The sequence below is a fragment of the Bos javanicus genome, chromosome 10, assembly GCF_032452875.1.
Source record: "Bos javanicus breed banteng chromosome 10, ARS-OSU_banteng_1.0, whole genome shotgun sequence".
Lineage (NCBI taxonomy): Eukaryota > Metazoa > Chordata > Mammalia > Artiodactyla > Bovidae > Bos > Bos javanicus.
The window spans coordinates 66,017,581-66,078,528 of NC_083877.1; the positions used below are offsets into that span (position 1 = coordinate 66,017,581).

The window sequence follows — 60,948 nt, forward strand, 5'->3', positions numbered from 1 at the left end:
ACTCTTCTGAAGTTATGCAGGCAGGATAAGACATCTAAAGCCGGGAAGCTACCTTGGGGAACCCCAGCTCACAGCCCTTAGCTATTTAATGAGTTTTTCAGTCTGCACTGACAGTAGCAATATCCCTTACCACTTTAAAGAGCTGGTTAAAGGCCTTCTTCGCAGCTGGAGAACTTTCTGGCCTCTCCTTTCTTTGAGAAGCCTGCAGGGGTAAAGGCCAGGGCTCCCTAAGAAGTTCTGAATGGGGGGACTGGGCTGTGATGGGGACCCAGTTGTCTTTTCTCAAAGTTCAGAGAGATCTGGAAAGAGAAGGAGCTAGGATCACAGGATCCTCTCCCTAGAAGAGGGGGCACACAGCACCTGGCTGGGGTTACCTGGCCACTAGGGGGCTTTAGTCACACACTGGAAGACAGACAGAGACAGGTGAACAACACTTCACCTGTTCTGGGAGTATATTTCGGTTTTCTCCACCTAATCAGATCCCTGCCCTAAAGGTCTCCTCATGTCACTAAAAATGCCAGTCAAACCCCAGTGTCAAAATGAACACAGAGCTTTAAAACAGTACTTCGATTGATGATTTATGATTAGCAAATTCTCCAAGGAACTATGAAAGTAAACTCACAGACGATCCATGAATAAAGTTGGAAGATGTGAAGGAACAGCCAGGAGCTGCATCCATTCACTGCATTTCAAGAAAGAAAACGCAAGGGCACAACAGACTTAGGAAGTCTGAATGATGCTAAAGAGCAATTGAATGGAAGATGCTTTGGTCATCTCTGGGGAATTCACTACTCCAGGGCATAGTTTGATTTTAGAGACGTTTGGAGCTAAGACCTTTACTTTATAAATGAGATCCAGGCAAAACTAAGTGCTTACTTTAAAAACATCCTTTCCTAGTTGTTCAAAAGAGAACAAACTTAGGCCCTGTCATAAAATGTGCCTGGAAACTATTAATGTATCAGTGGTCTTAAATGGAAACATTTCCTGTAAATACACAAGATCCAACATGTGTTAACTAAAAGTGACTTTTTTCCAAGAGATTTTCATACTTTTTGAGCAAGTAGCTACCATACCTTTAGTAAAATTAAACCCTTCCTTAAAAATATTCCTTTACATTCCAAACACCGAAAAATTTTATCTAGAATCTTTAGACACTGCTAAATTCTGAAAGAGATGGGAATACCAGACCACCTGACCTCCCTCTTGAGAAATCTGTATGCAGGTCAGGAAGCAACAGTTAGAACTGGACATGGAACAACAGACTGGTTCCAAATAGGAAAAGGAGTACATCAAGGCTGTATATTGTCACCCTGCTTATTTAACTTATATGCAGAGTACATCATGAGAAACGCCGGGCTGGAGGAAGCACAAGATGGAATCAAGATTGCCAGGAAAAATATCAATAACCTCAGATATGCAGATGACACCACCCTTATGGCAGAAAGTGAAGAGGAACTCAAAAGCCTCTTGATGAAAGTGAAAGTAGAGAGTGAAAAAGTTGGCTTAAAGCTCAACATTCAGAAAATGAAGATCATGGCATCTGGTCCCATCACTTCATGGGAAATAGATGGGGAAACAGTGGAAACAGTGTCAGACTTTATTTTTCTAGGCTCCAAAATCGCTGCAGATGGTGATTGCAGCCATGAAATTAAAAGACGCTTACTCCTTGGAAGGAAAGTTATGACCAACCTAGACAGCATATTGAAAAGCAGAGACATTACTTTGCCAACAAAGGTCTGTCTAGTCAAGGCTATGGTTTTTCCAGTGGTCATGTATGGATGTGAGAGTTGGACTGTGAAGAAGGCTGAGTGCCAAAGAATTGATGCTTTTGAACTGTGGTGTTGGAGAAGACTCTTGAGAGTCCCTTGGACTGCAAGGAGATCCAACCAGTCCATTCTGAAGGAGATCAGCCCTGGGATTTCTTTGGAAGGAATGATGCTAAAGCTGAAACTCCAAAATAAATAAATAAATAAATAAAGCTGAAACTCCAGTTTGGCCATCTCATGCGAAGAGTTGACTCATTGGAAAAGACTCTGATGCTGGGAGGGATTGGGGGCAGGAGGAGAAGGGGACGACAGAGGATGAGATGGCTGGATAGCATCACTGACTTGATGGACGTGAGTCTGAGTGAACTCCGGGAGTTGGTGATGGACAGGGAGGCCTGGTGTGCTTCGATTCATGGGGTCACAAAGAGTCGGACACGACTGAGCGACTGAACTGAAATAAAAATTACTCTATGGACTTCATTTGTCACTGCAAGTCTTAGAAACCTACTAATTTAACAATATTTTAAGTGAAATCGCTCACCTACTTCCAATTTTTTAAAACTCTCTGGACTGCAAGTTTTTCTTCCCCCTGTGTACATGAAAGGTCATGTACACAAAAACAATTAATGGGACAAAGAGCAGAATCTTCAATTTGATAAGATTATAGCCCTGATTAAATCATATTTCTAGTCCAAATATTTTTTATCTAATTGAAATAGCAGAACAACTTCACACCTGTGTATATAAATGTCTTTGTCAGATCCAGCCCTATCTGGGCTGGTATAATTCCATTTCTTTGGTGTTATATTTAGGATTCTACCTTTAGATGATTTTTTTCAGGTGTAAGATTTTTGAAGTTGGTCTCTACTTTGTATGTTTTATTTACTAATTTTGGGTAGCCTAATAAAATATATTTAAGACCATTTATATATAATGTTTAAATGACTTCAAAATATTACAGAACAAAGATATGATTTTAAAGAGGGATTACACTCCAGTGTCCTTGCCTGGAGAATCCCAGGGACAGAGGAGCCTAGTGGGCTGCTGTCTATGGGGTCGCACAGAGTCGGACACAACTGAAGCAACTTAGCAGCAGCAGCAGCACACAGGAGGTAGGTTTATTTATTGTATGGTAGCTTGAACATTCTGTAACACTGCCTTTCTTTGGGATTGGAATGAAAACTGACCTTTTCCAGTCCTATAGCCACTGTTGAGTTTTCCAAATTTTCTGGCAAATTGAGTGCAGCACTTTTATAGCATCATCTTTTAGGGTTTGAAATAGCTCAGCTGGAATTCCATCACCTCTACTAGCTTTGTTCGTAGTAATGCTTCTTAAGGCCCACTTAACTTCACACTCCAGGATGTCTGGTTCGAGGTAAGTGATCACAACTTCGTGGTTATCCAGGTCATTAAGACATTTTTTGTGTATTTCTGTGTATTCTGCCCACCTCTTCTTAATCTCTTCTGCTTCCCAAAGGTTTCCTTTTACCTGTATATCTGAACATTGTCACAGCATCTCTCCATGTACACAAACACACAAAGATACACACAATTTAATATTAATGGAATTGTCTTACATAGTTTTCAAAACGGCTTTTTTTAAGCTATAAAACAGTATTGTCTGTAACATCTTTCCAGACAGTGACTATAGCAATAACTCATTCTTTATAGTACCAGCATAGAGTTCCATTATCTGTATGCCCAGTAATGATTTTGATCCATCCTTTACTGATAGATATTTAGGTCTCCCATTATTCTCCAGTTCTTTCCAATGCTATGATGATTTATATAACTGTATCTGTACCTGAGAAATTCCTAGATGTGAAATTTTAAATTTTGGTCATCTAGGATCAAGCTGTGTCCAGAAATTGTACCAATATACATCTCATTTATAATGTATAATTAAATGCCCATCTTTCCACATTCTTGCAGATACAGGAAATCACAACCTGTACATCATTACCAAACTGAGAAGTCCCTTTTTGATAGCTCATTTACTTTATTTGCATTTCTTTGATTACTACTGAAACTCTTCACTTCTTTTTTTTTTTTTTTCATTTTACATAGAATGTTTTTATTTTCATTGCTTTGGCTTGAAAAAATGTTACTTCTAAATCATCCTAGAAATATTAATAGGCAAAATCAAGATGATAAAGGTATATGACATTATTTTCTCCTACTTACCCTTTCTTTATACAGAAACTCACCAACTTCTTCCATACCATAAACCTACCAACTGCTAGTAGAAATGAATTCAGTTCAGTTCAGTTGCTCAGTCGTATCCAACTCTTTGCGACCCCATGAATCGCAGCATGCCAGGCCTCCCTGTCCATCACCAACTCCTGGAGTTCACTCAGACTCATGTCCGTTGAGTCTGTGATGCCATCCAGCCATCTCATCCTCTGTCATCCCCTTCTCCTCCTGTCCCCAATCCCTCCCAGCATCAGAGTCTCTTCCAATGAGTCAACTCTTCGCAATGAGGTGGCCAAAGTACCGGAGTTTCAGCTTTAGCATCAGTCCTTCCAATGAACACCCAGGACTGATCTCCTTTAGAATGGACTGATTGGATCTCCTTGCAGTCCAAGGGACTCTCAAGAGTCTTCTCCAACACCACAGTTCAAAAGCATCAATTCTTTGGCACTCAGCCTTCTTCACAGTCCAACTCTCACATCCATACATGACCACTGGAAAAACCATAGCCTTGACTAGACAGACCTTTGTTTGCAAAGTAATGTCTCTGCTTTTCAATATGCTATCTAGGTTGGTCATAACTTTCCTTCCAAGGAATAAGCATCTTTTAATTTCATGGCTGCAATCACCATCCGCAGTGATTTTGGAGCCCCGCAAAATAAAGTCTGACACTGTTTCCACTGTTTCCCCATCTATTTCCCATGAAGTGATGGGACCGGATGCCATGATCTTCGTTTTCTGAATGTTGAGCTTTAAACCAACTTTTTCCTTAGCCAGTCATATTCTATCTCACTGTTACTATAACCAGGATATCAAGAAAGGTTGCCTGTTGGTAGCGGATCTGAATGCTAAAAGATTACATAAAGTAGGTCTTGGTTATAGTCAATTCACAACCATGTGTAATTTTAAAATAACTGAGAATGGAGATTATTCAGTTTTGTGATAATAGGAAAGTCTTTTAAAGAAATAAGTTCTAGGGGAAGAATTAAGTGAAGAGGGGGAGAAAAGGAGGAGTAGATTAAATAATTGTTTGGATTATAATAATATAGTTTACTGACTCTATGTGGGCTGAAGGTCCTGGAAAATTACGAGATAGTAAGGAAATCATAGAGCTGAGAAAATATTTCTCTTCTTCCTTATGAATTTAGCCAGGGATTGCAAACTTGAATACCTCGAGGGACAAAACAGGTACAGGACTGTAAATGTGGAAGAAAGGCAATGTTTATACCACCTTAAAGACATTCAGATTTAGAACTTTTTAAACATGATGCTGGGAGAAGGCAATGGAAAACCAATCCAGTACTCTTGCCTGGAAAATCCCATGGATGGAAGCCTGGTAGGCTGCAGTCCATGGGGTCGATAAGAGTCAGACACGACTGAGTGACTTCACTTTCACTTTCCACTTTCATGCATTGGAGAAGGAAATGGCAACCCACTCCAGTGTTCTTGCCTGGAGAATCCCATGGACGGAGAAGCCTGGTAGGCTGCAGTCCATGAAGTCGCACAGAGTCGGACACGACTGAAGCGATGCAGCAACAGCAAAACATGATGCTCATCATATGATCATGACCAGAGACCTAATTTCACCTATGAATTGTCACAGTGACACCTGCTTTATACTCTAGTAATATTGAGAATTGATGTTTGTCCTGATCCCAAGACATCATCTGAGCTCACATAAATATTTTCTTACCTCTATTAATGCTTTTCTCACCATTGGGTCATTTTTATGGGCTGAAGGTGTTTCCCTAAATCCATGTGATGAAACCCCACCCCCCAATACCACGGAGTGTGACTGTATTTGGAGATAGGGCCTTTAGAGAGGTGATTGAATTTAAAGGAAGCCATTATGGTAGGCCCTAATCCAGTCTGCGGGGCTTCCCATGTGGCTCAGTGGTAAAGAATCCACTGCAATGCAAAAGACAGGAGTTTTATCCCTGGTTTGGGAAGATCTCCTGGAGAAGGAAATGGCAACCCACTCCTGTATTCTTGCCTGGAAAATCCCATGGACAGAGGAGCCTGAAGGGCTATAGTCCACGGGGTTGCAAAAGAGTCAGACATGACTTTTGCGACTAAGCAAACAACAGATCTGGTGGGTGTCCCTATAAACAGAGGAAATTCAGACACATAGAAACATGATGGATGCACATGCACACAGAGGAAAGACCATGTACAGACTCAGCGAGGTGCCCCTGCAAACAAAGGAGAGAGGCCTCAGAGACCAGATCCACCAATACCTGCATCTTGGGCTTCTACATTCCAGAACTATGAGAAACTAAATTTGTGTCATTTAAACCACTGCGATGGTTTGTTATGGCAGCTCTAGGAAATGAATACAGTAATTACATATATACATGTCACCAAAGAGGCTGGAAGTTCCTCCACAGCAAAGGCTGAAACTTATCCTGTAGGCCCAGCACCTAGCACAGGGGTGACACTCAGTGGGAGTTACTTAACAACTAGGTGTTGAGTGAATGAGGGAGTGAGTTTTCTACAAATTGTATAGACTTTCCAACCTGGAAGCCATGTGAGTGTTTGGTGTATTCCCCTTTGTCATTAAGAGAGACAGATGGAAGCAACTTATTAGTGAATAGAAAAAAAATCCCAGGGCATCTCAGGAAGATTTCCACTCAAGTTGCAGCCAAATGAATGATGCAAGGGGGCAAGTGGGGTCCTGCTTTTTCTTCTCTGAGAGATCAGCTGCTAGAAGAAATGCAATAGTAAACTTCAGGCTCCTCATGTCAGCTCTGACCTCCACCCAACACACTTGGAGTAATGTTTCCTCCCTAATGGGGCAGGGGCCACATCCCCTCCCTCCCACCGTTGTAGGGAACACAAGGTCAAAATCCTCCTGATGCCCTGGGGAGGAACTGGCCTGGTGTTTAAGCACCTACCAGTCCATACCAGTGATAAAAGTGATAAAAGTCTTTGAGGACACAGGCTCAAAACTGAGCCTCAAAAATTGTCTTGTGTTAATGGCAGGTCCTGGCCATTGATCTGCAGTTGGGCACTTACCTAGACTCGAGGCCATATTTTCCCAATTTGTTGAGAACTATATCATGTGGGAAAGAATTAAAAGGTTTACTAAGGTCAATACAAACATAATTTATTGCTTCCCCTCAGTCAACCAAGCTCATCTACTTAGGTCTGTGACTGGTTAGCCAAGTTGGTTACAGCATTGTCCGCTCTGGGGCAAGGTCAAAGTATCAGGTTACAAAATCAGTGATTTTTCCCTCTGTGGCACAGGCACAGATGACTGCCCTAATAATTCAGTAGTATTTTAGTCCCATAGGGAACCTGGAGACAAAATTCATAGAGAAAAGCAGCGTAAGTCGAGGACTCAGGGAAAACTGCCTCAAAGTCCATGTGGGATACAGCAGGTCAGGAACTACTGAAAGGATCCAACTATCAACCTTCAAGGTCTAGTTTAAATTTCACTGGCTCTATGAAAGCTCATATTTAAGGAAATGTGTGATAACCTTGAGGGTTTCCTCATATTAAATTGGCAAGGTATTAAGTCTCTTTTTTAAAAATGCATTTATTCTTTTATTTAGGCATCTTATCAAGGACTTTCCTGATAGCTCAGATGGTAAAGAATCTGCCCATAATGTAGAAGACCTGGGTTTGATTTCTGGATTGGGAAGATCCTCTGGAGAAGGGAATGGCTATACACTCCAGTATTCTTGCCTAGAGAATTCCATAGACAGAGGAGCCTGGTGGGGTACAGTCCATGGGGTCACAAAGAGTTGGACACGACTGAGCAACCAACACTTCTCACTTTTAGGCATCTTGTCAGTCACCTCTGAATTCCTCAGGATGCTTGTTCCATACTTTGTCATTATTTTACCGAGTTCTTCACCCATGGGTGTTAATTGTCAGAATCTGTAGATTTGCTCGCTGCTGGATCAATGACCCAGTCCTTTCTCCTTCATGCCAGTTGGGTTTTCTTCCTCTCATCATATATATTATCTGTCCTGCTTCCAGTTCACACTTGATTAATATAAAAGTCTAAAATGAAAAATAAGTAACTTTGATTTCTAACTACAAATTAGCTTTCCTCATCAAATCAAATCCCATTTTAGCTTTTCTTCTTGGTTGATCTTTTCCTTCCTCAGGCTGTTCTGATTTCACCCTTAACATACCCACACTGTCTTCATAGGACTTCTTGGTAACCTGGCCTAACTGCGTTTAGAGGCATTCCAATGATACTGCTCAAAATGATAGCTTCCATTTTGAAAACTATAAATATTGTAGATTAATGTTCTATTCCATATGAAACAATGGAATACAGTAAATTTGTAAGTAAAGTATTCTTTGCCTCTTTCCAGATCAATCACTTTACAAAGAATCTGTGATCCATTTATAATGACTTCGTATTTCCTGAGGTTAACAAACTAGGTAGAGTTTTATATCGAAAATGTAACTTAAAGATGAGACAGGTTGACAACCTGAGAAAGAAGAATAACGAGCCATCAAGTAATTCAAATCAAATGTAATCAAAATTAAAAGTCAGCACTAAAATGTTTATTTGTAGTCTCTGGCACATGAGTAAGTTCCCTTTGTAGGTCTGCTAATATATGTGTTTAGCCTAGTGAAACACTTATGAATGAACTGCTGAGTTAAGCATTTGTTAAAACATAATTATAGTGTCATATTAAGGACATTCTAAGCATGTCTTTTAATTACACAGAAGGATTATTCTCAAATATTAAAGAAAACAATTATTCTATTTAGGTTGGTGCAAAAGTGGTTGTGGTTTTGATTGTTGAACTTCGCCATTTGATATTGGAATACATTATTAAGTAAATGTAGTTATGTTATACATCACACATGTATAACATCATATTTAATGCACATTTCTTGCTTTATATTTTTTTTTTGCTAATGACTTATTACTTGCTATTTGTCTTATAGGTATTTTAGATTATGGAAATGATGTTAGACAAAAAGCAAATTTGAGTGATTCTCTTATTTGAGTTCCAAACAGGTCGTAAAGCAGCAGAGACAACTCTCAAGATCAACAGCGCATTTGGCTCAGAATGAACTAAATGAACATACTAATGAATGTGCTATGTAACCAGCTCAGTTACTGAACCTAAAAGAAGCTCCAAAGCACTTCCTAAAGCCAAATTTGCACCAAAGAAAGGTCATGATCACTCTTTGGTGGTCTGCTGCCGGTCTGATCCACTATAGCTTTCTAAATCCTGGCAAAACCATTCCATCTGAGAAGTATGCTCAGAAGATGGAGATACACCAGAAACTGCAATGCCCGCAGCTGGCATTTCTCAACAGAAAGGGCCCAATTCTTCTCAATGACAGTGCCTGAACCTCATGTGTCATACAACCAACGCTTTAAAAGTTGAAGGAGTTGGGCTATAAAGTTTTGCCTCATCTGCCATCTTCACCTGATCTTTTGCCACTTCTTACGAACTACCACTTCTTCAAGAACCTCATCAACTTTTTGCAGGGAAAATGCTTCCACAACCAGCAGGAGGCAGAAAATACTCTCCAAGAGTTCATCAAACCCTGAAGCATGGATTTTTACACTACAGGAATAAATAAACTTATTTCTCATTGACAAAAATGTGTTGATTGTAATGGTTTCTATTCTGATTAATAAAGATGTGTTTGAGCCTAGTTATAATGATTTAAAATTCACAGTCTGAAACCACAATTATGTTTGCACCAACCTAATAAATTAAATAGCATGATGCCACCTCAATGCCTAATGCTGCTGCTGCCTGCTGCTCAGTTGTGTCCAACTCTCTGCAATCTCATGGACTGCAATCCACCAGGCAACTCTTCCATGGGATTCTCCAGGCAAGAACACTGGAGTGGTTGCCATTTCCTGCTCCAGGGGATCTGCCTGGCCCAGGGATCAAACCCACATCTCCGTGTCTCCTGCATTGGCAGGCAGATTCTTTACCAACACCCCTGGGAAGCCCAATAAAAGTACGTATCAGTTAATAATTGATTCTCATGTTATAGTAACAATTACAGGTAATATACTAAATGGAAAATGTTTTTGTACACTATGCCTTGTGGGTGGGGCAGTGACATTACAAATATTGTATGTAATTTTATTTGAACTTTGTAACTTTAACCATAGTTTCTGTCTTTTATGTTCAAATAACCTTCTTAAAAGAAAGCACAAAGGATTAGCTAGCTGCATTAAAATGATAAATAATTTTCAATTGATAACATTTAAAATATATTTTTATATCATGTTTTAATTTTTTATGCCTCTTATTTGAATAATTCAAGTATGCCAAGCCACTATGTTTCTCTATACTTTGGTAAAGAAAAATATTCCTGGATCATAAATCAATATATTTTACAAAAACTATATTTGAATATTCTGCATACCAAAAAGAAGTTGTAAAATGACATATAGGAATTGGACAATTTTATTTATTGATGAGAAGGATGGCAATGTTTTACATAAGCCCTGTCAAATCCTAATTCTTCAAATTTGTATGCTGGCAAAATATTCACTATATCCCAAACAGACATGACATAAAATGAGAAAAGGATTTGCCCAAAACTTATAAAAGAATTAAAATGAATGTTACTTTGAAATCATATTTCTGCCCAATCAGCTCTAAACCTACTTCAAAAAAAAATAATTTTCCAGAACACATTAATGTACCGCCTTTTTACAGTGCTTTTCTCCCATGGATCTGGACATGTCTTCATAAACATTAATTAATTCTCACTATCCTTATGACTCCCACTTCCAAGTGCAAACTATTAGGCTAGGCTAGGTCATGCGTCTGACTCTCTGGATGCTATAATTACATAACAGTTCTCCTCCAACCAATGCTCATCCATGGGGCTCATGTACACACCAATGGATCTTCTTACTGTGGATCAGACAGTCTAGGCTATAAAACACTCAACTGGGTGCTTTGGTATTCACTCCAGACTGCACTGGGACCAGAGAGCACCCTCCAAATAGGGGGCAGGGCTCTTGGCCTCTTGGCCATTAGCTAATCTTGGCATGGCCAAGCCTGGGAAAATTTTCGTTTTTGAAAGTTTTTAATAGCATGTGTTTGTTAACCATTTAAAACAACAGAAAAAAAGCTGATAAATTCAAGATATTAGAACTAGTGTCTTTCATGTAATTTACACCAAAGCTTTCTATCTAATGCAAATATTTCATAGTACATAGTAACCTTCTGCTTCTCAAAGGACTCAGAGGATAGCCAAGTGAGTTAGGTGAGAATTGCCTTTGGGACCACAGGCTCAGATTCACCTGGCAAGTCTAAACAGGACAAATTTTGCCACCTTTAATTCAGGATATTGAAGTTTTTTCTCTTTAGCCTCAGACAAATTAAAGCAGGTACAGAACTGGCTTCCTCTCCTTGGTGAAGACAAACTCCAATCTCTTCTTTTTTGTCAATGTTTTAACCTTACAGAGAAGAGACAGCAATAAACATGAAATTTAACTTGTTTTATTGCAATTTCTTGTCTAACTACATTCAGTGGGTATGTGCATGTTTTACATTTGTGTAATTGAAGGACATATATTTTCTGTTCTGCTATTTTCATTTGATATTGCTCAATAAGGAAGTCCAAGTACTGATGTAATTTATATTATTGTCATTTTTAACAACCATAGAAACACTATTTCCAATCTCTTACTATTATAACCAATGTTGATATCAATTTCTTTAAAAAAAAGTTTTCTTCTTTATATTATTTCTATGAGGTGTGTTCCCCAAAATATCAGAATAAAAGCAATTTTATAGTTTTTCTTGAAATTTACCTGTATGCCCAGGAAAGTTAAATGGACCCCTTTACAGAAACGTAAGCAGTTGATGGGTGTAATTACACGTGTTGTTTAGAATAAACTTTGAGCTGCAATGTAAACTTTAAGTTGTATTAATTTGCATTGCAACTGCAAGTGAAACTGTGGATCTTTTCAAGTGATAATTTATCATTTGCATTTTCTTCTGCACAAAACAGTATTTCCCAAAATGTGAAACGATCGTGAAATACTTTATCCCACTCCCTCTCGCTCTCTATCTTTCTCCATCTCTGAATGAAATTACATTGCATGCATTTTATGTGCAGATAGATAATACTTCTTGGGACAGGATGATGTAATCAGGATAGGAGGGGCAAGGTTCCTGCTCTCATGGAGCTCTCCTTGCTGCGAGGAGATGGTATACGAACAAAGACAGAGGACTTCATATAACACCAAGTGAAGAACAAAGACTGAATCCCATGATCAGGGATGCTGGAAGCATCCTTTTCAGAATTTCATCAGAGGAGGCTTTACCGTAAAAGAGACATAGAGCTGAGAACTGAACAAGAAGGACAGCCTTCGGGGGCTCCGTCTGGCAGCAGAACTTCTTGGGCAGAGGGGACAGCAGAACACGCAAGGCAGAAATGAACCCCTGTGGTGGTTAAACATTACAAGGAGGTCTGTGTGGCTGGAATATCTAGTTCACAAGGAAAAAAGAGACCAGAAGTGCCCTCTGAGAGACAGCAAGGGCCAAATCATGCAAAAGGCCACATAAGGTTGAAGATATGAAACAAAAGGGTGTACTATGGTCAAATGAGTTGAGGCATCCCTGAGTTGGCTGAAGTTGAGCAGATTTCTCCCTGTGGGACTTGTCAAAGCCTTTGAAACATGAATGTTCATTGTATATTTCCCAGAAGGTAATACAGTTCCCAGGACTTCCTAAATACATTTGGAGGAATGCTTCCTAAAAAGCATTCTTTTCTCACAGAGGAGCTCTTGAGGCTATTGTTTCAAGAAAATGCGTTGGGCAATTCAGGGGCTGCTATTCTACTTTGAGGACAAATCCAGGAGGCAGCAGGCTGCCGGGTTCTTCGCAGTCCGTAAACTAAGAATTTTTGTTGTTGTTCAGTCGTTCAGTTCTATCTAACTCTTTGCAACCCCATGGACTGCAGCACGCCAGCCTTCTCTGTACTTCACCATCTCCCGAAGTTTGCTCAAACTCATGTCCATTGAGTCAGTGATAACATCCAAGCATCTCATCCTCTGTCATCCCCTTCTCCTCCTGCCCTCATCTTTCCCAAGATCAGGGTCTTTTCTAATGAGTCAGCTCTGAACATCAGGTGGCCAAAGTATTGGAGCTTGAGCTTCAGCATCAGTCCTTCCAATGAATATTCAGGACTGATTGCCTTTAGGATGGACCCGTTGAATCTCCTTGCAGTCCAAGGGACTCTCAGGAGTCTTCTCCAATACCACCATTCAAAAAGCATCAGTCAGTGCTCAACCTTCTTTATGCCAACACTCACATCCATACATGACTACTGGAAAAACCATAGCTTAGACTACACGGACCTTTGTTGGTAAAGTAATGTCTCTGCTTTTTAATATGCTGTTTAGGTTTGTCATAGCGTTTCTTCCAAGGAGCCAGCGTCTTTTAATTTAGTGGCTGAAGTGACCAACTGCAGTGATTTTGCAGCCCAAGAAAATAGTCTTTCACTGTTTCCATTGTTTCCCCATCTATTTGCCATGAAGTGATGGGACCAGATGCCATGATCTTTGATTTTTGAATGTTGAGTTTTAAGCCAGCTTTTTCATTCTCCTCTTTCACCTTCATCAAGAGGCTTTCTAGTTCCTCTTCGCTTTCTGCCATAAGGGGTGATGTTATCTGCATATCTGAGGTTATTGATATTTCTCCTGCAATCTTGATTCCAACTTGTGCTTCATCCAGCCCAGCATTTCACATGATGTACTCTGCATATAAGTTAAATAAGCAGGGTGACAATATACAACCTTGACATACTCCTTTCCCAATTTGGAACCAGTCCATTGTTCCATGTCCAGTTCTAACTGTTGCTTCTTGACCTGCATACAGGTTTCTCAGCAGATGGGTAAGGCGGTCTGGTATTCCCATTTCTTAAAGAATTTTTTCACAGTTTGTTGTGATCCACACAGTCAAAGGCTTTGGTGTAGCCAATGAAGCAGAAGTAGATGTTTTTCTGGACTTCTCTTGCTTTTCCTATGATTCATCAGATGGCAATTTGACCTCTGGTTCCTCTGCCTTTTCTAAATCCAGCTCGAACATATTGAAATTCTCTGTTCACATACTATTGAAGCCTTGCTTGGAGAACTTGGAGCATTACTTTACTACATGTGAAATGAGTGCAATTGTGCGGTAGTTTGAACATTCTTTGGCATTGCTCTTCTTTGGGATTGGAATGAAAACTGACCTCTTCCAGTCCTGTGGCCACTGCTGAGTTTTCCAAATTTTGCTGGAATGTTGAGTGCAGCACTTTAACAGCATCATCTTTTAGGATTTGAAATAGCTCAGCTGGAATTCCATCACCTCCACTAGCTTTGTTTATGGTGATGCCTCCTAAGGCCCACTTGACTTCACACTCCAAGATATATGGCTCTGGGTGAGTGATTACACCATCGTGGTTATCTAGGTCATTAAGATCTTTTTTGCATAGTTCTTCTGTGTATTCTTGCCATCTCTTCTTAATATCTTCTGCTTCTGTTAGGTCACATACCATTTCTGTCCTTTATTGTACCCATCTTCACTTGAAATATTCCCTTGGTATCCCTAATTTTCTTGAAGAAATTTTTAGTCTTTCCCATTCTATTGTTTTCCTCCATCTCTTTGCATCATTCACTTAGGAAGGCTTTGGAACTCTGCATTCAGATGGGTATATCTTTCCTTTTATCCTTTGCCTTTAGCTTCTCTTTTTTTCTCAGCTATTTGTAAGGCCTCCTCAGACAATCATTCTGCCTTTTTGCATCTCTTTTTCTAAGAAGAACTAAGAATAGTTGAGGCACCCAAAGAGTAATATTTCATAATATATGAACATCATGAAATTCACATTGTTATTCTCATAAATAAAGTTTTATTGGGATGCCACTTGCTTTGCTCATTGTCCTCTGTGGCTGTGTTTGTGTAACCCTGGCAGAGTCTAGCAGTTGTGCCAGTGACTCTGGTTCCACAAAGACTAAAATACTCTCTGGCTGTTTAAGGGAAAAACTTGCCATTTCGTCTTTAAAGCATCTGCTCAGTTACTTTGACTATAAATCTTTATGTGAACCTTGGATTATAGCCATAATTTACATATTTTATAGTAAATACTTATCAAACATTTGTTCTATTCCATACTCTACATTTTGCCTTTTATATTTATTTTATTACATCTTGTTCTAAATTGCTACATAACAAACTAGTTTCCTTACCTTCAATGTCCTCAGTTTCTCCGAGTGTTTTTTCAGTAGGTTGGATAATAAGCACTTCAATTTTCCTATACTTATATTAAAGAGTTCTTGTTTGTGTGTTAGTTGTTCAGTCATGTCCAACTCTTTGCGACCCCATGGACTGTAGCACACCAGGCTCCTTTGTCCATGGGGTTCTCCAGGCAACAACACTGGAGGGGGTTGCCATTTCCTTCCCCAGGGGATCTTCCTGACCCAGGGATTGAACATGGGTCTCCTGCACTGCAGGCAGATTCTTTACCATCTGAGCCACCAGAGCCTAACGAAAGAGCTAAGCATAATTCATTTTTGTTTAGACATTTCTGAAGTTGGGTGTGGATTTTAGTGTCTGTATCTATATCAAATCACTTTCACATTATACATTTAACCGTGTAGCATTTCTTACTAATTCCTCTACCTACTCCTATATTGCTTCTAGTTTCTCAGATGTTAAGCTCTAACAATATTTTAAATATTTCTGTGCTCTCTGCTTATACCACCGATCTCTTTTTTCCTACTGATAACGTAATAACAAAGGCTTCTTATAACTGTCATAATATTTTTATATCTTCTCAGGCCAGTGGACTATATTATCCTGAAATCAGGGGAACTATTTTTCCCCATTTATCAACCCATCTGAATATCTTTGAAAGTGCTACTTAATAATTTTAAGGAGACTTTAGCGTCGCATTAAAACATAAGGATGCAATCATTTCTTTATAAATTCATCCTTATCTTAAACACTTTTCTGTTTAAAATTTTGGGTGTTTATTTTTAATTATGTGCATACACTTTCATTGTGAACTATTTTGGGGAAAATAGAAGTGTCTTTCTGATTCTCTCCTATTGTTCCTCTCCCCAGAGCTGTGCTTCTCTTGCAGAAGCCGAGAAACATTGTCCATGGATGGCCTACTGCAAAAGAGACTGCAGATCATTTTGTCCCATTTGTCATTTTCTTCATCCAACATTTCCCTAATTTTTCTTTTCTGAGTCACCATGACTTATCATACAACATCACTGATCTTAGGGAGATATGGCTAGATTTAGCTTCTCTCACAAATGCTAAAAATTTAAGTTTCAACTCAACATCCCAGTCTGGTTTCTAGCAGCAAAACTTTTCGATTTTTGTAATTGCTCCTTTTATTGACTGAGTTTATTAAAGGTCTGGTTTTCCACCTCAGATCTCTCTGATTAATCTCCCAATTTGGAAGCAATAGACACATAAAAGAATTACAATAGATCTCATGCTGATTAGAACCTCAGAGTGTTCAGTCTTCTAGAAAGCTAAAAAGTCCTTAATGGTGATGAGTCTTTAAGGGGGGGACATATTTTGAGCTAGTTCTGTAGAATTGCCAGGTGACAATTAAGCACAGTGTAGGCCCTCAGAGATGATTTAAATGCGTAGTCTAGTTTGGGTAGAAGAATCAGGATTGCCTGGTGATGAACATATCAAGATAAATTTGTTTAATTTCCATGGAGAATACCTTCAATATATTAAAAATTTCCTCCCTGATTATTTGGGGATTATGTTAAAAATAAAATCAATGTCTGTAAAGAAGAGGAGGAGGGATGTTTGGGTTTCGTCTTCCTGGAGTTTTCACAAAACTAATCAACACTAAACTGGCCCAAACAATGCTAGCAAATCTGTTCTCTCAGCAGCTATATGCTAAATCCTGTATGTCTTCCATCTGGAAAAGCTGGTCAATCTCTAACTAGATAAGGAGCAAAACAGTCTGAAGTTTGGAGTTTAGGGGAGGGGAAAGGTTGATCAAACCCACTTATCACACTCCTGAGTTTTGAAGGACAGTGGGAAAAGTGACTCTCCTTGTTAGGGGTGCCCACCCCCTTCTTTCCAGCTAAAGGGAATGCTTTGCTATGCAAATAATGAGCCTGATTTCAGAGGAAGTGAAGGACTCAAGATAGTAAAGAAACTCACCTTTTGGAGGTAAATTAACTCTTTTAAGGTACCGTTGAACAAATTACTTCTCCATGCTCTGAAAGTTCTTAGTGTCCTAAAACCCCCAAATCACCTGAGATTAGTTTGCTCTGTGGAGGATCAGGCCTCGTAAAGAGTGAGTTCAACTGAGAAAACATCCTTTGTCTGTCCTGGTTAATGTACATAAAAGAAGCATGTAGGAATCACTCAGCAACTGGACATTTGTGTTTGACCCCAACCAACTGGAATCTGAAGGTTGCCAGTGTCAAGGTCGGTTCCAAGCCTAGTAACCTGAATAAGTTTCAATTTCAGACTTACTCTGTTTAAATAATTCTGCCTCCCTTTTTCATTACCCTCAATCCCCAAGAAACCTGATGTGAGAAGTTAGGGCAAGAAAATGGGGGACACACATTGAATCCAGTAGGAAATTGCTCAACCTAAAGGTTTCAGAGACCTTTAACATGTCTCTCCTTGTGTAGGTCTTAAAAGAACATATGCTCACAATGAGTAAATCAGGTGGATATGAGTCCTGCAGTATAAAAGTTTGTGATAGTCAGGTAAGCCACTTTTTAGGATACTTAGAACAAACAAGGAGCATTCTGTTTAATACTGGAACCACAACATTTATGTTGAGCCTTAAGAGTCGTTAAGAATCTTAATGAAATTTCGAAGTGATGCCCACAGCTCTGTTATTATAATCAGGCTGTGTAAAATTACCAGAGGATGACTGTTTTACAGCCAGCATATTTTCACAAAGGTGATTCACATTAACATAGATATAAACCATTCATTTGAGACATAAAATACATTAAGGTTATAATATTTATTTGAAATTAAGAAAAATGGAACACAAAATAAAAGCTTTATGAAAACTTGTAAATACATTAGCAAAGAATGTAAAGAAAATAGAAAGACTGGAATAGTTTTAAGATGAGGAAGTTATAAGTAAATTTGCTCTCTTATAAAAATGTTTCCAACTTCATTTTAATAAAAACTAGAAACAATAGAGGAGGAAAGAGATACTTGCATCTAAGCAACTGGAATGCGATATTATAATTGCACATTAACTCCTTGAGTCCAAACTTTCTGGATGTGAAGTTAAGTCTGCTTCATATAGCACTCACAGACTAATCAAAGAAGGTTTATAAGTTCTTAAAAGATACATCTTTTTCTACTTTGGAATCCTAGGTGAATTCAAAGGAAAATGGGTATAGCTTTAACCATACCTGTTGTTACCATAGAAAAAGAGTACTTTATTGTTTTTCATAATCATCTTTTGAAGGCTAAAGCAAATTGAATTCAATTAGAAATTCTTTCTCTCCCTCCCTCTCTTATAATGTGCATGTCTTTGGCTCTTCCCCTGGGTCCTACCTCAATAACAAATTGCTTTGAAAACCAAATGACAAGGATTAAAAAATTAGCATGAGCCTTGAGATGAACATAGTTATTATATCTTTTCTCAAAGGAATCAAGGGCAACTATGTACATGATAGTTGCTGATACCAGAGGGACAGAGAAACAATTTCAGGGGTAAATGATAGAGCCCAGTGTTTTAAACTCTCAATCAGTGTGCTTTGGATCCTTTAGAAAATTATCTGCTGGCCAGGCCTTCAGTTAATAAAACTAAAGATATTGCTAAAGTAATGACAATGAAACTATGCAAAACTAGAATCTACTTGCACCTTGGCTACAGGGCTCAAGGATTTATGATAGAGGTCTTGTTTTTAAATATTTTATTAGAAATCAAGTTATAAAGAGTCAAGAGAGATCAATGAGATCTTTTCTTCAAGAATGTGATGAAACCTACTTACCGAAAGCAGGCCCTAAGAAATTCTTAAGAAACGTAACTCAGCAAATTATTGTTCCATCCTTTTTCTGAAATTTCACATTTTTGAAACAAGCATTTCGATAGTAGTTAGCACTACAGTATTATATTTTCTGAGTTGTTTGTTTTGAACTATATAACAGCATTTACATTCAGGGTTTATAGAGAATATTTTGAAAAGAGAAAAAGCAGAGACAACTGGAACTTGCTTCACTCAGTTAATTCCTCAAGTAAGGTGACTTATGGTGATTTCAAATGGCTTCCTCAGTGAGAAATATTATTTTCTTCTAGGACTAAGTGTTGCACATCTTTAATTTTTAATTCATCTTTCAAAAGTTCCTGTGATTTTAAAAAAATATTAAAGCAATCAATTATTTTCCCCTAAAACAAGCCACTTTTCTTCATGAGTGACCACTGCAGTTTTGACCCCTTCGTTTACTCCTAAATGCTGAAAGTATAGAAAAATGGGACCCTTGCAATACCACCCGGGTCCAATTGCTAACACTTAACCTACTCCCAGTTAAGTTTTCAAAATTGTGCTAGTCTATCTCAAAGGGTTCACCTAAGTAATTCTGTATCATTTCTTACTTGACAGCCCACCAATTATCTTAAACTCTTCAGTGTTAGTCACTCAGTTGTGTCTGACTCTTTGGGATCAGATGGAATGTAGCCCTCCAGGCCCCTCTGTCCAAGGAATCCTCCAAGCAAGACTACTGGAGAGGGAAGCCATTCCCTTCTCCAGGGGATCTTCTCCATCCAGGGATGGAACCCAGGTCTCCTGCATTGCCGGCAGATTCTTTACCTTGAGAACCACCAGGGAAGCCCTGAACTGCTCTAGGGAATACTAACAACCTTCTGATTCTCAGGTAATGTAAGGTCACCAACGTTGTTTTCGCACTCTTCTTTTCGCTTTAAAGGGCTTCCCAGGTGGCGCTAGTGGTAAAGAACCCACATGCCAATGCAGGAGACAAAAGAGTCGCAGGTTCGATCCATGGATCAGAAGATCCCCTGGAGAAGGGCATGGCAACCCACTGCATTATTCTTGCCTGGAGAATCCCATGGACAAAGGAGCCTAGTGGGCTATCATCCATGGAGTCGCAGAGAGCTGGACACGACTGAAGCGACTTAGCATGCATTTCACTTTAAAAAGAGTGTGTATATCTTACACAATTTGCTCTTTGCTGAAACAAAAGCATCATTAAGGAAAGTTTGGAGACTTGGGTCAGAAGCTGTATTCTCCTAGGTTCCCCTTATGTAATATTAACACCATCCTGAGCTCCGGCCTTTGAGTGGCGAGCGACGCGCGGCACTGTGACTCCCTGGTCCAGAGGAGGTCAGCTGAGGTGCTGTCAAGTATTACCGGCTTGGCATCTCATTTCTGAAAGAAATCAGCCAACTCCACTGGTGCACACCCCAGCCTCCTCTATTCCCCTCCCTTCCCCAACAGATGGGAAAGGCGTGGTGGCGGTTCAGCCGAACCCCCTCCCCCGCCCCCAACCGCCACCCTGGGCTCTATGTCCTGAGGCAGCGGAGAGGGCGGCGAGCCAGCCCCGTCTGAAAGTCTGCCCTCGTTCTGCTCCCCACCCGCGCGTGCCCCATTCAGTCTCTCCAAGGTGTGAGCCCACGGTGAGCTCCCTAACTCTTGCTCTCCACCCCTACTGAAAACCCAAGATCTCGACCCCTCTTACAGGGGTCTACCCAGGCGAGCTTTCTCCCCAGACTCCACACCCCGCGTGGCTGCTTGACCTTATTTGGCGAGAAACCTGCGGACCTGCCTTTACAACTCGCACCCGCGTGAGATAATCAGATCCGGCTTCACCTGCGCACGGGGTCCCCCTGCGATCTGGCCGCACCGGGAGAGCCCTCGATGCTGCTACACGCAGCCCCCGGGTGCGCCATTTGATCCCCAGCAGGGAGGACGCCCCCTGCCATCCCCACTGCAGTGGGGCTGGAGCTCCGGAAAGGGGCGTTGTTGGCGGGGGATGGGGGGCGGGTGGAGGAGGCGGAGCCCGCCACCAACCTTGACAACCCGCCAAGGCCGGGTGATCCTTGGGGGCTGCCAGCTCCTCGGCTGCCCTGAGCCCTCTCAGTGTGGCGCTGCCCGGCGGCAAGGGGGTGGTGGAATGAGGCACAGTCAAGACAGAAAACAAAGTCAGCAGGTCACCTGGCAGGTTCAGGGCGAATTATGCAACGAAAGTCGGGGAATGTGGGCCACCCCCCCCCCCCCAGCTTTTTTTTCTTAAGCTCCTAGGAAGCCGGTTCCAGTTTCAGGGTTGGACAGGGATCTACCGAGCAACTCCTCTGATGTGGTTACGACTTTGTTGAACTCGAGTGATGCTCCCGCCCCATCTTTAAGTAATGGGAACATTATTCTGGGGGCGGGGGCGGGCGGGACACTCGGTGGGGTGGGTGGATGGGGTTTGATCCAAAAGCAATGACAAGAATCACCCTACAGCCTCCGTAAGGTACTCGGTCGAGCGTTATTAGTCAAAAGTGTAAAAAGAAAAAAAAAAAACCACCTGAAACCTAAATTAAATAATCATACACATTCAATTCCTTATCTTCCCGGACTATGCCTTCAAACAGACTTCGAAGAGTTAAAACTGACCATAGCTCATTGTTTTCCATGCTAACATTTTGTGACATTAGGACTATTTTGTTAACTAGGTATATGCAATTCACAGAATTTCACGGTAAATTCCCCAGACCAAATATTTGGCTGAACAAATAAACAACATTATCCATTCCTGAAAATAAGCCAGTAGAGGAGGGTGGATGTTTGGGGGAAGGTGGTTGCTAGAAAGTGACCGGAGCCTGGCAGCCACTGGGCTCAGGATTTGCCCTCGGATAATTTGCCCAAGTACTAGAGATCTGCGGGTTCCTCTTCAATGACAGGGACGTTTCAGAAAGTTGCTGGAAAACGGGCAAAACAAGACGAGGCTGCCTGAGGGGAACGCATAATGGGCTTCCCCTAAATGATTTATTCGACCTCCTTACTATTAATCAAAGGGGCAGCGACCTGGGGGGCTGGGGGAGGGGGGAAGTAACCCTCTTCGCAGGGAGTTTTGGAGGAACTGTGGAGTCTTGCTGCCTTTGCCTGGGGCTCTGATCTCCTCTCTCCACCTGTGCTCTCCAGGGAGCTGGGGCTTTGGCAACCGCTCCACTTCTATTTTTATTGGTTTCCACTAAGCTGCTCCTTTCGGAGGATTGTAGGACTTCAGTAATTAAAAACAAAAATGAGTCCTGCTTCACCCACCCCACCCCCAAGAGCACATGGAAGAGTGTGTGTACAGGAATGGTGGTGAGGGGGGGCACACAGCACCACCACTGCCACTCACACCTACATCCTAGGGCAAATAATGCACTCCTAACAGCCCACCCCACACACTACACAGAGACACACTGCTTTTGCCCCAAACCCATCCAAGCCCATGCACACACACACAAAATGAGCCCAAACAAACTAACATCCCAAGGCATAATGTAGTTGCTGGTGGAGAGTAAGAAAATGCAAATATCCTCTGGTTCTGAGCCCCTATATCCCTGTCCTTCCAGAAAGCCACTTCTGTGCCTCACTGGAAGCCTTGAACTCAGGGACAGACTGCTCAAGCACATCAGCATTTTCCTTCTTTAGTCTGGCCCCAAACTGAGCTTTCTGCTTGAAGAAACCCTGGCTCAGAACATCACATCCACCAGGTATATCACTTACTGCCCAGCTTCAGGGAAGTGGGGAGGAGAGCAGAGATCAAGGGAGTTGGTATTTGATTCTATTCAGTGGGACACTTTCATAATGCCCACTTAGAAATTCTGATCTTTCAGTATCTGACCCCATTGCCAGTCCTTACCCGGCTCAATCTCTTGGAATTTTGAACTCAATGGAAGCCTTCATCTGGGGGAACAGGAGACAAGAGGGGAAAGTTCAGAGACACTGGAGAATTTTCTACCATGTGGTATATTAAAATAGCGGATCACCAAACCTTTGGAAAGTAAGGCAGATTATTTGCCTTTTTGGATAAAATCCACTTCTCAAAAGACACACACACACAAAAGCAACCAAAAAATTCCTAACACACGCACACCGACACATGAAAATGTGAGTGTGCAAATTCATTTTGGTGTGAAAATATCGGTGCCTGTAGCAACTGGAGACACCCTGAGGTATCATAAAAGCAGAAGTGGGAACCATTTCCCTAGAGCTGAGACTTTTACCCATCACACTCTGCTGGGACACACCTCTAACAGGTGAACAAAAACAGAGGATATACAAGGAGCCCAAAACTGAGTCTTTAATCCAGCCTACTCCTTTCATCCCACTGTTTCTCCAAGGCATGTGCCATCCAGATGGGAGAGGGTGCTGCCTCCTTATCCTTGTTAACATTAAACAGAAGTGGAGAACAATTCACCCTGGCGATTCCCATCCTCCACCATCATTCTACTTCCTGTCTTCCAACTTAACCACCCCCAGGTACCACCCTCTGCTGTACCCCAACCCCACCTTAACAGAAAAAAATCTCCTCCAAAAGAGACAGAGTGTAGGAAAAGAGAAAGAATTGAAGATAAAAAGAACTTAGTTTACCTTTAAAATAATGACTCATTTTATTTTTTTCTTTTAATATGTAGTTATAAATATATTTTGTCAAAATATATGATCAATATGGTCAAAACATTTGCACGTAAAGTCATAAATAAGGTCAAGGTGAATGTTTAGATTTTTTTTTTCCTTTTTTTTTTTTTTTAAGATAAAAGTCCAGCTATAAGGAAGCAGTCTGTGTAGTGTGTGGGTGAGTAGTGGATGGGATGTGTGTGTGTGTGTGTGTGTGTGTGTGTGTGTGTGTGTCCCCAAAGAAGGCCTGATCTCAGCGGCACCCACATCCCTCCACTACCATCTCCTGATAATTTTTCAGAACCACCTTGTCATACTCATCCAGGTACAGCATGGAGATGGCGCTGAGTTCGGTGGGAACACAACAGGCTTTGGGGATACTGGAATTGACAGAGTTGACCAGGGTCTGCACAATGGCGTGGTTGGTTGAGTTGAGGTGGTCGGCCAGTGGAAAGGGGCAGTCCCCGTGGCAGTAGAATGCCTGGTAGCCTGGTGGGGCCACAATCCAGTCATTCCAGCCCACATCACTGAAGTCCACGTAGAGCGAGTGGCGCCGGCAGTTCTTATTCTTCTTCCGGGCCCTCTGTGGGTGATGCTTGGGGCTACGCTTGGCCCTCCTGCGTCGGGTCAAGGCATGTCCCCGGCCATCATGGCCAAAGGTGACCAGGAGGGGCCGGAGCTGGGCCCAATCCCCACTCCCTTGAGGTAACGATCGGCTAATCCTGACATGCTGGCCCTGGTGGGTCCGTGTCTGATGGAGGTGGGTCACCTCAATGGCCAGCCCATAGTTGGGCTGCTTCTCCCGGGTCCAGCGAAGGACTGCAGGGCTCACATCAAAAGTTTCCCACCGCGTCACATTGTGGTGGACCAGTCTTGTGTCCAGTAGTCGTGTGATGAGGTGCCCAGGCACCACTTCTGCCGGGGGCTTCATAACCTCATAAATGTTTATACGATGAAAGCCCTGCTCCCAGTCAGGGCCCTGGTCCACCTGCTCCCGGAAGAGTCGAAGCTCGGCAGACGAGATCACCTCGTTCTCTGGGATGCTGCTGAGGTTAAAGAGGAAACGAAAAGCAGAGTTTTCGCTGGTCCCTGGGATGTTCTCCAGATGTTCTAGGCACCATTGGGGAGGAAAAAAATAAGAGAACAGAGAAAAAAAGCAAATGAGCTTTTTCAGAGACTGAAAAGTCAAGAAACAGCTAAGAGTTGGGTGATGAGTAGTGAACTCTGTTTATAGTGGAAGCCTATTTGGGAGAAATAAGCATACCTTTAATTTCACAGAGCAGATAAATGAGGCAGTGAGCAGACCAGCCAAGCCTAGCTAGCATTCAGCAAGCACCAAAGACAGAATCTCCCAACCTCCTTTACATGTCTAATAATTTCCATGTGTCAACTCCTTACTCCACCACCATCAGACTCCCCTTTTAAAGCCCTCTTGGCTTTGTGTACACAGTTTTCTTTACAAGTGGTTGTAAAGAAGAAGAGGGGCCAACAGAGCAGAGGCAGGAGGGAACATGCACACAGCCACCCTCTCCCTCTTCTTCCACTTTCGAGTATGTTACCAAACATTTCCCCAGCGATCTTGGAAACACAGAGCATGCCTTGTTGATCATGTTACAGAGAGGAAAATAAATTCCAACACAGTAATGATGCTGGTGGATTAATAACTCAGATTTACTTTGGAAAAGAAACATCCGCTAGGAAACATTCAGATCGGATTACAAGGCCCCTATTGAATAAACCTGACAAACACACAGCTGTAATATTAAATTCAGTAGGTGCTTTGGAAAAAAAAAAAAAAAGGCAGAAAACCTGGCATAAAAGGCTTTGATATAGCAAAAACACACCGCAGGGGCTAACCCACGTCTGAGTGGTGTCATTCCCTTCTCGCCGACCCCTCCCTTCCCTTCTGTCTCCAAAAAATAAATTCAGCCACAGCTCTGGAGACTCTTGAAGGTAAGCAGCTCTCTTTTCCCAGTCTCCTGGATTTGGGGCTCTGATGTAACCTGAACTCCTCGCCTTCCCACAGCTTCCACTGCCCCACCCCAGTCCAGATTCCAGGTAAGGGACTGACCTTCGTGGTGGAAGCTCCTCACGGTGTTGGCCCGACTGGCGGGGCGCTCAGGATACTCCAGACCGATGCCCTGGATCTGCTCTTCCTCTTCCTCCTCCCCAGACTGAAGTCTGTAAAGATCCCGCATGTAATCCGGGATGACTGCGCTCTTGCTAGGCTGCGGGCGGCGGCGCAGCCCGAACATCTGCAGAAGTGTGGCCTCGAAGTCCCGAAGGAGCTCATGGCTCTGCCCTGAGCGGCGTCCTCCCGCGTGGCCCTGAATCTCGGCGACTTTTTTCTTCCCCGTCTCAGGTATCAAACTAGCATGGCTCGCGCCTCCTAGCAGGACTTGGCATAATAAAACGACCATCAGCATTCGGTTACCAGGAATCATGGTGTCTCTGGGGAGGGGAGGAGGTGAAAGGGTAAAGAATAAATAAACACCAATAACTAGAGAGAAATAGAGATGTCTCTGCATAGGCGTGGAGAGCTACAGCTAGAGGGTCCAGAAGTAACACAGGTCAGAAAGATCAAGTTTGTGTCTTCCTCTGACACACACCCCCCCCCCACCACCACCAGCTGCAGCCATGCACGGCCTGAAAGTAGGAATTGCCCTGTAATTACTTGGTCTAACTTGTTTACAGTCAAATAACCCCAAATCAGATAGCCTCCATCCTGTTAATCTTTTTTTGTCCCAACTGCTATCTGAGCCATGATCTCAGCCTGGCTTCTTTAGGGATAAACAGTTAACAGTGAGAAGGTAAAGAAGGGTGGGGGAGGGAGAGTTCAAATGCCAGCGCTCTCCTCTCCACTTCAGACCTTCAGCCTCTCTCTCCCTTCTCCTCCACCCCCCTTCTTCCTCCGCCCTTCCTAGCCCGACTTCCACAACTTCCAGCTGGTTCGGAGGGAGGGAAAGCAGAGAAGCAGGAGCAGGGTGAAGACACGGGGCGGCAGGATCTGGGAGCGTACCGAGTGGCCAGAGGGTTTATTTTACTGTGGCTGAGGAGTTTTGAAATGCCCAGCAAAAAGCATCTGATCGCGCCCTCTCGCTCACTCCCAGGGAAGGGGGTGTGGGAGGGGATGATTCCAAGGGCGACCTCTGTGAGTTTTGACAAGCAGCTAGGAGCGCGCCACAGGGGCACTGGGTGCTCCCAGTCATGTGGGGAGGGGGGCGGTCAACTCCCCCGACTGAGGACTTTCCGTTTGTTCAGCCCCTTCTCGCTCCCCTTTCTTGTAACGCAGTGATCAGACAGAGAGCCAGTGGAGCAAGCTGCACTTTAACCAGAACCGGTAGGCTCCGAGCGCAGTGGCTGCCCGGCCTAGAAGAAAGCGACAGCGCTGCCAGAAAGAAGAGTGTGGACTCTGGAAGGAAGGTCCGACGGGAGGGACACAAGGCGAGCGCGGGTGGGGAGGGCAGAGTGAATTCCCGGGAAGAGGGAAGGAAGAGGTGTCTACTCACTGACAGAAAACAAGGCATATAATAACAGTCCATGATTCTTGACAGCCAATCTTGAACAAACTTGCTGGAAAGGCTCAGAGGAGCTGCGGCAGTGCGTTGCTCTGGATGGCACTACGGAATGGCTCCTAAAATGAATATTTGAATATAATGAGACTGGCGCAGACGGACTCTGTTTTTCTTCCAGCCCCTATGAGTCACGTGAGCGCAGAGGCCCCGCCCCACGCACGGAGGAGCCCGCCCTCCCCGAAGCGGGCGGTGAAAGGGCCCGCGCGCCCGCCCCCGCCCCCAACCCCTCCCGCCCCGGGCCCCACCCCCTCCCGGAGAGGCCGGCCTCCCCGCCCGCAGCCCCAAACCTCCAGCGGTCCGGGAGGAGCTCGCCGTGGCGCTCTGCGGAGCCCTCGGCGGGTGTCTGGGTGCGGCGCGTGGAGGACGTGGTCCTCGCCCCTACCTGTAGCCTTCGGGGCGTCGGGCTGGGCCCTCGTGCCAGCGGCCTGAAGCCAAGGGTCTGGGGAGTACCGTAGGGGCTGCGCCTTTCAGCGCGAGCCCGCCTCCAGTGGGGCCGGGATAGGGGGCCGCGGAGTTTCAGCCGCCGAAAGCCTCAACACCGAGGGTCATTTAAAAAGGAAAGCGCTGAGGGACACACAAACACACACGCCGCGCGCACCCCACTTCCTCCCCAGGGTTTCGGAGAGGCCAAATACTGCTCCCAGTGACAGCTAGTCACCCCCTGGCGAACGCCTGAGAATGTCGAGAAGAACTGGACAGCCGCTTTAGCTCCCAGCCCAAAGCTGCGGACCCTGTCGCGCGGGACGGGAGGGGGAGATATTTAGGCGGTTATCGGTGTGGGAAGGTGGTGAGAAAGCCGCCGCTAGGCTCCTTCCTCCCGTTCCTTTACGGAGAAAAACTCCGCACTACGGCGATCCCCCGTCAAGCAAAGCAAATCCCCAAAGTGGTCGGCGGGCCATTCAAGGCACGGCGGCAGGCGCAGGGATGCAAGGCTCGCGACAGACTCGTAAAGAGGCATCTCCTGAGAAAAGGCGCATCACATGTTTCAGGTCTCAAGGTCGCGGAGGTTTTACAACTCCCGACCCGCCGCAGAAAGGAAATCCCACCGCATTCCCAGGAGTCGTGAAAACCGTGAACAGCTTTCGGCCTGCGCTCGACCTCTGCGTCTGCGTCTCTCTTTCTCGCTCTCTCCCCAGCTCGTCTTTTTTAAACCACCACTCCTCCCCCGCCACTTCCTCCCCCACCCCCTTCCTCCTTTGCACCAGCTGCAGAGTCGCAGCAAATATTTCTTCAAGAATTTTACCAACCCACAGCTCAAGGAATTACTAGGGTTCTGATTCTAACCAAAGATGCTGCATGCGTGGGTCGCTCAGCACAGGGGCCTTAAAAGAAGAAGAAGAAATAAAAAAACCTGACCTACCAACTGCGGCAGCCCGGGGCCTTTTCAAAATCCTGACCCACGCAATTCTGCGGCAGCCCGGCCCGCCCCAGGGTCCCGAGTCCCACGATTCCCGCTGCAAAGCGCAGGGCACCGGCTGCCCTTTCCTGGGGTTGTTCCCAGATGCTGCTTCGGGTCGCTTCAGAGCTCAAGGGCTCAAGTTGCCCACCTCACTCTCCCTAGCAAACTTGGGGGCACTTGGAGGAAGAGGGGGAGAGGATCAAGCGCTTAGCCCTCTCTCCGGCCGCGGCTGCCCAGCGCCGCCAGACACCGCGCTGGCCGAGTTGCGGAGGCCGCTGGCGCCCCTGCGCGACGGTCCACACCCGGCGAGAGTCGCGCTGCTTTTTGACCGGCTTTAGGTTTTCCCGCTCCCGAGCCACGGCTGGGGCTGACTGCGAAAGGGTTTGGAAGAGCAAAGAGTTTTGAGACGCCTAGACCCCTCAAAATGCCCGTGGGAGGAGCTCCAGAAATGGGAAAAGCAGACGAAGAAGGGCCGGTCCCCGCGGGCGAAGGGACAGTGGAAAGGGCGGGAGCCCCGCAGTCCCCAGACCATCGTCCGACCCTAAGAATCTTCCAGGGCGCCGCGCGAGAGCGCGCTGCGCTAAAACCCAGAAACCTGGGGAAGAGGGAGTTGTGTTTCAGTGTCAGATTCAGAAGGATTCTTCTCTAATCACATTTTTCTCCCCCAATTTTCTTAATTAAGAGATAAAAGCCGAAAATCACTTTCGTCTCCAGAAATTTTTCTTGGGGGTCTGGGATGGATCTTGTGGCAATTGTCTTTTCCTTTCTTGCTCGAGTTTTCTCCTAACTCCAAAGTTTGTTCAGAGCTGGCCTCAGTTTACCAACTCAATGTCTTTCGAGGTTTTAATGTCTCACAAAGACTTCAGCTCATAAAACGCGATGCTAACCATCCACCAGTTGGTGCCCGGGAAGCGTCTAAGGCCGCTGGCCCAGCTCCCGCGGGCAGGGGTCTGCAGGGACCTGAGAACCCCAGGACCCTCTCCCGTCGGCTTTGGGCCGGGAGGGCCAGTAAGAGCAGTGCGTCCGATGTGCATATTGCCAGCGACTCTCCGAAGGACACGACAACCCAGGAACCTGCATCCCCAGAGCGGCTAGCATCCCGGCCATCGTCCCGACAGACCCTACACCATGAAATGATGGAAGAGCAACTCCCTGGATGCTCCAACTCCACGAGAATAGCTCGTGGAGTAGGCGTGTTGGGCAACTGCGGTTCGCCTGCGCTCAGGGGCTTTCGCCTACTGGGGGCTGGCTGGGTTGGGTGACACTCCCCTAGACGCAGCCCTCCGGCGGCGCGCACGCTCCAGAAACCGCAGAACTGCGCTTCCCACCACCGAACCAGCCCAGGTTAGGTGTTCTCTCTCCACCTCGACGCCCCTCAATCCCCTCACTTTCTCCGGACCTCAGAGCCACCTCTCCCTTTTCTCTCCGACTCTTCCCGCCGGACAGTCGCAAATGCTAGTCCACGAGCGGCATGTTCCGCTTAAGATCCCATAGTCTTTCCCAACGACCTCCAACGAAAGGCTTCTCCTCTCCCCTTTTTTCCTGTCCCGAACCTACTAAACGGTGAAGTCGCCCGGGGCTACCGAACGGAGAAAGTGGTCGGGGCAGAGGCAATAAGTGTATATGGAAGTGTCTTTCAGCACCAGCATCCCTACCTCTAGTACCACCTTTGGGGGGCGGGGGTAACATATTTTGCCTCCACCACAACCAGAATCCCCTACTTCTCCCCTCAAGGATGCGCCTCAGCACCCCACTCCGCCCTTCGCCAGGTTTAGCCTTGCTCACCATAGGTCCCTGCAGTAGCGGGTTCGCCAGCAGCAGCTTCTGGGGACCTCTGAACAGCTGCAGTGAACCTGGGCGAGGGCCGAAGACTGGGGCGCAGCAGGCTCGAGACGGCGCGGACGGGAATCCCATCAGGGAGAGAGGCGAGATACTCAGCACTGATCAGCAGCGACGTCGCAGGCTCGGGTCCCTCGGCTCAGATGCCAAACTCACCTAGCTTCCGGGCCGAGCTCCGCTCCCGTTCCCCCCCTCCTTCCTCCTCTGCCTTCTTGCATCTTCTTCCTCCTCTTTCCCTCTCTCTTTCTTTCTTTCCTTCCTCCTCCTCTTCCCCGGCAGCCCCTCCCTTCTTCCCTCCTCCCTCGCTCGCCTCCCTTTCTGGGATGGGAGCCCCGCCCACATCCTCCCATCCAGCCGCCGGGCCTGGCCTCGCAGGCCCTGGTCCCGGAAACCCAGTCAGCGCCGGAGTCCGCCGCTGCCGCCGCCCGAGCTGGGACGCCGCTGTGTCCAGCTCTGGGAAGCGATCGGGGCTCACCTGGGGACCACGTGCAGAGGTACTAGAAAGCATGCACCGACTAGTCGCAGTACCTTCCAAATATACCCATGGGAGTCTGGGCTTCCCTGACTTTAGGAGTAACTGCTGCCCAAACTGATGATTAAAACACTGAGTAATCACCATTTACCCCGAATAATTAGAGATAATGAAACACCTCTAAAATCAGGTTATGGAGAAAGGAGCTGTTGGATTGGTTTAAAGGGAGGCCTTCCATAAACTGTTAAAGGATTTCCAAACGTTGAGAAACAGGCTGTGCTCAGAGCTGTGTGCCTAAAAGAGGTACCTCTTTGGCTATTAAAAGATGACTTTCCTTCCAAAACTTTTTTTTTTTTTTTAATGCTTGTGTAAAGCCTTTGTGATGACCCTCAGAAAGTCACCCCTAGTAGACATTCTGCCCCTCTAGACCTAACCCTTCTGAGGACAGAGGTGGCTTGGAGACAGGATGGGGCCACGGTTTTACACAAACAGAAAAGTCTGTTTGTAACTCAGAAGTTCAAAGAACCGACAAGGCAGTTAGTTATTTTTGTTGTTGTTATTGTTGATTTTTGATGTTGTGGTTTACTTGTGGTGCACCTAAGAATCCTTAACCTCAGCAATCTGATGTTCTAAAGAGGTAACAACCATAGAAGCAACAACCTTTACGGCCACAGGGACACAAGAAAAGATACCCTTTGGTCTGTTTTTAAAGGAAGAAGGAAGATGAGGAGTTGGCCCTTTCCATTAAGAAAGTGCTATTAATCATATTAGCAGGGAGGTGGAATGTATAGCTTTAAAACCTTCCCAAACAGGAGCTAAATTCACACAGTGCCTCTGATGGAGCAGTGAGGAAGATATCAGCATCATCTCTCTGTTTTACACACACTGAAGGGGAAGTACAGCCAGGTTAATGAGACTCGCCCAGAGCCCTGAATTAAATCACAGCCTCTGCTCTGGAGCTACTCTGGCTGCAGGGCAGGGCTGAGGGTCACGGCCCATAGCTCTAGGTAGGCAGGGGCATACTAAAGGATGGAGCACGGGTATACTAAAGTGCTGGATTTCTTTCCCTGGGATAGTCATTACCCTTCACTGTCTCAAGCAGGGCATTTAGGTCTTAACTTAAAAAGATACTGGTCCAAGGTAGCTCTTCTCTAAAAACTACCTTCACACACTTCCAATATTTAGAAAACAGGAACTACTTCCTGTGTGGAACACAGGTTACAAAAGGGTGGAAAGTGCATGATATCAGAGAAACAACTGTGAAAGCAGAGCCAAGGTCTCCTGCCATCTTTTCCAAGTCAGGCCTGTGAAGTCTTTTAACCCAACAGAACATCAAACAAGGAAGACAAGCTGAATGGCTTTGGGCAAGCCCTTTAATTCTCATGGGTCTCAGTTTTCTCATCTGCATAATGAAAGAATTAGGCCAGATAATTTCCATGACCCTTTTTAATTTGAAAGTGATTTAAATTTTTAATTGAAGTTTTATTAAATATCAACCTTCTTTAATTTAAATCACTGCTGAGCCCACTTCCTCTAAGAATCTCTGATTAAACAGGTCAGGGCAATACCACTGCCCTGAAAGGATGCTGACAATATACCTCCAGCTTCCAACATAATCAAAATTACATTAATTATTAATAACAACACAAAATTAAAACTCCATTAAATAGTTACCTAATGCCCATCCTGGGGCACTAGGCAGTGTGCTCCTTCAGTAAGGAATAAGGACAGATTAAATGTTTACCAAGTCCCCTAAATCAATCACTACTGTTTTAATCATTAACAAAATATGTTCCTTAATATTTAAACTTGAATTCAACAGTGATATGCTATTCTTAAAAGAATGTCCTTATTTCATTTCATTTTAAAGCACCAGATAATAGTATTTTTTTTAACCTAAATATTTTTGGATGATAGCTGTTATCTCATTTTGCTGAAGCCCAGATACTAAAGTGGCCATTGGCCCACCCACGAGTTTGTGAAACTCATAGTTCAGGAGTTTCTAATTAAGCCACCTGTCATACCTGGTTGAGACCCTGATATGAATCTTTCAATGTGTGTGGAGAGAACTCAGCTTCAGCTCTCTTGAGACAGCTTTATTTCTAGCCCACATTTTAGATGGGTGCAAACCATCTTATCAACTCCTTCCACTCACTCTTTTTCTCTCTCATGCCAAAGAAAAAATCACTTGTTGGTTAGAGAGCTTAATTGATTACAGCCTAGTGATCAGAATTAGTGAGGGCAATCAGTCCAGTCTTTTCCCCATCTCAAGTTTACTTGGGAATCTTGGTGTTTTTATAGAACATAATATGGACGGAACCAATGAAACTGTATCCTCAAAGCATATAGATTAGGAAGAGAAATCCATCATCGTTCAAGAGCTCCTCTGCTGCTACTGCTAAATGGAGGGCATTCGTTCATTGTTCATTGGGCTGGACAGTGAGTGAGCCCTTAGAACAGCCTTTCTCAATGTATGTTCTGAGGGCCATAAACTTCAGAACAAGGCTGGAGGTGCAGATAAAAGTCCAGATTTCCTGGCCTGGATGTCTAAGATCTGGATCCAGAAATCTACATATTTCACAAGGTTCTCTGATTCCCAGTATACTAAAGCTTAAAAACTACTGTTTTGAAAGTCATTTCACTTATAATTTCAGTGCTGATACCCCTGAAAGGCTGACACCTAGACATTATTAATCAGGTAAGGAATATGCCTAGCTTGTGCTTTATAAACTGTTAAATATGGTAATCATAGTATTACTACATCTAGAACACACAAAATAGGTTTTTGCAAATGAAAAGATTTCTAATCCTATAGGTGTAATAGTCCTTGCTTCTAAGTCCTTGATTAAAAACCACATCAAGTGTTCAAATCTTTGCCTATTGAATGTCTGCTGAAGCTATGGAATTGGAATTATAAGGGATCTCAGGAGGCATGTGGCATTTGTTTTTCTCTTATTAATATTTGCCATTTGTTTCATATTTGCTGTCTAGCCCTCACAGTGACCCTCATAAAATTTCAGCTCTATGGATGAGAATCTGAAATTTAGAGAGCTTGTATAAGTTGCTCAAGGTCACAAAACTAGTAGGTGGTGATTCAAATTCAGACTAGCTGAACCTGACTTCACCTCTACAAGCTGAGAGCTGGGCCTGCAAAAGGGTGGATCCCCATGGCCACAGTTTCTGACTAACATGGCTTGTCCTGGAGGCTTTCTCAAGGCCAGGATACCAGCAGCTCCATCCTTGCAGCTTACTGTTACAGAGAATTTCAGGATATCTTCTTGGTCCTTAGAAGACTGAACAAAATCACGACCTAGAAATTTATCTTCTCCTGCTCTTATTACACGGAGAAGGCAATAGCACCCCACTCCAGTACTCTTGCCTGGAAAATCCCATGGACGGAGGAGCCTGGTAGGCTGCAGTCCATGGGGTTGCTAAGAGTCGGACACGACTGAGCGACTTCACTTTCACTTTTCACTTTCATGCATTGGAGAAGGCAATGGCAACCCACTCCAGTGTTCTTGCCTGAAGAATCCCAGGGACGGTGGAGCCTGGTGGGCTGCCGTCTATAGGGTCGCACAGAGTCGGACACTACTGAAGTGACTTAGCAGCAGTAGCAGCAGCAGCTCTTATTACATAACCCACCTTAGGGTAAGACTTATGTGACCCTGCTCGGGAAAAGGCTGTGATCTTAAGTAAGAGGCTACTTACCTCTGCTGGGTCTGTTTCCTCATTGTAAAACATGAGGATGGACCAGAGTCCACATAGGTCTTTCTTGGGCTCAAGATCAAGAAACATATATCATTAGTTAAAATCATGGTCAAATGACTTAACCTCCAGAGTCTTGGTTTCCTCCTTTGTAATCTGGGAATAACAATTTCTATTTCATAATGTTCTTATAAGCATTAAATGAGTTAATGTAATAAAATGGCAGGTACATAGTGTTCAATAAATATTGGCTATTATTATTTTGCAAAGGTAATGATTACATGAGTAAAGTAGGTGAGAAGCCACCCTGGTATTGACTTTTATTTAGCTAGTGAAACTGTTTAAAGGAAAGGGCTATATTTCTTGTTGATTTTGTAATCATTGGTACTTCACACATCTCAGGCATTGACTGAATAAGGGCTGTTTACCTGAATCTGTATTCATTGCATTAACATTCATTATGATTTATTGGTATAGATCTGACCCAGGAACATAATCTCTGCCAAGATAACTAATACCTGTCAAAGTAGACAGTCATAACTAGTGAGAGCAATAATAATAGGAAATAATAGATTAGATGACATATCCAAAGCATTTTCCATCTCTGATTTTTCTGATCCCTAACACCTCTCACTTTTAACAATTTTTCTCTATACTTCTTGCTAAAATGTGAGCCCATTTCCTCTTCGCTGGTCAGCAGAAGAAATAGAAACCTGATTGTAAAGTTTTCCTTCTCCAAACATTTGACTGTTGTCAACCCTTGATACACCTCACTCAAAGATAAAGATATTGGATTCTAATATTTTCTCATGAATAAAATAAAATGTAAGATGACTTCAGTTCCTTATACTTTACACTGTTATCTTGCTACTTTCTGGAATATATTTTTAATCCATCAAAACAGACCAAAAATGGACAGAGAACTCTAATGATGACTGCAGAGAGATCATACAGATGAAAAGACTGCTTTTATGTCTTAACTTGTTTAACATGTGGATGGCAGACAGGGCATGGATGCTGAAATTCCTCCCTTTCCAAGGAAGGGTTATGACAAAGAACATGGGATTGGTACACAGTGCAGGATATTTGGCTTCTCTCTGTTTTAGCTTTCCTTTCTTAAAAAAAAAAAAAAAGGTCAGTTGCAGCCGCTTGATTCTATAGCAGGGATGTTGTTTGGAAATAAATTATTATGGAATGTAGCAAGAAAGTTAAAACCTTGGAATGTCTTCATTCTCAGCATATACACTCTTCTCTTTCTCTCCCTGTTGTGCATGAACAGTGTGACCTGGATAAAATGCAGTGTCACTGTGGGGTCAATTTTGGAGGCAGAAGCATAGTCCTACATGGACATCAGACTATATCAAATGAGTTGTTGTGGTTTCCCAACCAGATGTCAACTGGGCAATACTATCTGTCTCCCCTTACTTCATGCTAAGAGTCTTTTGCAAGGAAAGCTTTGTCCAAAGGGGTTTGTGACACAAGAACTTGTTATTGTATAAACGAAACTTGGATATTTTCACAGATGGCCTAAATATATCAAGGTCATTGGGAAAGGGAGATCCTCTTCACTAATGTCCTCTTCAAGAATAATATATTATCTGTAATCCTCTCAAGGATTACATATAGATGTAACAAATGCTTGTTGGTGTTCACTTTGTGAAAACTCATCAGGCTGTATACATGAAATTTGTGCACTTTTCTACTTGTGCTGTATTTCAGTAAGAGTTTACAAGAAATATTCTTTCAAAATGATTTTTTTAAGTTATTTGACTATCAGCCTACCAGCTAGAGACAATATTTCGTCACCTCAGGTAGCCAAGGGGCTGCATAGGACAAAGCTAGAAGCATAATCTGTAGTCCCTATGTCTACAGCAGGGATGAAAGGGACCTATGGCTTCAGGAAATCCACTCTCGGGTCCCTAAAGTAAAGCAGTGGCAACCACCAAGACCTGGTCTCTGGGGACCAGTGCAAGCAATCCAAGTTAGGGGGCAAGGTGCTGCCCCCCAACGTTTTTCTCAAACTGAGGAGGGCAGGAACAAGTGGGCTGGAAGAGAAGCTCCGGGAGGCATCTGCACTGTGTACAGCCCTTCCCTTCCTTCGCCTCTTTCAGAGGCTCAAACTGGGCATTATAAAGCATCAGTCTTGGGGTCGGGGGAGTCAGGGACACCATATGCTTATTTCATAAGATAAAAATGCATTAAGCCCAAAGGAGCAGCGGTAACAGCATCAGAGAAAGGAATAGGGTCCATCTCCAGATTCCAGAGGCCCCTGGCTTGCGGGATTGCACTGGGGACGGGCTGGGGACAGGAAAGTAATACAGAACATAGGGCTCTGAAGGAGCGCCTCTCTCACCAATGCCAAGTCCCAGCTCAGACACGAAGAGATTGGTCCGAAGTGCATGTGGCCCGTGTTACCTCTTTTCCGGCCCTTGGCGTCCCCAGGGCCAGGCCCAGAGATGACACAAACTCAACTTCAAGGAGTCCGAGAAATCGGAGAGGCGTTGAGAGACTAAACTGTAGGGAGGGGGCCGATCCGCCGGTGCGAGCGAAAGGACGCCCGGCTCCCGCGACCTGGATACCCGGGCCCAGAGACAGCCCAGGCGCCTCTCGCTCCTCTCAGGCGGCTGCGGACACATCGCTCCTGCTCCTCTTCCTGCACCCACTCGGGTCAGAGGCGGGGTTGGGCTGCCACCCCGAGGACCTCGGCGCGCGACCTGGCAGGCACCCGGGGTGTCAGCACAGCGTGGGTGGAGGCCACCCGGCTCCCCGCACCGCCAGCCCCGCATTATTTTGAGCGCGGCGGCTACACTTTCCTACCTGCAAGAGCTCGCCTCGCTCTAAGACTCTTCACAGGATTTGTGCCCCAGGTGGCTAATCTGACGCACACTTGAATAAACAAGCCAGCGTCCCGGCGGCGGGGTGAGCTGCCCGCACAGAATCTCCGTCCTGCCGCGCGTGAGACCTGGAGAGGCTGCCGACTGTTCTTGGTCTTCCAGATTGGAGCCTTTGGGCCATTCCTGCGGGGGGTGGGGGTGGTGATAGAAAGGTGGGAGGGAGGAAGATAGGTAGGTAGGTAACTAGGTAGGTAGATAGGTCCTAACTTAGGGTTCCTGAGACAATTTTGCTCCTCCTCCCTGCAATTCCCTGAGCGCTGTCCCGGCCCTTAGATTCGTTGGGGCACAGGGTACCTGAGCCCCATTACAGTCGCAAAAATTAAATCTGTATAGCATATGTAATAGGTTTCCCTGGTGGCTCAGACCGTAAAGTATCCGCCTGCAATGCGGGAGACCTGGGTTCCATCCCTGGGTTGGAAAGGTCCCCTGGAGAAGGGAATGGTTACCCACTCCAGTGTTCTTGTCAGGAGAATCCCCATGGACAGAGGAGCCTGGCAGGCTACAGTCCATGGGGTCGTAAAGAGTCAAACATGACTAAGAGCCTAAGCACAGCAGGCCACACAGTATATGTTATATAGCCCCTCTCTCCACTACTGGTTCCATCTTACAGCAGGTTGTGCAGCGAGTCTGGATTTTCCCATCAGGTAGGGAAAAGAGTGTGTTTCCCCAGGTGCCTGGGCTCAAGGGATCTGCTATTTCTACTCGCCATGTCCAACAGCAGTACCTGCAAGTTTATGCAACACTGGCCAGGTGAGATTTATAAGGTTAGGAAGAGGAGGAGCAAGGAGCTGGCATGGAGAAGGCCCAGCAAAAGGTGTAAGGTTGCTGGAAGGGGCTTCAGATAGTCTTTGGTGGAGCAGTGAGTCATGGCCAAACAACCTAGGGGACCCCAGCCTTTTCTAAAGGAGTTAAAAGTGAAACTGGGTAACTCTATTACCCAGTACAAAGGGGTGACATGCTGGATTTTGAACCTTTTGCTTTAGAAGTCTTTCATTTTGAATATCTTTTTGTTCCTTCTTTGTTGCTTAACATGTTAGGGTGTCAACTACAGGTAATGGGTAAATATGTCTTCAGTTCAGTTCAGTTCAGTTGCTCAGTCATGTCTGACTCTTTGCGACCCCATGGACTGCAGCATGCCAGACTTCCCTATCCATCACCAACTCCCAGAATATGTCTTCAGTTTGTACCAAAATGATGCCACTCCTGCATCTGATTATATCTTTAGCTAGAATCAGAAGAGTTTGTTCAGTCTCATCTTATTTCCCCTACTTTAGAATCCAGGGGAAAAATGGGGATAGAAAGTGGAGGACTGAAAAACTAAAGACCTTAAGGAGAATATAAAAGTGAGTGCTGGCTTTGTTGTATTTAAATTAAATGCTAATCTTCTTAAAGATTCTTAAACCTGCTATGTGGCTTCATTAAGGATCCTAGAAGGATTTAGGGGATCTGTGAAAGCCACAAATTTAAGCATACAATTTTGGGGGTAAGTGTAAAAGTGCATGTAAGGAAGGATAATTTTATCAAATTTTCAAAGGGATTTGGGACCCAGGAAATGTTGAAAAACCTCTAGACTATAGTGTCTGTGGTAAACCTTCCTTATTGGGATAATGTCTCCAAGTTGCACACACACAAACCTTGACTCAGTGATACAGCTTTCACACCCAACAGCAAAATGTTCGTAACTCTTAACTGAGACAATAGAAATGTCTCTCCATTTAGGGCCAACACACACAGGGGAAAGGACCTGGGAGAAAAGCAGAAGTGTGACCTGGAACTCAGCTCTACCCAGGTTAGCTGGCCCCTACTTGCCCACCTAAGACTCTGGAGACTTTTAATGTGTAGCTCAAATGCTGGAGCGTATGTGAAACTATTTCACAGATCACAAAACATATGGCTAGTGGCATTTATGAAAATAAATGCTGATGGGTTTCCACATGCTAGTTATAATTAGATGAACAATTATGTAAATAATTATAATTATGTGAACATTTGCATATTTCCTTCAACCGTATACTTATAAGAAAAATCAACATACTTTGGATTCTTGAACATTGTCGGGTTCAAGTTTCATTATCTCATTTAATTCTTGAAACAATTTACAGTTTATATACTATAGTTATTCCCTTCCCATCAACTCCCTCCCCGCCCCCCCTTTTTTTTTAAACATTTGAAGAGAGGCATAGAGACGTTATGGAGAAGGCGATGGCACCCCACTCCAGTACTCTTGCCTGGAAAATCCCATGGACAGAGGAGCTTGGTAGGCTGCAGTCCATGGGGTCGAAAAGAGTCGGACACCACTGAGCGACTTCACTTTGACTTTTCACTTTCATGCATTGGAGAAGGAAATGGCAACCCACTCCAGTGTTCTTGCCTGAAGAACCCCAGGGACGGAGGATCCTGGTGGGCTGCCGTCTATGGGGTCACACAGAGTCGGACACGACTGAAGCGACTTAGCAGCAGCAGCAGCATAGAAACATTAAGTAAATCATTGAAGGCTGCCCAGCTAACAAACACCAGATTTCAGCTCTAGATGAGGTTCCTGCTTTAGAGAGGGGATTCTGGAAAATGAGCAAAATTTGTTCAGATTTAGGTAATGTAATTCCTGTGGTACTTGTGCATTCTGAACTTGGGAAGTTCAGTCCTCCCATATACTCTTTGCCGGAAAACTGTCTTTAACCCATTTACTTCCTTTTCATTTCCTCCACAGTTTAGGTTCACTAGCACCTTAATAGAAATTGATACACAGCACTCTTTATTAGTGATATCTATGCTTCAACATGCTTCAACTATGCTTCAACAGGTGGCTCAGTGGATAAAGAACCTGTCTGCAATGCAAGAGACACCAGAGATATGGGAGCTATGGGTTTGATTTCTGGGTTGGGAATATCCCCTGGAGGCATGGAAACCCACTCTAGTATTCTTGCGTGGGGAATCCCATGGACAGAGGAGCCTCGGTGGCTACAGTCCATAGGTTGCAAAGAGCTGGACAAGACTGAAGTGACTGAGCACAGCACATGCTTTGACTTATTAAGCAGCCATAGAAGGGAAGAAAACACCTCTGCCCTCCACTCCTATACCCCTTCCAGTAACCCTTTGCAGTAAGAACTATCATTTTTGGCAGCTAAAAGATGGCAAAACTGAGACCCCTCAGATGTTTAAACACCTCACCCAAGGTGAATTTGCAAGAATATGAGGTGCTTTTTTTTTTTTTTGGTCTATACCATTAAGTCACAGAGCTGATGAAGACAAAATAGATTCATCTTGCAATTTCCTGAGTTAGCAGTACATTAAAAGAATTACCATGAGCTTTGTCTTTAGCACTGGTATGTGGGTTTGTTTCAACAGTTAATTCTTCTACTTTGCTTCTCATTAGCATAAAATGCATAATACCAAACTCTACACTACACAGCTTGTAGAAGCTCTGGAGAGCAGGCAGACACTGTTCCTGATCTTTATGTTTGAATTATAGCTTCAGAACCAGTGTCACAGGAAATGAGTTGCTGGAGTGCAAGGCCCAAAAGCAAAAATGAAAAAATATGGATCATAGTAGTGCTTTGCTCCAAAAGATTATGGGTTACTATATGTTTCTGTAAACAACTCAGGTTTCTAGGCTGGAATAATAGATGGAAACATTGTCTTAGTAACATTTTGTACTTAAACACTTCACTTTCACTTTTTACTTTCATACATTGGAGAAGGAAATGGCAACCCACTCCAGTGTTCTTGCCTGGAGAATCCCAGGGACAGGGGAGCCTGGTGGGCTGCCGTCTATGGGGTTGCACAGAGTCAGACACGACTGAAGCGACTTAGCAGCAGTACTTAAACAAGGGGAAACTGATGAACTCATCTTTTAAAGTCTGGTAGTCATGGTAGTGTAATTTTTTTAAAAAACAGACTTAAAATCAGATAGTCTGGTTTTAGGTATAGATAAAATGGGTTCATACTACATGTATGAACTTGGATACATGATTTTATTTTTAAAGGCCACCCTTTCTTCATGAATTATATGGGCTATATGATCTCTAAACTTTAGGTGTCAACAAGCTTTTTGTGTAAAGGACCAGCCAGCACGTATTTTAGGCTTTGTGGGCCACATACTGCCTCCCATTATTTCTTCTTTCTCTCCTTCCTCTCTCCTGGACCACCTCCTTCTCCCTTTCTTCTCTTCCTCCTCCTCCTTCTACAATTGTTTACAGATGTACAAACCATGTGTATTAGTTTATTAGGGCTGCTGTACCAAAGTGTCACAAACTGTGTGGCTTAAACAGAAGAAATTTATTCTCTCACAAATCTAGAGATGAGAAGTCAGAGATAACAGTGTCAACAGGGTTGGGTCCTCCAAAGGGCTATGACGGAGAGACTATTCTACACCTCTCTTGTGGCTGCTGCTGGTCCGCTGGAAACCTTCAGCATTCCTTGACTTGCAGAGGCTTTACCCTGATCTCCGCCTTTCTGTTCATTCAGTGTTCTTCCTGTATGTCTGTGTCCCAATCTCCTTTCTGTTGGGACACCAGTCACATTGGGTTAGGAGTCTACCCTATCCCAGTATGATCTCAACTAATTATATCTGCAATGACCCAATTTCCAAATAATGTCTCATTCTGAGGCGTTGAGGGTTAGGACCTCAATATATGAAAGCAGGGGCACAGTTCCAGTTTGTAAGACCACTCTGAGCTCATAGTCATACTCTTCTGATCCCTTTAGTAAACCACTGTTTATTCTTGGGCTTCCCAGGTGGCGCTAGTGGTAAAGAATCTGCCTGCCGATGCAGGACATCCAAGAGATACAGGTTCGATTCCTGGGTAAAGAAGATACCCTGGAGGAGGAAATGGCAACCCACTCCAGTATTCTTGCCTAGAAAATTCCATGGGCAGAGGAGCCTGGTGGGCTACAGTCTACAGGGTCACAAAGAGCTGGACATGACTGAGCATGCTTGTACCCTGTTTATTCTGAAATCCTGTAATTTTCTATTTCCTAGTAGGAAAGGCAGACCACTGACAAAATAAACACAAACTATAGCATGCTAGATGGCAACAGGTACTAAGAATAAAAATAATGTGGGAAAGAGAGGTGGTGATGAGGTTGAATTTTAATAGGGCAATCATGGAATGGTTTATGGAAAAGGTGACACTTGAGCAGAGACCTGAAGGAAATGAGGGAGGCAGCCAAATGGATATCTGAGGAAACCACATTTTGTCAAAAGGAAGGGCAGCATAAATGCTGAGATGGAAGTGGGCCTGGTGTGTGTCGGGGAAACCCCAGGAGGCAAGCGAGCCAGTGCAGGGAGATGAAGGTCAGAGAGGTGGCGGGGTGAGAGGTTAGATGGTGATGGTCTTCACTCAGAGTCAGAGTCAGTGTCTAGGGGGATGGGGGAGGGCCGAGGGTCCACAAAGTTAGGAGGCGCTCTCTCTCAGGGACCTGGGAGGGCAGGTGGGCCCTGAGAGTGAGCACCTCCTTAAACTGCCCTCAGTGCCTCGGTCACCTTACCCTAGTTCCAGCCCTGGAAAGGGCTTTGGCTTTAATTACAAGTGAGTCAGGAAGCTTCTGGAGGGTTCGCAACAGAAAAGTCGCATGATGAACCTTACAGTTTATCAGGAGCACTCTGGCTACTGAGTTGAAGGCAAGGATAGAATAAAGGAGACAACTGTTGGACTACTGAACTAACTTCCAGAGTAAAATGGTGAAAGTGTTCTTGCCTGGTAACCTGCTGAAAGTTGAGCCATCCCATAGCTATCAGGCAAAGCCGTGGACCCTGAGTCTTTTTCTTTTGTTCTCACTCAACATTTGTGGAGGTCACCTACATGCTAGACTAGAGGTATGTGAAGTGCTGAGATTCCTATGATGAATAGGAAATGGTCACTACTTCAATCAATTTTTTTTTTCTCCTTCCTTTCTTCCTTCCCGCTTTCCTAAAAATATTTTGAAATTTAAAACAAAAAGCCTGTCTCAAAGCTTATCTTCTGGGGAATTTACCACACCTGCTTTATTGAGGTTTTCTGGCTCAGGCTCTCCATTTCCATTCCATTCAGAGTAGTATGTGAATGGTCATGAGCATCAAGGAAGGACTTAGGAAATCAGTCACGTTTTATGATGACTTTCTCATGGGAACGCTACATCTCCCTTTCAATCACAGGACCAGGAACTTCTAGGTCCAGAAGCTTCGAGATTTTCACACTCAGCCCCCTCGTTTTACAGATGAGAAGACTGAGACCCAGTGAGATCAACCTACAGTTATATACCTACTTAGTGATAGAGTGGGGCAGGTCATATTTTTCAAAGCTGGCTGGAACAATGTCTTCCAGTCCACATGCTCTTGAATGTGACTCTGGCACTCTTCCCATTGAGAGATGTGGTCTTTGGTTCCTCTCCTCGAATCCGGGCATGTTAGTTTTCTATTGCTGCTGTAACAAAGTAGCACAAACTTAACGGCCTGAAACAATACAAATATATTATTTTACAGTTCTGGAGATCAGAATTCCAAAATGGGTCTTCTTAGGCTAAAGTGAAGGTGTTAAGGGACTGCGTTCCTTCTAGAGGCTCCAGGGGGGAGTTTGTTTTAGTGCCTTTTCCAGCTTCTAGAGGCTTCCGGCATTCCTTGGCTCCTGGCCAGCATCACTCTGTCCTCTGCTTCTGCATCACATTTCCTTCTCTGGCTCTGACCGTTCTGCCTCCTTGTTTATAAGGACACTTGTGATTACACTGGGCCCACCCAGATAATCCAGGATAATCTCCTCATCTCAAGGTCCTTAACTTAATCACATCTGCAAAATCCCTTTTGCCAGGTAAGGTAACATAGTCACAGGTTTGGGGATGAGGACATGGATATCTTTAGGGGGTTATTATTCTGCCTGTCACACTGGGTAAGCGCATGACTACAGCAGAACTGAGCTATGTGCCTTTCAAGACTAGGCTATGAAAGTAACACTGCTTCCAGCTGGTTGTCCTGGATCACTTGCTTTGAGAAGCCAATTGCCACTGCCATGCTATGAGGTGACCCAAGCAAAGAGGCAACATAGAGAGGCCATGCCGTACAGATGTTCTGGCTGGTAACCAGCAGTGGCCTCAGATGACCACCACCCATGTAAATAAAGAGACCTCCAGATGATTCCAGTCCCCAGCTATTCATTACCCCCAACTTTCAAGTCTCCCCAACTAAGGCTGCAGATGTTAGCTGCATCTTAGGAAAAATAAGTACCCACACTATGCCCTATTCAAATTCTTCATCCACAGGAAATGTGAGAAATAATCAATGACTGTTGTTACCTTAAGTCATTGGGATCTGTGAGGCAGTCATAGGTAATTCATATAGAGGGCCATAACCCAGGTCTTCAGTTTCTCAGTCCCAGTGATTTTCCATGCCAAGCAAGCAAACCAGGGAGCAAGAATCATTTATTGAGCACCTATTAGGAACAATGATCTTTGGGAAATTTAAAGGCCTATAGAACTTGTTCTCAATCTTTAAAGAACACTCCCTAATCTGGTGGGAAAGATGTACAGAAAGTATCTGTTAGGAGTGGAATTAGGAATTTGGTGCATTAGTCTTGGTAAGAGATGATGAGATCCTGAACCCTGGTTCAAACTGTGGAAAATTCTTAAAGAAACAGGCATACCAGACCACCTGACCTGCCTCTTTGAGAAATCTGTATGCAGGTCAGGAAGCAACAGTTAGAACTGGACATGGAACAACAGACTGGTTCCAAATAGGGAAAGGAGTACATCAAGGCTGTATATTGTCATGCTGCTTATTTCACTTATATGCAGACTACATCATGAGAAACTCTGGGCTGGTTGAAACACAAGCTGGAATCAAGATATGCAGATGACACCACCCTTATGACAGAAAGCAAAGAAGAACTAAACAGCCTCTTGATGAAAGTGAAAAAGGAGAGTGAAAAAGTTGGCTTAAAGCTCAACATTCATAAAACAGATCATGGCATCTGGTCCCATCACTTCATGGCAGATAGATGGGGAAACAATGGAAACAGTGAGAGACTTTATTTGGGGCGGGGGGGCTCCAAAATCAGTGCAGATGGTGACTGCAGCCATGAAATTAAAAGACATTTGCTCCTCAGAAGAAAAGTTATGACCAACCTAGAGAGCATATTAAAAAGTAGAGACATTACTTGCCAACAAGTCAAAGCTATGGTTTTTCCAGTAGTCGTGTATGGATGTGAGAGATGGACTATAAAGAAAGCTGAGCACCAAAGAATTGATGCTTTTGAACTGTGGTGTTGGAGAAGACTCTTGAGAGTCCCTTGGACTGCAAGGAGATCTAACCAGTCCATCCTAAAGGCAATCAGTCCTAATATTCATTGGAAGGGCTGATGCTGAAGCTGAAACTCCAATACTTTTCACCTGATGTGAAGAACTGACTCATTTGAAAAGACCCTGATGCTGGGAAAGATTGAAGGCAGGAGGAGAAGGGGACAACAGAGGATGAGATGGTTGTATGGCATCACTGACTCAATGGACATGAGTTTGAGTAAGCTCTGGGAGTTGGTGATGGACAGGGAGGCCTGGCATGCTGCAGTCCATGGGGTCGCAAAGAGTCGGACAAGACTGAGCTGAACTGAACTGAACCCTAGTCAGAACACTGAAACAAGAGACAAACTAGAGACTGAGGACTTGTCTGAGGGTTAGTTGACACTAACTTCTAGGTGAGGGAGACACAGAATGAGGAGGTAAGGAAGATTCTATTGCTTGTAGCCATCCATGCAGATAGAAAATCTAGGAGGAAAGTCAGGTTTGAAGAGCCTTTATGATATATAGATTCTGTGTCTGGTCATCAATGAGGCTAATCACCACATTTTCCCCATTAAACAATGCTTACTGTCCAAAGATGGAGCATTTAAAGAACCAGCCATGCCATGCTAAGTCGCTTCAGTCATGTTGGACTCTTTGAGACTCTATGGACTATAGCCCACCAGGCTCCTCTGTCCATGAGATTCTCCAGGCAAGAGCAGTGGAGTGGGTTGCTGTGCCCTCCTCCAGGGGATCTTCCTGACCCAGGGATCAAAACTGCATCTCTTACGTCTCTGTCTCCTGCACTGGCAGGTGGATTCTTTATTACTTGTGCAAAGAACCAGCAGGAGTCACCTTAAGACATACTACTTCTGGGAAGGAGCTGCAATTCCTACCATTCATTGCCATGAGCATATCTGGTCTCTAGTACCATTTGTAATGCAGGAAAAGACAGTTTTGCATAAACTGCATATGTTCTTCATTGTAAATCATAGAAGGGAAGGTGCAGCCACTGGTGGTGCTACTAGGAAAACATTCAGAATGTGGACGTGGCCAGGGTGCTGCTCCTTCCCCATGTGTATCACGTCTGCAATGGAGTTTCTCTAGCTTAAAGGCAAGCATTTTCCCCTTCATTCTCTAATGAGTTTTGAACTATATAAGCAAACAGGAATTTGCTGCCATTTGCTACTTTCACAAGGGGTTAGAAAGTTTGCTTCCACATAATTATAAATGTAGTATTTGCTGCTCTATTTGAGAAACTCGGATTATAGCCAAGGAATGCTCCATCTTATCAGTGTTCATGATTCTGCAAGCAATCCCTCAGTGATCTGAACAGCAGAAACTCTTCTAGGAATTCACTTGAGCTATAAACAGATTATTTCTACTTTTGTTGTTGCTGTTATTCATGTAGGCAGAAGTGCTGTATTTTGACTCTACTGGAGGTTGGATGGAACAAATATACATGAAACATATATAACTGTTTGAGAAGGAATTGAAAGACTTTGATTTTATGGTCTCAGGAAATACAGAAAAATACAAGAAAAAGAGGTATATCAATGCTCCAAGTTAGTTGTATTAAATAACATTTTTCCTGATTATAAAACTATACAATTTTATTTTAAACATTTTAGAATGCATGTGAAAGGCACTAAGAAAAAAACAAAATTCCCTTCTGAACTTTTTACCCACAGATAATATTGTCATTAGTTTGACAAAAACGCTTTTGGACTCTTTCTGCAAATATACAGAAAGAGTTGCAAAAAATAAGGTTTTTTAAAAATGGAATTATGCTTGTTCTTATTGCTTTGAAAACTGATTTTAAAAACCTAGCCTTTTTACTTAACATATCATTAATATCTTCATATGTCATATTTTATTCTTGAAGCCAATGTGAGATGTTTTCTGTAGGCTGAATATATTTATTACATGAACATTTTATAACATATTAGCTTCATCTGTGATACATTCATCTTCTCTCTCCTCAAGTGTTTATTAATTCAACAAATACTTACTGTAGACCTAGTATAAATCAAGTACTGTAACCAGGAATGAGGATACAAAGGATAATAAAACATATGAAATCATTGCCATCTTGGAGCATATATTGAAAAGGGGAAGGCAAGTGACAGTCAGATAGACAAACATGTAATAGATGGTGTTAAAATAGTATTTCTCCTATTAAGGAAAAATGGAAAGAATTACAAAAGTTTTGCATGTAGACTTTGGTCCAGATTTGTATATTTGCCACAAAATCTAATTTAATATAAAGAAGCAGCTTACCACCTTCATCTGTGGATTGGATCTGAGTGTGTCTTAACTGTACCAGCAGCTTTAGGGAATCATGAGTGTTTCAGTTATCTAGTGCTTCTTAGTGATCCCAAAACAGTGTGGCTTAAAATAACATTGTACTGTCATCTCTTGTAGTTCTATAGGTTCACTGGGCTCTTGCTTGGGTTTTGTGCAGCTGCAGTCAGATGGTGGATGGGGCTACAGATACCTGGGGGCTCAGCTGGGCAGGATGTTGAAGATGGCTTCTTTCCTACATATCTGACACCTCACCTGGAAGGCTGGAATTACTGGGGGGCTTTGTCTCCATGTAGCCTCTCAGCATGGATAGCATGGCTTTATTACAGCAGACTGGTCTCAATGTAGTAGCTGAACTTCTTACACAGCAGCTGGCTTCTTCCAGAGCATGCTTTTCAAAGAACCCAAGGCAGAGGCTACTAGACTTACTATGACCTAGTCTCAGAAATTATAAATGTCACTACTACCATATTCTATCATATCGTGTCTACCATATTATATCGTATCTATCTACCATACATAAAGACTGCCTAGATTGATTGAGGGAGGGGCCTACACAAAAGTGTGAATACCAAGAGGCATGGCTCATTGCAGGACCATCTTTGGAGGCTAGTTACCAAGATAAGGAAAGCACCTTAAACAAAACAAAATTGCATTTACTGAGGAAATATCAAAGGTAACTCCACAGAGCTCAGCACATACCAAATGAAGGTCCTTCCCCCAAACCATTTCAGAGCCAGAAGCCTACTAATTCTCTGGGTCAATTAAAGCTGGCAGTGGACAGAAATCCAGACAGCACCATTATTCTGTTCAAAAGATGTGACTTTCTGAAGCATGGGGTCAGTAAACCTAGGAGTCCCTTTTGGAGGAGAAGCAGGACTCCTACCACGGACAGCCAGAAAGCAGTATTCATTTCTTTTCTCCAGAAGGACCAAAATATATCCGAATGTCCAACTTTCCTCCACTCATACACCAGGCAAGCTGTCCTCAGGCCACTGTATCACACAGGCTAGTGGCAGCCCTGCCCTGGCTAAGCTACCAAATACTTAGTTTGGATCAGGTGATAGGCCAGTCTCAATAAGTATACTTACTCATTTTGTTTTCATAAGAACCTATGAAGCAACTGGAACCCCTGTTTTACAGATGAGGAAACTGAGGCATAGAAACTTTCAACAATTTGCCCCAGGTCACATGAGGATTCCCACCCAGGAAGTCTAACTCTAGAGCCCATCCTCTTAACCACTACACTGCACAGCCTTGGGCAGGTCACTTGACTTCTCTGGGTTGCAGCTTTTCCCTTCACAGGCTTGTACTAAGAAATGAGTGTCTCTCCAGCTTTGCCATCTAGAAGCTTTGTAACCCTGGGCAAATTGCCTAATCTTTCTGCAACTTGGTTTCCTTATTTAATAAATGAGTATGTTCTTATGAGGAATCCAAGGGACAATGCATACAAAATTCTGTACTTGGCATAAGGAATTTAATAAATGGTATTAGTTGGTATTAATATTATTATTGCTTATATTGTAGCACAAAGTTCTTCATTTATGCCTAATACACTCACAAGACTCCTGTTAAAAGTGCTGTTATTTTGTCTGATTTTTACTGTTCTCTTACTTTCCCACCCAGGAAACAGCTGCACATTTGACCAAAGGGACATAAGAAGCATGGGTAGATAGTCATGTTACCACCACAGATGTCCTTGCTTTGGCTGAGGACAGAGGACAGCAGCCAGTACTCACAGAGGACTGCACATGTTCTCCTTTAACTTGGATGAGAGGGGCCATTACAGACACAGTGTGGGTGCCGCACACTTGTCTGTTTAGAATGGAATATGGCAGAAGATGTGTGCATTCATCCAATACTTATTGAATACCTACTCTGTGCTGAGTTGCCTTAGAAATACAAAGATGAATGGGGCATGTTCCCTGCTCTCTTGGACTTCAAAATATAGACAGGGAGATGAAACACATCTAACTAACCAGAGTACAGTGTGAGTATTCCAGGTACAACAGAAAATCAAACAGTGGTTGATCACAGAAGGAGAAACTTTATCAGAGAGGTTTGAGGGAGATCAGGAAGACATCTTGGGGAAAGCAGTATTTCATCTAGACTTGAAAGGAAAAAATGAAAGGCCTTCAACAAACAGGGGGCGGGGCAAATATTGAAGGCAGAGGAAATGATGTGAAGGCAGATGTGGAGTAAGGTGAGTGAGCCACCTAATTAGAGTAGGTGTGTGTGTGGCAGGTACTACTGACTGGCTGGCCCACCTCCATCTACAATTCTGCCTCCCCCAGTCACCTTCCACCGTGTGACACTCTTCTGATCATTGAGTCATAAGCAGAAGATTGCTAGGTTAGCATTCTAGCAAAGTATTCACTTTATCCATAAAAACAGGACAGGTTAAATTAGCATGCACCTTCCTTCAACTTTTGCCCTTTGCTGTCTCTTCTTTCTCCTACTTGGAATGTAGGTGAGATGCCTGGAAGTACATCTTGAGGTTATGAAAGTGAAAGTCACTCAGTCGTGTCCGACTCTTTGGGACCCTATGCACTATAGCCCACCAGGCTCCTCCGTCCATGGGATTTTCCAGGCAAGAATACTGGAGTGAGTTGCCATTTCCTTCTCCAGGGGATCTTCCAGACCTAGGGATCAAACCTGGGTCTCCCTTATTGCAGGCAGACTCTTTACCGTCTGAGCCACCAGGGAAACCTCAAGGTCAAAGCCGTATGCTTGTATGATGGAACAGAGAAACAGAAGGAGTTTGCATCCATTGTTGAATACTTGCACTAGCCCTGGACTGCAGACCTATTAATTTCTTAAATGAGAAAAATAGTTCTCTATTTGTTTAAGCCAGCATACACTGGATATACTTGATATTTGTATCCAAATGCATTCCTGGTTGGCACAAGAAGCAATGGTGATTCATAGGATACATAGTCAGAAAAAATGAGTGGAATCCATATTTTGAAGGGCCACAGAGTCCATTTACAGACTGTTGCTTATTTAATAGGCAGTGGGGAGCCAGTGAAGGTTTTTGAGTAGTAATAGTATTGAAGCTGTGCTTTAGGAAGATTTATCCAGTAACAAAAGAGAAAGTGCTTGGAGTGAAAGAAACTGTTTAAGAAACAATTCTAATAGTTGCTATATAAAATAGGGTCTCCCCATCATAATCTCCACCACAAAATTTTAGTATATACGATGAACACTTCCTCAATTATTATAAAGCATACCTTGTATAAAACTTTGCCGTTTGATTGTATAACATACAACCTAAAGAAAATTTCATTTTATCCCGTGAAGGCAGCTTCAAAACTAGTCTTCCAAATCTCCTTCGCCACCAGACTGTGACCCGCCTCACCCAATTCTTCCCATTTAAAAAACTGAGTATTCGTCATTCTACAGTAGGAGAGCAGCAACAGTGAAGGAAGATGAGGCATGCGGGAAGTATTGTACGAGAAGAGCTGAAAGGTCTTGGCAACTTTAAATGTTTGTACCAAGGACAGGATGAATTAAGGATGACTCCAAAATAAGGCCTGTGTGGCTGGAAATTTGAGGAGAGAAGTGCACAGAAGGAACAGGTTTGAGGGCAGAGTGGTGAGAAGTAATAGGTTCCTCAGGCTGTTGACTGTTGGGAAGGGACACTTTAAGAACTATGCAGATAAAAGAGGGACTCTGATGGAAACCTGTGCCCACGAGGTCTTCCTGGGAGAACTCTACTCCAACCTATTCACCACCTGGTTAATTTTATGTGTCCACCTGACAGGGCCACAAGGTGCCCGGACATTTGGTCAGACAGTATCCTTAGTTTGTCTGTGAGGGTGTTTCTGCATGACATTTGAATTGGTAGAATGAATTAAGCAGATTGCCCTCCTCAAGGCAGGCGGGCCCCATCTAATCAGTTCAAGGCCTGAGTAGAACAAAAAGGCTGAATTTCCTGAGAGTAAGAGGAAATTCCTCCTGCCTGAGTGTCTTTGAGTCCAAAGGCAGGGGAAAAAACCCAGGATCCCTCCTCAAATGGAAACGTTGGCTCTTCCTGTGTCTTAAGCATGCTGCCACTCAGACTGAACTACATCATGGGCTCTCCTAGGTCTCCAGCGTTCTGAATAGATCTTGGGACTTATAGCTTCTGTAACAGTGTGAGCCATAATTCCTTTTAATAAATTCCTTTTTGTATTTGGTTCTGTTTCTCGAGAGAACCCTAATACACTCTACCATCCCTACTTGCTCCATAGCCATCCCCCTCTTTGTCCAGCTGGCCCCTAACTGGGTTTCTCTATCCCCAGTTTTGGCATTGCTGTCTACTCTCTGCCCATGGCTTATGACACTCCACTTCTGTAGCCCATCAGACTGCCTCTCAATCAATCTGTCCCATCCAGGTTGACCTCCTGGTTTTGCAGCTTGGTTTGAGGGGATATAAAGATCAGTAAGACACTCTTGAGAATCTCAGCATTTATTTTACAAACACTTACTGAGTTTCTACTACTTCCCAGGCTATGTGTAAATGAATACAAACACAGTATGATTAACTCCCAGCCCTCACGACATTTGATGAGAGAGAGACAGATAAACTAAGGATGGCAAAGCAGCATGCTGGAAGGTGTGCCTCTGGGACTAAGTTGGGAGGTGGAGGGATATCTGGTAGGGCTTCGCAGTGCTGAGACCCCATTTGAGTACCAAGTGGGTGAGGGCATCCCAGACATGAAGATAGCATGTGACTAAGGTGTCACCACACTGCATTCTGCTGTTATGTTGCCACGGCTGTAGTCAGGGAGGAGTGTGTGTAATTAAGTGGATGAATGAAATCCAAGATGTAATCTACAATTTACTTGCACAATTTACTTAACCTCTCTGAGCCCTCCCTTTGCTTTTTTACAAAATGGAGATTATCTCATGGGATTGTTTCAAGGATTAAATGAGATAATGATGAATGTAAAGTGCTGAACACAATGCTAGGCACACTGAGTGCTCAATAGCTCTTGTTATCTAGTAGGTCACAGGCTCAGAGTAGATTGATATTTTACAAAGACTGCAGTATGCAAGAGCAGAGTGTGAGAGACAGGAAAGCCAGATAGGAGCCAACTGCAATGGTCCAGGCAGGCAGAATAGACAGTGGTGGTGGGCTGGAGGGAGACGAGTGCATAAATCTAAACATGCTGTTAGTCTAAACAGCATTTCTTTAAAAAAAAAAAAGAAAAGAAAGAAAAAGAAAAAAGAAAAACTCATTAAGCTGGCATAGTAAGTTTTAATTTAAATGCTGTTAAGAAAAATAGCAGCAAACAGGCTATGGAAATGCTTAAGTAGTTTATGAAATTAGTTCTGAAGCTGTTGGCATCTTTTAATGCCTTAATTCTACAGTGTGGAAGAAACTTCACAAAAGGCACTTTTCCATTAGATTCTGTAGTGTGGCCATTGTTTAAGGAGGTTGGGTGGGCATCTAATAATACATAATTATTTATTGGGTTTGTGCAAAGCATTATTAAAAGTGTCACAATCTTTAATACAATTTTCAAGTTTGTTCAAAAACGATTGCTCTTGTTCTATAGAACTCTGGAAAAAAACCAAAATGATTATAACTTTTAAATTTGAAGATGTAAGAGCAACTAAATTTACTAAAATTACAAATGACTCTGTAAATTCAACCATAGATTCTTTAGAAATGGCATAGTACCCCACACAAGAGAAAAACTAAAATTTTGTCCCAGAATTTGTACAGGTCCCCAAACCACCCAATATGGTTTTGTAGTGCTCTGCTGAGACACTTTGGCAGGAGAAACAGAGACAAACTTTAGAGCTATCTATTTACATCAAGATGGTTTGTTCTCATGAACACACGTGAATTCAAATGTTTATCAGGGCTTGCCAAAATGAATCTGATGTTGAGTAGTACATTAAACAAAATCACTGTCCCACCATGATTACATTTATTCAGAACTTGTCATGTGTCACATAACTTGTCATTAATCTTTACAATTACTCTGAAACATTGGTATGCTCATCCCCATTTGACAGAAGAAAAGACTGAGTGCCCAGAAATTAAGGTTAAGTGGAAAAACAGGAATTAAACCTCAGATTTGTTGACTCCTGAGCTGAAGCTCTATCCATTTTCACTGGTAGCTTCTTAATCTATCTGTTAGTTATTTGACTCTTTTTTTTTTTAATAGGATGATAGAAGTATGTCTTTAATGTTTCAATATTTAGGAACATATACAAAACATTAAAGAAGTCAATTTTGACTAGTGTATCAAAACTACAATATAGCATGCAACAAAATATATTATTGTAATTAAAATAATTCTATTTGTTTCCCCAAATTACTTACTAGATTAACTTTTTAAAGGGGGAAGCAAAGTAATGTCATAAAGCAATATTTCATTATATAGCAATAGTTTGGTTATATTTTGAAAAAACAATGATACATTTTCTCTTATTCTTTCAAGAAAAGGATCTGTAAGATTTAAATGATCTCCAGGAAAGTGTTTCCACTGCTTCAGTTGTGACATGGAGAGAGGCTTCAGGGAGTTAGACTTCTGTTGATGTGGACCAAGCTGACAATTTCTAGACTCAGGGAGTTTTTCCAATAAGTCACCTGTATGATTTTCTCCTGGATATTCACAGCCAAGCAGGTCATGAGTAATGCAATGTGAACTTTCATGCAATGTGAACAAATTTTTAAGTTCTTCCACTGAAAACTGAATATAATCAGATGTCTTGGATAAGTCTACAACTGCCCCAGAAAGACCTTGTTTACTGATCTGTCTTTGATAGATCTTTTCCTCTATTGTGCCTGTTAGGAGGAGCCTGGAAATATGTACAGGGTGCTTCTGACCATCTCTCCACACTCTAGACATTGCCTGGATATCAGTAGCTGGATTCCAATCAATGTCATAGAGAATTAAGTGAGATCCTCCCTGGTGGCTCAGATGGTAGAGCGTCTGCCTAGAATGCAGGAGACCCAGGTTTGATCCCTGAGTCAGGAAGCTCCCCTGGAGAAGGAAATGAAAACCCACTCCAGTACTCTTGCTTGAAAAATCCCATGGATGTAGGTTCCTGGTGGGCCACAGTCCATGGGGTTGCAAAGAGTTGGACACGACTGAGCAACTTCACTTTCCAATAAGGTTAAGTCCCACACCATCAGCTTTTGAACTTAACAAAAAAATAAGATCAGACAGGTATTTACTATTAAAGCCATCAACAATTTGCTGCCTTTGAGAAACTGGGGGTCTGTCCATCAAGTCCTGTATAAGCATATCCATGACACTTGCATACTTCTTGTAAAATATCCAAGGTTTGTGTATAGTTGGATACCAACATAACTTTTTCAGCAGGATAAAGTTCACAGACAACGGCTAAGAGTTTGGACAGCACCTGCAGTTTTCTGGACTCTTCCTCAGTAAATATGATCAGGTTGTAATCAGCAGGGAACACATTCATCAAGCCTTCATAGAGATTTCTTTCTTCATTCTCATCCCAAGTTGAGCTGCTTTCTTTCCTCGCCCCCCACCCCACCAAAAAGCCCACTCTAATTGTTATGTAAATCTTTAACGATCACAATTTGGCCATGTTTGATTACAGAGCAGTTCTAATAATGTCTCCAAATGCCTGCCCCCTGAACCCCAGAAGTGCAGTATCATTGCTGATGTATGATTGAGGGGGAGGCAGGGACCAGAGAAATAAACAGGAGGAAAAGAGAGGGCAGACAGTGCTAGGAAATCTATGCTCTCCTAAACCCTGAGAATCCTCATCATTGCTGCCTTGTTTTCTCTCTTCTGACTTGTCTCTTAAAATAGACATATAGTTTAATTCATCCTTTGGCAAAAAAATTTTTTCCTAAACTGTCCCCTTCTGGATTATTAAAAAATATAAGTAATCACTGCAGAAAATTTGGAGAAAATAGTAACATGTAAGGACTATGTAAAGAACTATGTAGCACTACATCTATAAATTTGCTAATCATTCCTAGGTTGCCAAGCTGAAACTTCACTGCCCTCATTTAAAAAAAAAACACAACTTTTCTTTTTCAAAAAATATTATTTTCTTATCTGGCTGCACTGGGTCTTAGTTGTGGCAATTTGGATCTAGTTCCCTGACCAGGGATTGAACCTGGCCCCCTGCATTGGGAACTTGGAGTCTTAGCCACCACACCACCAGGGAAGTCTCACCTTTTCTTATAAGTTGACTTAAAAAGGAATGCAGTGGTGAGGGTCTTTGTCAATTTTCAGGTATACAGAATGAACACATAAATGCTATGAGATGGCTTCCTTTTTTCTAAATGAGGATGAGAGGTGGAGGAGACAGAGCCAGATTCTTGTACGTGGCAAGATGGAGGCCCTTCTAAAGTCATTGGAGCACAGGCTCACACATTTTAGGGACTTATGTGTTACTCTCCAGTTTCCACAAGTAGATCCCAAGTCCCTGCCACAGCTTTCTACCAGCGATTAGGGAGAGTTTGTAAATTAGTTTTAAGCCAAGGATCTAACCATTTACATCTTGTTTCAATGTAAAAGAGGGGAGAGAAAGCCATGCAGGATATGAAAAGCACAGAAAGAGCAGTTGCCAAGAATGCCCAGTGCCCCAGTACATCCCGTACTGATTGTATATATTGATGCTATTGATGCTATTTAACTCTGAGATCAACTATCAGCAGGGGTAGATAGTCACCCTTCCCTCTTCATTCAAGAATCTCATAACATTTACCTTCACTCTAAGATTATGAGGCAACTCTGCCCTGTTCTCACTTTCTACATCAAGGGTTGCAAACTTCTGGCATATTTTGTCTGGTTTAAATAGTATTTTGAAACAGTTGCATCAACATTTTTAAACTGAGAAATTTCACATAAAATCTTTAAGTTTTTCACTTCTCTCAGTTCAGAAGATCTGACAATACCAGGGATGAACTCCTCCATGGCAATAACCAGCTGAAACTGTGGCCCCCTTGGCAGCCCTATGGCCACATCGCCTCTGCCCACTGCAACTCTGAGACTGCAGGTCAGCCTCTGTTTCTCCTTGCTGAATCAGCGCTGTTTTTCTACAGTGAGTGAAGTCGCTCAGTCGTGTCCGACTCTTTGCCACCCCATGGACTGTAGCCTACCAGGCTCCTCCCTCCATGGGATTCTCCAGGCAAGAGTACTGGAGTGGGTTGCCATTTCCTTCTCCAGGGGATCTTCCTGGCCCAGGGATTGAACCCAGGTCTCCCGCATTCCAGGCAGACACTTTAACCTCTGAGCCACCAGGGAAGCCCTGGTATTGCCAGATCTTTTTCTACAGTAGAGAAACACTTTTCTGTGCTTATAGCTCTGAGATGAGGGAATTGTTAAAAAGTCAGGAATATGTTCCTAGAAAAATCCAGCCTGCTTCATGCATTAGATGTCTTCATGCTTCCTTATATACTTCTGTGTTTGCTGCTTTCAGCAGCTTCCATCCAACTTATAGGTTTAAACTGCAAGACTAGTCCTAGGTTTTAACTTTCACTCTGCCCAAACTGGTGCTGTGACCTTGAACAAGTCACTCCACACTCGACCTTAATTCCCTCCTCTGTTTAGAGAGGCTGTAGGTCTCGACCTTTCAGTGCTGACATTCTCTGATCTCTAAGGAGCTTCTCTGGTCCAGGTAGGACCTGTCTCATCCCACTGGGCTCTTTTTCATACAAGCTCCCAGGATTAGGCAGACAGCTCAGTTCAAGCAGATGACCCTAACTGAAGGAGGAGAAAGGGCAGCAAAGGGTGGAAAATGAGAAGAAGCGGAAAAAGCAACCCATGGAGAAACTCAACCCAGAGATGAGCAAGGGACAGAAAAGAGGTTCAAAATTTTCTCATTTAAAAATATAAACATCATAAAACATCATAAGATTTGCTAAGTTCTTTAGCAAAAATTATATATCAGTAATGTTATAACCATTAGAGAACCATTAAAATGTGCTTGTACTAATAATCATTTGTTCTTTCAGTAACCCTTTGCATATTATTAACTTTTCTTTTTAGAGTAGAAGAAAGTGATATTTATAAGGACTAAGTTACTTTCTTCAAGTCACAGAACTCATCAATTGAGGAGATGACTGAAAAGTTTATCCTCTTCAAACAGAATCAAATGAATGTTAAAGAATGGATGAGATGAGTAGCTTTTTGGATTTCCAAATTCTAAATGGTGCTACAATAAGTCCAGCCTTAATTCACAACGTGTATACTGGTCCTGTGCCCACCAATCTAGAAAGCCAGAGGGAGGAAAGGGAAAAACTCATGTTATTAAGCACAAATCTCCTTTTTTTGAGCATTTTCGTGTGTGTGTGTGTGTGTGTGTGTGTGTGTGTAGTTTCAGTCGCAGAGAGTCATGATCTTCAAGTTTCTTTGTTTACTGGACATAGAAGTATTTTTTTTTCTATTATGTGGAATCTAAAAGGAAATGATATAAATGAATTTATTTACAAAACAGAAACAGACTCACAAACTTGGAGAATGAATTTATAGTTGCCAAGAAGGAAGAATGGGCAGAAGGAATAGTTAGGGAGTTTGGAATTGACATGTACATAGTGCTATGGGTAACCAATAAGGACCTACTGTATGGCACAGGAAACTCTGCTCAGTGTTATGTGGCAGCCTAGATAGGAGGGGAGTTTGGGGGAGAATGGATACATGTATTTGCATGGGTGAGTCCCTTTGCTGTCCACCTGAAACTATCACAATGTTGGTAACTGGCTATACTCCAATATAAAATGAAAGGTTTTTAAAAAATTCTCTTTTAAAACACCCAAGAATAAAATGATTGGAATATTTTTATACTTCAAACAAAATTATATTGTTTTAAAAGTAATAAATATTAATTATAGAAATCTGGAAAATTCTGAAAACTGAAAAGAAAAAAGATCAACTATAATTGTACCATTTAAGGCCATGTGCTGCTTAACTCTGGGTATATGAACTTCCTAATTTTTAAGAAAATTCTTTTCGTAGTTGATATTATATAAAAAGCTCATTTAATTTGAAAACAAAAAAATCATAAAATAAAACATTCAGAATTATCTTATTAAAGTTAAAACTAGATACACTGACACATTGTTTGATTTAGGTATTTAATAGGCAGCATTTTGAGCAAAATACAAAACAAAAACAAAAAAGCTGAATGAAACCTTTCATTTTCCATCACCTTTTCAACTTACCAGTATATTTGAAGGGTTTTGACATCATGACTTTGACATATGGGCTTTATTATAAAGGGTTTTAAACCAAGACCAATTTGCAGAGTCTTAATAAAGGAATAGCTTTCTGCATTCTGACTTCTAGGTCTTAAGAGCATTTTCCTACAATCTTCCCCCCTACCTCTTTTTTTTTTTTAAAGAGGGCTTTCCTTTGGCAGGGGTTCGGGTGTCATTTCAGAGGTCAAGCATTCCTTGTGTCTATTATTTCATTTCAATCAAGAGCTATAAACTGTTGGTGATAAAATCCTCTTAAAATCGATTCTACCAGTTTTGGGGACACAGCCTAGAGACGGCCACAACTCAGTTTTAGATGACCTTTCCTGGATGCACAAAGGAAAGGTAAGAAGATGTGATTTAAACTGTTTGTAAAAGTAAAAGAATAACCTCCTTGCTCAGAGAAGTTGGGAAAGAGCCTATCTCTAACTTTCCGTGCCATTAAGTATACTTGGAGAATGAATGCCCCTGATACAAATCCCAGAGGAGGAGAGGCCACCCCTGCCTAAGCAAGGGTACTTGTTTGCAGGTCAGCTTACCTGATTTGCAGAAGATCTTCAATCTTATCAGAACTGAACTACCTGGCTTATTCTATTTCTGCTTTGTTGATACCCAAGCTGGCCTTTTTCCCCACTTTTTTTTTTTTTTAAACTGAGAATGTCTAAAGCCTGGGGCAAGCTTCTGGGTGTTCTCAAGACTTAAATGCCACTGCTTAAAGAGTTAAAGATCTCCGTGGCTGCCAGTAAAAGGATGATAAGGTAATCACTCATCCATTGGAGATGCTCTTCTTGTCCTTAACCAAAACAAAGTCTGAGAAACATGGAATGCATTCAATGGTTTAGGGAAATTCTACCATGCAAAGCCAAAGATTACTATTAGATTTTTAAAGTCAGAGAAAGTTCACATTGTAATAATTTATCTAGGAGAACAAGAGTTTATTTTTCATTTATCAAAAGCTTAACATTTCCTTCTCAGAAAAAAAAAAAATGCTTTGAGGGATACACTATACCCAGGAAAATACTCACTAACAACATGTTTTAATTTATCAGTTCAAGCTAAAAACTCCTCTTAGAAATAAATAAATACTGTTTCCAGGGTAAGGGGAATCCCATTGGAACGGCTGTCCCCAGAGAGGAGGGTTGAGTCTCCGTTGTATCCCCAGTAATTGTCCTAGCCCTAGGCCAGGGGAAAGTTGCCCAGAGAGGTATTTTGAAATAACAGTAAAAAGGATCTCCACTATATCTACTCTGTTGCCAAGAGGAATTCCAATCTATGCCTCAGATGAAGCCACTTGAGGCTTAGTATTTGGGAACTTAAGAGTAGAGAGCACTGGAGAAAAAGTGATAATCAATTGAGTTTACTGAGGGTCATTTAAAATTTTTATTTTAGTCACACTTATTAGAAAAAGAAAAAGGAAGAAGAGGAAGAGGGGAAGTGGAGGAAGAAGTATCCTTTTTAGTAAATGTGTTCATAAAGTAAGATACACTTAAAATATTTGCATCCTAATGAAATAAAATTCAGCTTTTAAGAAGTCCCAAATTTCATTCCTCTACCAAAGTCTCAAATTATGAGCAGGATGACTCGAGTTTTGAAGGACAGAATTTTGGTAGAACACATTCTCTAAATAGAAGATGGTTACTCTACCCAGAATCTTTCAGAATTAGGCACGCTGAATCCTTTTTGTGGTGTTTATTCAAATTTTAAATGAAAATTTTTTTCTAATGAAACTTACTATAGGTGATTGAAATGTTGGTGGGAGGCAAAAAGACCTGTGCAAAAACATTTGAAAATGAAACACTCCAGCACATAATCCC

At 43.0% G+C, this 60,948-nt stretch overlaps 1 protein-coding gene and 1 non-coding gene across 8 annotated transcripts; one reads left to right on the forward strand and one right to left on the reverse strand.

The window, feature by feature from the left end:
- Positions 1 to 23,510: 23,510 nt before the first annotated feature.
- BMP4 (bone morphogenetic protein 4) lies at positions 23,511 to 37,530 on the reverse strand. 7 transcript variants are annotated; one of them, XM_061428925.1, is made up of 5 exons: positions 28,145 to 28,209; positions 27,386 to 28,059; positions 27,033 to 27,157; positions 25,595 to 25,974; positions 23,511 to 24,633 (listed from the first exon to the last, which is right to left on the reverse strand). In XM_061428925.1, exons 4-5 carry the CDS (start codon positions 25,965 to 25,967, stop codon positions 23,777 to 23,779), a joined length of 1,230 nt encoding a protein of 409 aa, XP_061284909.1. In that variant the 5' UTR covers positions 25,968 to 25,974; positions 27,033 to 27,157; positions 27,386 to 28,059; positions 28,145 to 28,209; the 3' UTR covers positions 23,511 to 23,776. The 7 variants fall into 7 exon arrangements, with proteins under 7 accessions (XP_061284909.1, XP_061284910.1, XP_061284906.1 ...); XM_061428926.1 differs by lacking the exons at positions 27,386 to 28,059; positions 28,145 to 28,209 and adding an exon at positions 37,331 to 37,530; XM_061428922.1 differs by lacking the exons at positions 27,386 to 28,059; positions 28,145 to 28,209 and adding an exon at positions 30,283 to 30,605.
- Positions 37,531 to 54,857: 17,327 nt separating this feature from the next.
- TRNAS-AGA (transfer RNA serine (anticodon AGA)) lies at positions 54,858 to 54,930 on the forward strand. Its single transcript has one exon. It is a non-coding gene; the product is annotated as a tRNA-Ser (tRNA).
- The last annotated feature ends 6,018 nt before the right edge of the window (positions 54,931 to 60,948 follow it).

What these genes read in the sequence shown, in the direction of transcription:
- BMP4 (XM_061428928.1), bottom strand. Translation starts at nt 30,554, where the DNA reads ATGCAAGAAGGCAGAGGAGGAAGGAGGGGGGGAACGGGAGCGGAGCTC. An exon ending in ATATGCCTTGTTTTCTGTCA is followed by an intron (nt 25,922 to 27,032) that starts GTGAGTAGACAC and finishes TATTATGCCAAG; the next exon opens with TCCTGCTAGGAGGCGCGAGC. An exon ending in GAGGAGCTTCCACCACGAAG is followed by an intron (nt 24,634 to 25,594) that starts GTCAGTCCCTTA and finishes AATGGTGCCTAG; the next exon opens with AACATCTGGAGAACATCCCA.